Genomic DNA, 72,089 nt, shown 5'->3' with positions numbered 1-72,089 from the left:
TACAAGGAAATTACTTTTCTAATAACTCCGGCCCATGAAACCTACCGGCCCGACGTCCAAAGGACTAAACAGGGGTAGGTTTGTAGCTTCATCTAGACGCTATGCAACCGCCTCTGAAAAACATTCATACACAATGGCCGCCTAAGCACACATGCGCGCGGCCGAAATCGCTCCCGCCCACTATTTGGGACACCCAGGATTACCATCCTACTCCCGACCGGCAGTAGGTCCGAAATTTAAGAGGGGGGAAAAGTTTGTACTTTCCCCAAATTTCAAACAAGTGCATCCCATCTTCTATTCAAAAAAGCCAAAAAAACGCGTCCCAGACCGAAACATGGTTCTCCCCCTCCCCCCCTCCGCGGACCCGTCCGTTTCCCCATTCGTACTCCATGGGCGCAAAAACTACCTCTCCACCAGCCGGGAAACCCCGGCGTCCTCCGTCCGGCACCCCATTCCACCCATCAACCGCCGCCCACCTCCATCACACCGGAGTCGATACTCCAACGTCGTCGTCCACCGCAACCTCAACCACAACGCCCTCCACGGCTAGAAGTTGAAGCAGAGGCCGAGGCCTCCGTACCCGAGCCGGTTCAACCACGCCGTCTTGCGCCTCACCGCTGCCGCTCCAACTTCTCCACCCTCCACCTCACCGGAGTTGTTCCTGCTACGCTGTCCTTCGCCGCCTCAGTTCTGCTTCCCCTCCGCCGACATACGGCCACGGCAACACAGTCAACAATTTGGCCATGGGTTCGTCCAAGCCTTTTCCCTCCAGAACATCGGTTTCCCCAGCAAAAAGAAGATCGGCGTGACATGTGGAGGCGACCACACCGGCAACCGAAAATGGTACTCCTCTTCCCTTATTCGTAAAAATCGTACGTGTCTGCCTACACGGTATTCATCCTACAGAAGACACTAGTTGACCGCTTCTTCTTGATACTAGATGTTCCTAGTAACTCGCGATGCACAAGGTTTCTCCTCATATACCATTTCATCTTAGCTAGAGGTCCGTCGCCCCCCTGAATTTTAATTCCTGGTCAGTTAATTCCCAACTAACAGAAGCATTCCCTAGCTTAACATGCGCTAATCCGCCTATTGCGCAGCGAAGCAGCGCCTCGGTGTTTATCTTAGGGGCGTGTGGGGCCAAGAGCTACTGGCGCCCGATCTGGAGGTCGGTCGGGATTAAAGGGATGGCTTGGGGGCGCTACCAAGCACGGTGATGCGAGGTTGAGGGGAGGGCGGGGCGGCGGAGGCAAGGGTCTAGGCTGTTGGTCACTGGCGGTTCGAGAAAGATTGTCAATAGTGATTGGCGGGAGGTAGACGAAGGCTATCTGCTCGTTCCTTATAGATCGGACAGTTCATTAAAAAACTCGACTGACCTATTTATTTTCAGTCGACTGTTATCTTGATATGACCACAGGTGGTGCTGTGCTGGAGGAGTACCTGCATTTCCGTGCTCATATATTACAAAATCATATGGAGTAGAATCTAATTTTGTTTGCCATGCAATGTTGTAGAGCTATCATATGTCTCCTGTCATTTATCTTTCAGCCACCTGGTATCTGCTACTTTTACAGTGCACTACTTCTGCACACACTTCACCCATACTCTCACTATTGTGTTTTTATGCAAGGGTATTTCAGACTCTGCTGCTATGAGAGAAGCAAAAAAGAAAAGAGAGAAGTTGCTCCAGCATCGTACGCGGATAGGCTAGACACGTTTCATCCTTATAATAGGTGCAATGTCAGTAGATAGAGACGGTAAACGTAGCTCCGGAGTTGATGACCTCGCTCGCGATGAACCACCATCCCAGGTGCTTGCTTTAACTTCGTGGTGTCATATGTGGTTGCATGTTCCATATGGTGTCTAGCTTGTATTCGGAAGGCCGAAGTCGGTCTTTATTAAGATAAGGAAAGATATTTTTACATGAACCAATATCCCGTGAGCACCAGAAGACAAATAGCCAGTCAGGGCACTGGTCGAGCGAGTGACAAGCCCAGCAAAGAGAGGCATCACTTGGAAGCCAACTAAAAAGCCGCGATGGTGGCGAAGCAGCCCGCCTCCCACCAGGCTCTCAGGTCCTAGATGATCATGCTCACCACTCCAGCCGGATGTCTAGCTTGTATTGCTTCCAATTTGGTTAAATTTCTTCTGCTTAGCTTACACATTATACCTTTCAATATGAAATGCCTTTCTGTTTTTGGTACATACTAGTACATCTGTGTATTAACCATGTTCTTACATCAAACTAATGTTCTTGTGTATCCCTCATCAATCACTTATGATGAGTAAGTCAGGCAAGTGGATTACTCATTTAAAGAATGGAGCGTCAGCCTCCCGACATGATTCTCAAGAAACAGCAAGGCTAGATGATGATAGTGAACGTAGCTCTGTAGTTGATTACTGCATTTCCCCTACACTAGCATCGCATGTGCTTGCTCTAACTTGGCAGCGTGATATGTGGTTGCATGTTGCATATGGTGTCGAGATTGTAATTCTTCCAATCTGGTTAAACTGCATGTGCTATTCTGCTTATCTTATACATTATACCTGTTAATGTGACATGCCTTCCTGTATTTAGTACATAGTACATCTGTCTATTAAGCATGTCCTCACATAAAACTATTGTTTTTTGTATCCCGCATAAATCAATATGACGAGACACCTTCAGTATATGCAGTGTGATATTAGTTGCATCTTTGATATGATTTATAGCATGCGCTACTTCTAATTTGTTGAAATGCCATTTATGATGGGACACTTTTAACTTGGCAGAGTCATATTGGTTGCATCATTCACGTGGTGTCTAGCTTGCCTTGCTTCTTATTTGGTGAAATGGTTTCTGCTTAGTTTACACAAACAGTTGTGAATATGCCATGCCGTCCTGTTTTTCGTATTATTCCATCCTGGAATCATGTGTTTGCCTTACATCAAAGTAGTGATTATCAGTATCATGTACGAATGAGTTCTGAAGAGCGAATTTTATTGCTTTTTCTTGTCGATTTTACTTGACAATTCAAAATCAATAAAGCAGAAGGAAGTTAGCAAGGCAGGGGATGAAGGTGATCCTTCAAAATGGAGGGCCTCTACAGATTCTACTCCTCCATCCCCCCAAGATGATTTCCAAGACAACACATGCATAGACACTCAACGTAGCTGTGTTGGTGATGAGCACGTCTCCCCTAGTGCACCATCACAGGTGCTCCCTCTAACTTGGCACTGTTATATGTGGTTGCATGTTATGTATGATGTCTAGCTTGCATTGCTTCTAATTTTGTTGAATTTCATCTGCTTACCTTACACGTTATACTTGTGACTAAGACACGTGTTCCTATTTCTAGAACATATAATATCTGTCTATCACACCATGTTCTTACGTCAAAGTACATTTGTTCTGAAGAACTAAATTATTATTCATTTTTCTTGTCGGCTGGACTTAACACGGCATAGAGAAAGAGGAAGCAAGACAGAACGACATGGAAAGGGAAGCGGAATAATCCTGCAGATTCTGCTGGTACTGATGGTGCAATAGAAGGTGAAAGTCCAGTGGAAGATTGTACCGATAGGGTATCCCATGCTACACGAGCTGCGGAACAAGCCAAACGGAAACAAATAGCTGCCACTAAACAAGCAGAGACAACCCTAGTTGTTGCAACACCTTCCACAGTACCACCACCTGCACGATTTACTCGTTCGTCAACTCAGCTAGCAGCACGTTCCCAAGCTCCCTTGCCACCTGACACTACTTCCGAAGCACTCTTTACACAAGATGAGTTGGCAAGATCAGATGAACTTTGTCAGCTTCAACAACAAGAAGGTAGTTGCCGGAGTAAAGTTACAGTTGCATGCTTCTTTATATGTAGTCTCATAGTTTGATGTACACTAACACTTCCTATGTTTGTTCTTGGACTAGCACCTAGGCGCAAGAGGAAACAAACATCAGGGATAATTCTCGATAGGTTAACTAAATATAGAGGAGGAAGAATGGAGATTCGTTTTGAGGCAGTTTTAAAAAGGCCACGTGATGCTACAGAGTCAGCCAAGTTAGTATCAGAGGCAGCGGTTGCTGTTAGGTGTCATGTACGTATCCTCCCAACATGGATTCAGTACAGGAATGAGAAAGACGAAACCCAGTTCAACACCTTCCTCGACCATTTATCTATAAGTATGGTTATGTATGGAAACTAGTACTATCGTCTTGCTCTATCCAATACTTTCTAGGTTGCTGATAATGAGACTGCCATAATTTTCAACACATGAGGTTCAAGTTGGATAGCCAAGATGATGCAACCAGACAAGCTTGCACCCATGTTTTCAAGTCTTCTCTGCGATAGTATCGGTATAAATTGAGGAAAACTCACTTTGAAGGCAAGGCTAACAGTGAACTTGCCCAAACATCTCTAGTGGAAAATATATCTGATGAAGATTGGAGACGCCTCGTTAAACACTGGTCCGATCCGAAGTATCAGGTACATTATATATATGTGATCAGATCACATGTTGAAGTCCTATTTACGCATGTGCCACACAAATCTATCTTCTTGTAGGTGAACTGTTCAAAGAACAAGGCCAACCGTACGAAAGTGAAATTCCAACAGACGACGGGATCTGGTAGCTATATTGCACACTGCGAGGCTCTTGTAATTAGGTGCTAATTCACTCTTTTCGTTGTACCATATTATCAGATCTACATTGACTTGTTCCAAATGCAGAGGAAAGCCCGCAAGGACCAAAAAGTACATGAACCAAATGCTGTCGAAATCTTCAAGGACTATCACACCAGCAAGAAGAAGGGCATGACTACACTAGTCAAAGCCGCTGTTGTAAGTCCTTAATCCTCATGCCTTTTAACTACTACTTACTGTGACTTGTGCCTTGAACTGCATGGTTTGCAGCAAATGTCTATTACAATTTTCAATTTTATACACAATTGTCTTAGCGTATCATTGCACCTTACAAGGTTTAAAATAGAGGAGTGATGCCCCTTTGATCTTGACCTATAATCTAGTTCCGTGCTCGACTTGCCCACACAACGTTACACTTACCTGTTTGTCTGTTCTCAGTTGTTTTGTGATATGAATGATGGCATACTATGCTTACCGTATTATAAACTTCGTCTCTTTATCCTTAGCCCTTAGTACAATGTGAAGAAATAGACAATACATTAGCGATGGTACATGGTCATATGTTTGGAACCTGGTTTTATTATGTACTTTCCAATAAAATACAACTATTATTTTACATGGGTTCACGAGAATATGTTCTGTATATAGACCAAAGCTATTTTGTTTGGTTTTGCTGCCTCCTTAATATCTTCTGTTCTGGTACTATTAATGTAAAACCACAACTTTTCAGCGAGCTATGGAAAAAATGGTGGAACCGCCACCTTTTGAAGGTGGCGAGGCAACTATAACCGCAATGTCAGCTCTTGCTCCAGTGGGTCAGTACTTGTCCACTAACAGTGCCAAAAGCACATTCCTACGTAATACTGGCTTGGTTGTTAAGGCAATCTCGTCCAAACTACGTCATGATCAAGATATGCAAGCTCAAAACAATGTTGTATCTACACTCCAGACACAAGTTCATTCCCTTACAAAGACCCTTTGTGATACAAGGAGAGACATTGTTCGATGTTGTCAAGATATGCATGGTTTTCAAACCAGACTATCAGACATTTGCTATGTTGTTCAAGAGCCTAGGAGAACTGAAGGCAAAGGTTATGGTGCTCCATCGGACAATACAGCATGAAAACGTAACAGTCAGGTCAAATGAACCGAGCTTCTGAACTTCTGGTGGTGCATTTATCTGCTAGACTGATAACTTTTATGCCAACCTTCCTTTTGTTTTATAGTTGTAATTTGTTTTGGTGCGATACAAAATTTGTTCTTAACATGCATCCACCGGTTGAAGAAAACAGCAAGCCATTTTTGTATAGTGTAGGGTGTTCCCTATATTTTCACTGGTGGAGAACTTTGATGCCCACCGACTGTAGTTCACATGGGCCTCCTACGGGCCGTAGAAACAGTGGGCCTTCTACGTGGCATAGAAACAATTGGCCTTATACGGACCGTAGACACAATGGGCCTTCTATGGGCCGTATCATCAATGGGCCTTCTATGGGCTTACGATCGGTTGGCCAAACATGGGCCAATAACAGACCACATTATGGCCGTAAATGGGCTAGAGTTGAAATCTTCCGTTCATGGGCCGACCATAACGGGCCGTCGTTAATCGGCCGTATTTTGATGACGCTATGAAAACGGCCCAACGTTTTAACGGGCCACAAACGGGCCGACTGTAACCACGGGCTGAATTTGGCCCACAAGCAGAAAATGACAGTAATGGGCCATAAGTAAACAAATGTGGAAATGAGGCCAAGAATAAATGGGCCCCGAGAAGGCCGAAAGATAACATGGGCTGGAAACGGCCCACCGGAATAATGGGTCGTTAATGGGTATAAAGTGATACACTGTTCATTATGGGCCAGTTTTACCACGGGCCGTTAATGGGCCGAGGGTTACTAAGAGCCTCATATGGGCCAAAAGACATCATGGGCCATACATGGGCCGAAAATTAAAACGGGCTGGAATTATATTGGACGGCCCAGATGACGCTACTGGGCCTAATTCGGATAGGCTGTAAACGGGTCCTGGGTGGGCTGTAAATGGGCTATATGCGAACATGTCGTTAACAGGCTTGCCGTGGGCCGGCCCGCCACGTTTTGACCAAGTCAAACGGGCCGGCCTTTTCACAGGAATGGGCCTCTGTTGGGCCGTGCCACGTGTCGACGTATCATAGGCGCTTTGGGTCCAATGAGTGGATGACATCTGTCCCAGCGGTGAGCCGACACGTGTTTCCTCCAGCCAATGATGATTTTACACGTGGAAAATCCCCATTAGTCGGGGCTGTTAACGGGTTATTGGATCCAAAACTGGACCCGATAGCTTAACGGCGTTCCGTTACGGTGGATGCCACATGTCGGTCACCCCCGACAAAAGCACTTCTGTGACGCGCGATTTATCGTCATGGAAGTGGACACTCCTGTGATGATAATTTTGGTAATGTCATGGAACACTTCTATGACAGCACAGGTATGACTACCTTGATTCTGTCATAAATATGTCATGGATGTACATGCATGACAAAAAACGTGACCTACTTTGACAAACACGTATCATCACATAAGTTTATTTGTTTGTAGTGTGGTGAGCATGAACTGGAATAGTAGTAGTTGTAGTCACCCAATGCATCCTCCTGTATCTGTCTCTCAAAGGTACAAGCACGAACGTACATACCAGTAATGCAACGAGGAATATACTAAAATCTTGCCTGAATATCATGGTTCAAACCACCAAAAAATCTATTCATTGTATCATCCTCAGATTCTTCTATGTCACAATGATGCATATAAGATTTCAACTCTTGGTAGTAAGCATGAATAGTGTTGTTGCCTTGTTTAAATTGTTCAAATTTGTGAAGCAATTCACAACGATAGTAAGGAGGGAAAAATTGTTGTCTCATTACATATTACAAATCTTTCCAAGTTGTGGGTTGGTTATCAATGTTTTTCTTACAATGCACACTCCACCAAACAGAAGCAAAACCAGTAAATGCTCTAGTGGCAGCTCGCACTCGCTCAAGTTCAGAAAAGTCATGGTGACTGAAAACTTGTTCTACTTCAAGCTCCCAATCTAGATAAATAGCAGGATTAAATCTACCCTCAAATGATGGTAAAAAGATAACCTGACCATGTGCTTGTGTGTGTTTTCCCAACTCTCATGATGGTGAAGATGTGTCCGTTGTCCAAGAACTTCTATCTCTGAAACCTGTCATGATTAGTAGAAAGAAGAAACAAAATTTAAGAATAATGTTCCTATGAACTACTAGGATGTGGTTGTAAAGTGCTCACAGTAAAGCAAATATCAATATCTTACAAGTTCTTATCATGCGGCATGTGGTGACAGGCAACCAACGGTGTCAAATAACTCCAAAGATTGTGTAAAGAGATTACCAGGGGAATGTACGTATACACGGTGTAGAAATAGGTGGAGCTGGGTTGGCTATATATGGTAGGAAAAAATTAGCAATAATCAATTCAGGGATGCAATGTTGAATAAATGCTCAACGACGGTACTATGCTGGTCCTAGGCTAGACCGGACTAGAGAAGCGAGCCTAGAACACTAATGATGTCACAGTGTAGCACAACTAGCATGAATGAAGGATACTAAGTAGCTCTGGACAGCAAGATATAAATGAAGATCACAATGGTAGTAAAGATAATGATGAAAAACAACTGCCAAGCAGGATATACACCAACTTTCTCTCAAACTTTTCTCTGGAAAAGTTTGTGCATATTTTCTGATAATTTTTCTCAAGAATGGCACTGACTCAAGCTTTCAAATACAAAACGAATAACTCAGTTCCAAGTTGATATGAGGAGTTAAAAAATTCTAAAACTTGCGTGAAAAACTGGAACAAGCTGTGTTGCGAACTTCGGAGGGAAGAAATACCTATTTAGAAGCCAATTTTGAGGTGCGAAATATTGAACTTTTCTTTGCAACTATTTATATGCGGCTCGTCGCTAGCTTTCATTTGAGTACTCGCGGAGCCAAAACGGACTTCGTATGAGGAAGTTATGGCTGTTTTACTGAACAGTGCACGAAACAGATTCCAATCCGAATTCAACTAAGAGATTGAGTCTAGATAGATCCGAATTTTGTTTTTTTTTCTTCTCTCTTTTTTCCTCACACTTTTTTCTTTCTCTCCTTTTTTCTCTTACTTTTTTTCTCTTTTTTTTTTTCTCTGCCCTTTTTTCCATCTCTCGCTCTTTCCAAGACAAACTAGATAAGATGCAGATTGGATCTAGCGAAGATGTGAACGACATCAACTATGATTGTGACAATGAATGATGGGTAGCACGTGGTGGAAATTGATGGATGGGTAGTGGATAGCAAAAGGGATAACGATGCAGCGGCGGCACGACTAATGTGAACAAAACTCAAAACTCTAAACGAACTAGACACTAAGACCAGCAACTCGACACGACGATGCAACCGATAATTCAACTATACAAGCAATGAAAAGAAAATTGCAAAGGCTCAGACTGGCTTGGACAAAGGATGAATAGATCTAACTTTTTTGTGGCTTTTTCTTGGATAATAGGTAAGAAAATAAATCTAATCTAGGAAAAACTAGAAATTCTCACCGAGCAACCTGAAAACTGATAGCACTTGATAGAGGCGAAGGTCCCGATCTTTCGATGAGATGATAACTATCGATTTGGTGGAGTCAACTTTGACGATCTGACTACAAACGTGGACGACGTTGCGCCTTAGCAATCGCTAAACCAACTCCAAGAGGTTATTGACCACGCCGGAAGCACGATCAGCCTGACCACGAAGGTCTATTCCTGCACGCAATCGAAGAACAAGAAAGAATATGATAATGCAATCTGAATATTGCGAATATATATGAAGTATTGATAAAGGTGGGGATCCAATAGCGGTCTTGGTCTGGTCGTTGGACACAAATGAAGTACATGATGTTGCAATGGCTAACTTTTAACTAAACAAATCCCCAGGAAAAAGCTACTAGATGGATCTACTTATATAGGAGCAAGGGGTGGCGGCCAAGGAGGTGGGAGGACGTCCCAAGGCAGCCTAAAACTAACCCTGGGTCGTACAAGGCTCATGGGCCCAAGTGGAGGTGATGCAACACCTTTGGACTTCTTGTTTGACTCGGATTCTGCTGCTGTGTCAGATTGTTTCGTCGATATCTCAATGCTCCGGATGAATTTGAAGGCGAATCCAATTGGGTTGGAAAGAGCATGAAAGCTACTTTCCAAGAAAAAAATAATCACCCAATTCGGAGTCCGTATGAAAAAGTTGTTGGCGTTTTGATTCAGGTATGTCTGTGCAGTCCGAATCTGAATCCAGAACGAGAGAGACTTGGACTCTATCTTCTCTTGGCCCAAAAGTGACATGAGAGAACTTTTTGAACAGAACCGAAACTTCTCCTTTTCCCTTATCTTCATATGTGGATTGTACAAATGTCCCATACACCTGCAATTAGACTAAGCACAAAAGTGTGTGAAGTATTTTTATTCTGGATAACATAAATAGATTATTGAATAGTTTGCACTAGAAATCACTTGATAAATGTGTATGTATTCAATATTTTTAGTCGTATCCAAGGTAGTCATGTCCTCATCATCCTCCCCTTGTTAAAAACAAAGCCATCCTCAGCGTTGCTTAATCTAAAATGTGGCTAACAAAAGAGACAAGGTGTACATGTTGTATATGTATATGTCATCCATTTTTACTTCCCTTAATTTTTACACATATGACACATGTATACATGAATAACTTTCATAGATCATAAAATATAAAGCTAAATATTATCATAAGTAGAAGGCATGAAAATATTGCAACTTAGTTTGCACATATAAGTGAAGCTCTTACTCATATCAAAAGATTGACAATATTCATCATTAAACCATCCCAACATTGGTGAATAAACCTTATGTGCATCACATTTACATGCTACAACATGCTTAAGTAAGAAAACATGCAATAAGTCATTTCACACACAGTGATCACCAAGATTAAAGGTCATATCAAAATGATTAAACAATGGCGCAATTATTTTAAAATGTATTTGATCCAAATCTGATTTATTTCCTGATTCACAAGGTTCTTTGACATCAACAGTTAATTCAATGGGCGCACTCAAAATTGTTGGAATTTTAGTTGTTTGATCACATGATGCATTCATGAAAGTAACAAGATTCTCTAAAATAGGTGGTGTGCTCAAATCAAGAGGTAACTCAACACATGATGCATTCAAGTTAACTAGGCATGCATCGTTCTCATGTGAAGTTATATCATTAATAGCTTTACTGTTACCTTGTTGCAAAGACGTAGCTGATGTAGGTACGGACGTTGACAATGTACCATACTCTTGAGATGATGTTGCGCTCACAATCCGAGGTGGGGATGCTCTAGTAGGTGCAACGATGGAGGAACCAACCGGCGGTGGCACTACAAAAAAAGACACATCCGTGACATTTTGGGCCGAACGAATTTTTTTTGTCATACTTATGACACTTCTATGACAATAATTATGACAACTTTGGTGGAGTCAACTTTGACGATCCGACTACAAACGTGCACAACGATCCGACTACAAACGTGCACGACGTTGCGCCTTAGCAATCACTAAACCAATCTCCCGAGGTTACTGACGATGCCGGAAGCACAATCAGCCTGACCACGAAGGTCTATTCCTGCACGCGATAGAAGAACAAGCTAGAATATGATAATGCAATCTGAATATTGCGAATATATATGAAGTATTGATAAAGGTGTGGATCCGAAAGCGGTCCTGGTCTGGTAGTTAGACACAAACAAAGTACACGAAGTTGCAACGGCTAACTTTTAACTAAACTAATCCCTAGGAAAAAGCTACTAGATGGATCTACTTATATAGGAGCAAGGGGTGGCGGCCAAGGAGGTGGGAGGACGTCCCAAGGCAGCCTAAAACTAACCCTAGGTCGAACAAGGCTCATGGGCCCAAGTGGAGGTGATGCAACACCTTTGGACTTCTTGTTTGAGTCGGATTCTGCTGCAGTGTCAGATTGTTTTGTTGATATATCAATGCTCCAGAAGAATTTGAAGGAGAATCCAATTGGGTTGGAAAGAGCACGAAAGCTACTTTCCAACAAAAAATAATCACCCAATTCGGAGTCCGGATGAAAAAGTTGTTGGCGTTTTGAGTCAGCTATGTCTGTGCAGTCTGAATCTGAATCCAGAATGAGAGAGACTTGGACTCTATCTTCTCTTGGCCCAAAAGTGACGTGAGAGAACTTTTTGAACAGAACCTAAACTTCTCCTTTTCCCTTATCTTCATATGTGGATTGTACAAATGTCCCATACACCTGCAATTAGACAAAACACAATAGTGTGTGAAGTATTTTTGTTCTGGATAACATAAATAGATTATTGAATAGTTTGCACTAGAAATCACCTGACAAATATGCATGTATGTAATATTTTTTGGTTGTATCCAAGTTATTCATGTCCTCATCACGCTCTTCAAGCCGTTGGCAGCACCTCTGCTTTCGGGGCCGGCGCCGCCTCGGGAGGAGCTCCCCCAACCACCTGCCTTGGGAGCCCCGGCCTGTGGCCCGATCTCGGGAGCGCGCCTACTCCTGGCGTTTGATCCTCAGGAGGGGTGCTGGACCAAGGAGTTCAAGGAATACCTGACGCAAGGGAAGATGCCGGAGAAAGAGGAGGACGCGGAGCGCGTGGCCCGACAGGCTACGGCATACTGAATCCAGGACGGTGAGTTATACAGGAAGTGGCCAAATGATGTTTCCTTACGATGCATCTCCAGAGAACAGGGGAACGAGTTGCTAGATGACATACACGGTGGAGACTGCGGGCACCACTTGATGCGGAGCATCCTACGGGCATCACCATGTAAAGAGTCCCTTTGGCAAGTGACATGTGCGACATCTACTTCACATACACAAAGTTGAATCATCTCCTTTACACATGCTCACTTGACCCCTTCGAGGACAGTATACTACTTGACACCCCTTTCGTGTGCATGCATAGGTAATGTCGAAACTTCACGGATGACGAGGAGGAGTGCAAGCGCCAAGGAACACCTACACCATCCGCGAGGGAAGCATGGAAGAGAAGACAGAAGAAGTTGTTGCAGAGTTTACAGCAACTGGACGACCGGACAACTACTAGAGAAAAGCTTGCTAGTAGCGCTGGTTTTTGTGCTACCAGTAGCACGGGCACCAGCACTACTGCTACGGTGCTAGAGCTATTTTGTAGCAGTAGTGCATTTTTAGGCCAGCGCTACTGGTAAGTTAAAGTACTAGTAGCGCGTTTTTAGGCCAGCGCTACTGCTAACATTTATGTTTTTTCAGCATTTTGGCGTTGTACATGTTTAAACAGATATATCTTTTATACAATAACAACTCATCATGAACTAGTCTGTTTAAATAGCATATTCATTACCACTTGTCATCACCACCAAACAATGTTCGTCAATGAGACATCATATAACAAGTTGGTCACTAGTCATAATCATAACTCCTCATCATCATCTTCAACTCTAACACATTGTAGCACATAATGACACATTCTAGCTACGACCTACTCCTCTCATAGGACCTACTCTACCCTCTCTTAGGTAAAATATCATAAAACAAGATAGGCATTGACTCTCCATAATAAAGAACAAAGATCATCCTATCTCCAAGTCTTGGCCTACGCACAATGTTGCTTCCAAGTAGCTCTCTATGATGGTTCAAACATTTTTTGAAATCATTTTTTATCATGGCTTCCTCGCTAATAGAAATCCGGTATGGACAAGAGTGATGTGGATACTGCGGCTGACCTGGCCGTGGTGGCCGTAAGCTCATAACATTAACGCGACCTCTCGGCAACATCAGATGAGGCACACAATCCATCGAGATTTTCTGTTCAAAAACATAGTAATAACTTTGTAGTTAGCAATGTAGTTTAGTTTTATAAGAATCTATGCAAAAGATGCACGAATGCCGTAATAGTAGAAAATCTCACCATGATATCTCCATTGATGTTACCGTAGTTCAACACGTGCACTAGTGGCACATATTGACCATAATGTGGAGGAGTTTGATAATAGCTAATGAAATTGTCAAGATTAGTAAAAAATGCGATAAGACCATCTTGCTCCTTATAAGTTAATTTTGCTTCATCATTGTAGTAGTAGTAGGTTCTGTCTACCATTTTCCGTACATTTTTTGAAAAATGAAAATAAGCTGTCAATGGAAATAAGCTGTAAAATATTTTGAAATAAACAATATAAATTACTTAGTAAATATGTTTAAGAAACTCACACAACAGTAGAACTGGAAGCGTGTCAACAAGGACCCAAATGGTCATATCATTTTCGTCGATGTCAGGATCACCAAGATCGAAGGTGAGAAGCATACCCTCATGAAAATCATACGCCTTGCAAAGGGCTTCCCAATTCAAGCAACCAAAATTGGATGAGTTCACAGAATTGTATAGATTTACAGCAAAATCATAACCATGATGGGTCCTTAGTTGAATTATCTTTGTCTCCATTCTTTCATGATCTTCAAAACCCATCTTCTCCAAGACATAGCGTCTTGCGTGGCATTGGATAAGCTAGTCGAATTGTAAAAGATGGAAATTACACGTTGAAGAAGCAGAGAAGTCGTGCAAAAAATAACAAAAAACACTTGCCGTCGTTGCGCACCATTTCAACATCAAAGGTCTCTTGGAGCTTGATGCTGAAACGCCGACCTTCTACCAGGTGAGGCCTGTCGCACAGACCGCACTCATCTCGCAGTACTCGCACATAGTGAATTCCCTTTTGTCGTCAGACATTTCCTAATAGGTAATTAATAATCCATCATCGAATACATATATAGTAGTTTGTAGCAAAGATCATCATATAACAACTAAAACACCTAATATGTGTAGTTTGTAGTAGTTTGTAGCAAAGATCATCATATAATCCATCATGACTACATACATAGTAGTTTGTAGCACAAACCGTGCTCATCTTTTGCATTCAATAAGCAAATAACTAATAGGTAATTAATAATCCATCATCGAATACATATATAGTAGTTTGTAGCAAAGATCATCATATAATATCACTAATAGATCTCGAATAATAGCTCCTGTAGGTTCAGTGGGCCGCGGTGGACACCCAAAGATAAGGAACCATCACCGGATCATAGCTCCGATGAGATCCCTAAAGAATCTGCTAGGTATTGGAGAACCGTCTGTTCGCCAACGCAACCAAGTAGCGCTGGACGTGCACGTTCTCCTCGGTGACATGGTGCTATACCACCTACGCGGGGGACTCAAGCCTCTCCACCGATGCAGGCCCACGTGACCGCCACCAAAGAAGCTCCGGGTCTTCGACGGGCTGGCTCCTCACTAAGCTGCGCTCACCAGAAGGTAGCATAACCCAGTACCAGCCCGGCGGAGCCCACTCCCGGACATGGCCCCTCGGCTCAACCAGGAGTCCTCCGCCGAGTCGACGACGAGGATGCGGGATAGGCATCGTCGACGTCGAGAACAAAATGCTTAATTATGAAAACAAAATTAATAAACAAGTAAGCAAAATTTGGCATGACCTTTGCTAAAAACAGGACATATAGAGTGCCTGAAATTTGCCAGAATGTAAACGAATTGACATTTCTGGCAAAACATAGGCCACTTGGAAAAATATGACATGTCCAAAATGTGACATGTTCAAAATATGACATGTCCGCTGCAAATTTGCATATAACAGGAAAATTTGCTTTAACTAAAAAAATAACAACAATTGATTTAACAAAAAAATACCTAGAATTCTGTAAACTACACCTAAAACAACTAAAACACCTAAAATTCTGTTAACTACACCTAAAACAACTAAAAGACCTAAATCTCTTTTAAATACACTTAAAACACCTAAATTCTATTAACTACACCTAATTAAAAACCTAGCTAAATTTCTATCCTAACTTTAAAACCTAGCTAAATTTAAAAACCTAGGGTTCATACGAATTACCTAGGGTTCATACCTAATCTGTCCTAGCAAGGGTTCGATCATAACCTACATTATTCTAATAACCTACATTTTTTCAACGACATAGGATTCAAAATAACTACTCTAATAACTGTAACTAGGGAGGGAGGGAGGAGAAGGAAGGAGGGAGGAGTACCTCTCGGTTGAGGAGGGCCACCGCGAGAGGAGAGGCGGCGCGGGGGTCGGGGCGGCGGGCGGAGGAGGAGGCCAACGCGGGGGAGCTGGGTGGCCGGCGGGAGGAGGGCCGGCGCGGGCGAGGGCGGCCGACGTAGGGAGGAGGGCCGGCGCGGGGGACGGTAGTGTGCGGGGGTCAACGGCGGCACGCGGGGGATCGAGGGAGGAGTGTGAGTGAGAGGGATGAGCCCGGGCCAAGGGGCGCGAGAGGAGGTAGTGGGCTTAACAACAGCGTGGGCAATGGGCCAACGCTACTACTAAGCCCACTAGCTGTAGCGCTGGTTGGGCGACAAGCGCTGCTAACATTTATTGATCAGATATTGTGGTGTGTTACACTTAGCAGTAGCGTTGGTTTAGATAAAAAGCGCTGCTGCTAAATGATACCAGTAGCGCTCTTTCTAGCCAGCGCTACTACTAACTACTAGTAGCGTGGGGTCATAAACAAACGCTACTGGTAAACTTCTATCTGTAGGCATTTTCATAGTAGTGGACGCCACCGGACGTCCGACCCTCTACAGCTGCTGGACGACCGACGAAGACCGGACGTCCGACAAGTCCCAGGCACGGGACATCCGACGCTTACCGAAAATCCGGTGCACCAGTCCCTAGAAGAATCAGCGGACGTCCGACGCGTTCCAGACGTCTGGACCGTCCTGAGCCACCGGACGTCCGACCCCCACAGGTCGTCCGGTACCTGCCTGTGCATAGCCGGGCCTTTAGCCTTGTATCTATCTCCCACTTACCCCTTTGTGGCTTAGACTATAAATAAACCACCCCACCTCCTTTCTAGGGTTAGCAAAGTAGTAGTTCATTAGACATAGAGCTTTGCTCATCCATTACGGATCTACTCCACGAGAGAGACCGCGACCCCTCTACGGAGAAGATCCACCTTGGATTCAAGACCCCCTTGTGGGAAGATCCTTCTAGGATTCAAGCCCCCATCTCCTTTGGATTTGGGATGAACTCTACCAACAAGACCTCCTCATGGTGATTTGGTTTTCAATCCGAGGTCGGATCTTTCCCAAGGAAGGGGAGATGATGCGGAGTATCCTACGGGCATCACCATGTCAAGAGTCCGTTTGGCAAGTGACACGTGCGACATCTACTTCACATACACAAAGGTGAATCATCTCCTTTACATGTGCTCACCTGACCCCTTCGAGGATGGTATACTACTTGACACCCCTCTCGTGTGCATTCATAGGTATTGTCGGAACTTCACGGATGACGAGGAGGAGTGCACGCGTCAAGGAACTCCTACACCATCCGCGACAGAAGCATGGAAGAGAAGATGGAAGAAGAAGGAGTTGTAGAGTCTACAGCAACCGGACGACCGGAAGCTACCGAACGTCCGACCCTCTACAGCCATCGGACGACCGACGAACACCGAACGACCGACAAGTCCCAGGCACCGGACATCCGACGCTTACCGGAAATCCTGCGCCACCTGTCCTGAGAAGAATCAGCGGGCATCCGACGCGCGCCAGACGTCCGGACCGTCCTGATCTACCGGACGTCCGACCCCCACCAGTCGTCCGGTACCTGCCTGTGCGCAGCCAGGCCTTTGGCCTTGTATCTCTCTCCCACTTACCCCTTCGTTGCTTAGACTATAAATAGACCACCCCACCTTCTTTCTAGGGTTAGCAAAGTAGTAGCTCATTAGAGATAGAGCTTTTCTCATCCATTACGGATCTACTCCACGAGAGAGACCGCGGCCCCTCTTCGGAGAAGATCCACCTTGGATTCAAGACCCCCTTGTGGTAAGATCCTTCTAGGATTCAAGCCCCCATCTCCTTTGGATTCAGGATGAACTCTACCAACAAGACCTTCTCATGGAAATGAATCTTACCTTGTATCTTTCCCTTTGTTGTTCATGTGCCTTGTGGATCTTGTGTGTTTGATTGTCTAGTGGATGTGTGATTGGACTTGTTCTTGAGTTTTTCCCCTTGTGTTTTCTCTCTGTTCTTCCCTGTGTTCTTCGTGTTCTTCGCGGGATCCGCTCCTTTCGTGAAAGATCGGCCGTATAGGGTTCCACCATATATCATCTTGGTATCAAGAGCCTCGTTGATCATGATTTCGGAGCCTCCCCTCTTTTTTTTTCTAGCCTAATTTTGTTGTGTTCTTCCCCAATTTCGAAAATCCCCACCAAAAATAGCCCCAAATTTTTTTGTGATTTGTTGGTTTGATGAAGTTTTGTTGGATTTGATCCATAGATTTGCTTGGTTAAGTGGATCTAGCATCTCCCCAAGTTTCCTCATCTTTCATCCACGAAATCCCCTCTATTTTTACCCCAAAATCCCCAAATTCCGCCCAAAATCGCGTCCCGAAACTCGCATCTCACGTTCACCCCGACCCACCGGACAACCGTCACTTTCTGGACGTCCGGAGCCCCTGGAACGACCAGACGTTTGACCTTTTCCGGACGACTGGAATGCCTAACCTGAGCCAAATTTATGGATTTCCGAGCCCGCCCGGACGTCCGGCCCCCGGACATCCGACCTTTTCCAGACGTCCGTAACCTGTAGTTTCAGATTTTGACTGATTCTTGTTTCGGCCATAACTAATTCATCCGAACTCCGATTTTGACATTCTTTAGCTCGTTTTGAAGCTCTTGACACCACCCTTCCCACAAAAATACCACCAACATCTTTTGACTCCATCAAATTTTGTGAATTTTGGCATCTTTTCCTAGGGCTTCCACCACATCATCCTAACGTGTTTAGGCTACTGAGGGACGGTTGCTTCTTCATCAGCCACCACCACCACTTCCGCATAGGTTTGACCACTATACACTTCTGCCACCCCAACTTGACCCAATTTTGTTTGTGTTCTGAGTTGTTTCTCCTAAGGTGTTTCGGCTACTTAGGGACCGTGCTTCCAACTCCGACACCATGTATTGTCCACCACCTTACCCTCCATTTCCACAATCCCATTGAGCTTCCACAACCACCACCGCATCCCGCTACCACCATTTTGACATTTGACATTTGAGATTTCGAGTTCGCGGTTTTTCCATTTCCTAAGGTGTTTCAGCTACTTAGGGACGAGTCTTCATCATCTGGGTATCTACATCAAGAACACCGCCACTCATCATCACCAAGGACGGTAACCTCCATATCATCTTGGTATCATGGTATCCCTCCATTGTATATTCCCTTGCAATTGCATTGTTAACCACTAGCCTATTTTGCGTCACTTGCCTATCGAGACTAGCCATTTGAGTATTGCCGGCAACGTTACTTGTGCACATTAGTGATCATCGAGCTACAACTTCCATTGCCTACATACCATATCATATTGGTATCGTCATATCATCTCTTGTGCCTCAAGTTTGTTCCCGCATATATACAATTGCTATCTTGGTTTGTGCATCGTGCAAAAGTGGTCACACAAAAGAATAAGCTTTTAAGAAAAAGAGAAAGAGCAAAGAAGCTTGTAAGCAAGAGCCATAGCATCATACCACATTGCATATAAGATTGTCATATCCGATCATCTTGGATCATACCACCGGAACATCATACATATATAGGATACTTGGGGTAGAAAGTCGATACATTCTGCATATCATAGGTTGTGCACAAGTGTCGTATCCGCCTATAGAGGAATTGTTCTAGCGTCTCTCTTGAGTTGTGCAACACGAGCATTTTCCGTGGATTCCACATTTTGTGCTCACTCCTTGGTTACATGACCCATTTATCTATCCGTGTGTGTGTTTCCGTGTACCACATATTGCTATTGGTCTACTTGTTTCACTTGCAAATTTGTGAATCTCTTTCAACATTATTCACTCTTGCTAACATTTTGCATTAAATTTTTTGTGCCACTATCCTCACCGAGCTACTGCATAAGCTTTAGTTTGTAGGTGTGAGTGAACAAGTCTGGTACCAATTCCACTATTCCTTCATCTCACATTGAGTGAAATGGGATACATCCTCAACTTTGGGAAAAGGTAACTTGGTATTGTTTATCTCATTTCCTACTCACCTCTACTCGAGTCTTGTGATGGATAGGCAAGGCATTTCATCTTCGGTCTACAACAACAACGACGAGTTCGATGCCACGAACAACTCCAACGATGCGAAGATGCAAACTCAAATGGTGGAGATCAAAGCCCTCATCATGTCCTACAAGCGGTCTTCCTCATCTTCGAGAAGTCGCTCAAGAGCACATGACTCCAGGCTACCATCTCCGGCAAAATCACATCGGCATCGACACCATCACCAACAAGGATGTGAAGGTTAAGAGCTCAACACCAACAACCACTGAACGACTTCACCATCTCCCTTGGCATCATCGCCAAGCGACTTCAAGGCATCTTCGCCTATGGATATACGTCATCTTCGCCCACAAGCACCTCAAGAGTAGCCCCCCAAGCTCAAGTCCGCGACTTCCATGAGCTACTACAACCTCGACATCGACCACACGATTCCTTTCTATGGGACTCAAGAACCCGAGGAGTATCTCGAGTGGGAGCGTTTGATGGATGACTACCTCAACCTACATCAAGTTCCTCCCGAAGATCAAGTGAAGTTCGCCACAAGGAACATCCATGACTACGCGTCCACATGGTGGCTTCACGCACCTTCGGAGACCTACAACATGAGTTGGCCCAAGACGAAGAGAGCTTTGCGGCGAGAGTTCGTGCCTCCAACCTACACGGAACAACTTCTATGCCCATTGGAGAACACCACCCAAGGATACAAGCCCATCGACAAGTACTTCAAGGAGATGAAGAAAGCCTTGCGACGAGCCGGCTTGGACGACCCCATTTTGATGAAGTTCCACTTCATGATAGGATTGCATAACGACATCTCCAAGAAGATCTTCCTCGAGAACTACAAGTCCCTCGATGACAACTACATTGGTGCTCTCAAGGCGTAACAAGAACTTATGAAGGCCAAAGCTTCCCCACCTCAAGCTCACTTCGCGATGACCAAGCTCCATGAGAACGAGCATGAGGCTAGGACCACTATGATGTCCAAGCCCGACGAGCTCCAAGACGATGCTCCCAAGTTCGACTTCACCACCATCCCTCTTTGTGTCATTGATGATCCTAAGTCTACTTCGACTCTTTTTCAAGATGGTGCGGCAATGACTACGACTACGGAGACCATCAAGGACCAAGCTTTGGAGGCGAGCGGCATGGTGACAAGCAAGGATGATGCTTCCATCTTAGGAGGAGAGAGTGATGATGTGCGATCTTCGGCCTTCATCCAGGGCGACGGCGATGAGATGGTTGAGCATGGGATTTTCCCTTTGACGACGGCGACGTATGATGACATGAGTGACTTTTCCCACCATATTGAGAGTGAGAGTGACTTCATCACTATCCCCATATATGATGTGTAACCACAATTCCCATGTGCGAAGAGCCACAACCCCCACCACTTAAGTGAGATGAGTGTAACACCCTCGATGCGACTATAGCTCCCACGTGTCGAGGCACGACTTGGAGACATAATAGCATTGAAGGCATATGTCGCAAGTTAGGCAATCTTCACAACATCCCATGTAATATAAATAATAAAGGGGAGATAACATAGTTGGCTTACACTCGCCACATCAATCAAGTACATAAATAACATTACATCAACCAAACACTCATGGCCCGACTACGGCGCCAAAATAAAAGAGAACCCAACATGCGACATGGTCCCAATCACCCCCAACTGGGCACCACTACTGATCATCAGGAAAGGAAACATAGTAACGTTGAGAGTCTTCGTCAAACTCCCACTTGAGCTCATACGTGTCTCCTGGAGCGGAATCATCAGGCCCTGCATCTGGTGTAATAGTAATCTGTGAGCCACAGGGACTCAGCAATCTCGCACCCTCACGATCAAGACTATTTAAGCTTATAGGTATGGCAGGGTAAAAATATGTGGAGCTGCAACAAGCGACTAGCAAAATATGGTGGCTAACTTATTCGCAAAAGAGAGCAAGAAGAGGAGGCAAAGCACGAGCGAGAAACTAGAGAGCAACCTGTGCAAACATTACTCCAACACCGTGTCCACTTCCCAGACTCCGCCGAGAAGAGGCCATCACGGTAACACACTGAGTTGATTCATTTTAATTAATTTAAGGTTCAAGTTATCTACAACCGGACATTAACAAATTCCGATCTGCCCATAACCGCGGGCACGGCTTTCGAAAGTTCAAATCCCTGCAGGGGAGTCCCAACTTAGCCCATGACAAGCTCTCATGGTCAACGAAGGAATAGACCTCCTCCCAAGACGTTCCGATCAGATTAGGTATCTCGGTAATTCAAGACACTTCGACAGGTTAAAACAAGACCAGCAACACCACCCGAATGTGCCGACAAATCCCGATAGAAGATGCACATATCTCTTTCTCAGGGCACACTCAGATGAGCAAGACGTCGGGTAGGCCAGCCCAGAGTTACCCCTGGTAGCCCCGGACATCGCTCGGTTGGACCAACACTCAGGGGAGCACTGGCCCGGGGGGGGGGGGTTAAAATAAAGATGACCCTTGAGTCTGCAGAACCCAAGGGAAAGAAAAGGCTAGGTGGCGAATGGTAAAACCAAGGTTGGGCATTGCTGGAAAAGCTTTAATCAAGGCGAACTATCAAGGGGTTCCCATTATAACCCAACCGTGTAAGGAACGCAAAATCCGGGAACATAACACCGATATGACGGAAACTAGGGCGGCAAGAGTGGAACAAAACACTAGGCGAGAGGCTGAGCCTTCCACCCTTTACCAAGTATATAGATGCATTAAGATAACAAGATAATATAATGATATCCCAACAAGTAAGTAAATGTTCCAACAAGGAACAACCTCCAATCTTCACCTGCAACTAGCAACGCTATAAGAGGGGCTGAGCAAAGCGGTAACATAGCCAAACAACGGTTTGCTAGGACATGGTGGGTTAGAAGTTTGACATGGAAATTTGGGAGGCTTGAAAGCAAGTGGTAGGCATCGTAGCATTGGCATAGCAAAAGAGCGAGCAAACTAGCATAGCAAAGATAGTAGTGATTTCGAGGGTATGATCATCTTGGCTGCATAGTTGTCAGAGTTGACTGGATCCTCAAAAGAAAAACTCAACGGGCTCCTCGTTAGCGAACTCGTCTCCTGGCTCTAACCAAACAAGACAAACAAGCAACAAGAGTACAATCAACCACGTGCAAACTCAAACAACACAATGCAAAGATGATATGCTATGCGGGATGCGATGCGGGATGCAAAATGCAAGATATGACAGGAAATGCATGAACCTGGCCTCAACTTGGAAAACCAAGTGTGCCACTGGAAAGATGAGATGAAATCTCTTGAAAACGATATAAAGAACGCCGGAATCGGAGTTACGGTTTGGAAATGGCAAGCGATTCAAAAATGACACCGGTCTGCGATTTACAGCAAGTAGGCATCTGAATGCAATGAAATGAACATGCTACAGCACCCAAACATGACAACAAAATACATGGAAGGGATGCACACAAGATGCTTAACAAAAGTCTAGCACTGAGCTACGGCCAAATCATCCATTAACAGGTTCAAACAGCATGGAAAAAATGCAAATGGCAAACAGATCTCAGACTTTGTGAAATCAACACTTGTCTGGAATTTCAAATCAGGTAGCCCTCTTCGGAGCAACAAAACTACATGCTACAGGATCTGAACATGGCAAAGTAAAGAATGGAATGGAGCTACTCAAAGAGCTTAGCAAAAGTTCCTTAGTGACCTTGATCCAAAAGGGATCAGAAAATACAATTACAAGCATGTGAACATAGCAAATACATAATCAGTTTTCAGACTGACACATGCTGAAATATAACTGACACATGCTGAAATATAACTCAAGTAGGCATGTTTACGAGCTCGATGCACTCACTACGGTGCAAGTCATGGCAAGACAAGCATACATCCATCAAGAAGGCACAAAATGCAAGCTAGACATGGCAAGAACAATAGCATAGCATGCACGGATCAACTACAACATCATCGGCAAAATTGCAAACAAGTTGACAATCTGCCCAGATTCACAAAGTAGCAAAAGTAGAGCTCGATTGACTCAAGCTAGGGTGCTCCATAATTGCAAAAAAATACATGGATGGATATAGCACTACAAGGTTAACAAAACTCCCTTACTGATCATCCTCAAAAGAGGCACGGATCACTAGGAAACAACATGAACATATGGCATCTTGAGATAAACAGCTCCAGGACATAGTGAAATTACTAAGTCCGTGAAAACAGACTTAGCAAGTGCACCACTTTGCAAGCTTGCACAAGTCACCACACACATCACAAAAATACATGGGTTGCACCTCTAGAAAGATGACAAAACCCTTAACAAAACACATGTAGAGCATCAGGGCATAGCATGCACACAATAATCATGGCAAAAATGACAAAAACCTAAACGGAGTAGCAGATCTGGCAATTAACTCAAGTAGCCCTCTTCTAACAGCATTTCGGGCATCAAGATGAGCTCAAATGAAAATGATGCAATGGAATGAAATAAGGTACTCTCTGAGATGAACATTTTGATATGCTATATGCATGAATCGGAGCTACGGATGCAAAGTTACGAGGCCACAAACATGAGCACTTGGACCGCAATTTCTGGGACTTAGAGAAAATCAACCTTGCGAAAAAATTAGGGTTATTGTAGCAACCGGATCAGATCTGGGCGTGCCTCCCGAGGTTCGACGCCGGGCCCTATTTGCCAGAGTTGAGGACGGGGAGGAGGCCGGAGCTCGCCGGAGGAGGCCGGCCGGCCGGATCTGGTGACGGCGGTGGCTGGTGGAGGCCTAGGGCGGCGCGGGCGAGGCCGGTGAGGCGCCCGGAGCCGCGGTGGCTGCGGGGCAGCGCGACGGCCGGCGGGGAGAAGCAGGGCAGCGGAGCGTCGCCGGCGCAAGGCGGCGCGGGCGGTCGGGCGGAGGAGGGAGATGACCCGGGGGGCGCGGGAGCGAGTGGGCCGCGGGGGGCCTGGCTCGGGCCTGGCGGGCCCGCGCGGGTGGCGGCGTGGCGAAGTGGGCACGCCCCCACGTGGTGGTGCGCGATTGGGTGGCTGAGGCGGCCGGACGTGTCCGGTTAGGCGGCGGACATGTCCGGCGGCGGCGGGGAGATTTTTTTTAGGGTTAGGGGGGAGAGGATCCGCGAATTTGGAATGGGGTGTGTATATATAGGCATAGGGGAAGCTAGGAGAGTCCAAATGAGGTGCGGTTTTCGGCCACGCGATCGTGATCGAATGCTCTAGGTGATGGAGCAGAGTTAGGTGGGTTTTCGGCCAAATTGGAGGGGTGTTGGGCTGCAACACACACGAGGCCTTTCCGGTCCCTCGGTTAACCGTTGGAGTATCAAACGGAGTCCAAATGATACGAAACTTGACAGGCGGTCTACCGGTAGAATCAAGGCCGCTTGGCAAGTCTCGGTCCAATCCGGAAATGTTTAGTCCCCACACACGAAAGAAAGCTAGAAATGACCACCGGAGGAGAAGGAAGTGCCGGAATGCAAAACGGACAACGGGGAAAATGCTCGAATGCATGAGACGAACACGTATGCAGATGCAATGCACATGATGACATGATATGAGATGCATGACAATGATAACAACACATGGAGACAAAACCCGAACCCGAGGAAATAAATATAACTTAACGCCGGAAACGGCAAGAGTTGGAGTACAAATAGGGAAAGTTACATCCGGGGTGTTACAATGAGTGACTCCACCATACATGAGATTGAGTGCACCTACCTTGAGGGAGTGAGTGAACCACCACATCGAGAGAGAGTGATAGTTGATAGGGCATGTGAGGCCATTTGCATTTCTAACAACTTGACCTCTACCTCTATTGTGTCTTCTCATTTGGTGCTAGGTCCCATATATGATGATGCGCCGATTCGCGACGACTACGTCCTCACTTTGGACAAGACGATGGCCATGGTGGAATATGATGCACCCCCACATGGTTCCATCAAGATGAAGATGACCACCATTTGGTCTTTCCCACCTCACCTACACCACATGAGTGGAATGACAAAGGTAACATAGGTGAAGGTGATGCTCTAGTCCCACTAGTGGACATTCTTGACATTGATTGCTTGCATGATGTTGATCAACCTATTACCATGCTTCATGCTAGTGCGACTTCCCCATGCGATGATTTACCCATTTATGATGAGTATGATGATTGCCATGTGGAGTCTATTAGTTGTGATACCATGTTACATAGGATTTCTTATGCTAATTCTCTCGGTCACATCATGTTTGCCAATCCGCTTGACTTGTCATATGCTATGCATGAGATCAATCATATGTGATATTTGCAATCTCTTCATAGTGACTATGCATATGCTATTAAAATAAACCCAATTTGCACATATGGCATAGACGACAAGCCTATGGTTATTGGCATTTTTTTCTCTTGTGATGATATTGACATGCTACCTTTGCATCATTTATGCCACGACATAAGAACCTAGCTTCGGATATGCATTGTTTTGGATGTTGTCAATTTTCTCCATATGATGTTTCCACTATTGCTCATGAGGAGACCCCCATAGTTTCCTCATACATGTTTGGAGATTTTGATCACTCCCATCCATTGCATGATCCCAATGGTTGTGTGCACCATATGCTCCCCATGAATAAAAATGATATTGTTGTGCCATATGCTTGTATGCTAAATTTTCATCCCCATCGTGTTATACATACCAACTATTCTTTCATGATGGATGACATGTTCTTATACCATGCATCAAATTTCTTTGAGCGATGCTTATCTTGTACTAACTCTCACGTGCACATACACATCATGATGGATGATGTGTACATTTACCATGCACACAATTTCTTTGGTTTGTGTCTCTTTTGTCAACCTCGCAATCCCACGAGTTGACAAAATGAGCTCTAGAGAGCAATGATGACTTGGGATCCCATGGATTGTCTTTCCCACCGCTTTCTTCACGCAAAGATTTCGCGCATTTCTTCTACATGGCCCTCACTTGGCTATGGGTTGTTATCCATTCTATATCCTTTGCCCATCTTGCCATGTTCACTTTGCATGATATGCTCATTCCTATTCTTTTGACATGCATTTGTGACCCATGCTTTGCATTACACATGATGATTGATTCTAATACTTGTATGTGTATTTGCAAGCTTGGTGGAGATATTGCTTGCTATTGCCATGTTTGCTTTGTACCCCATGCCTATTGTCGGTGTCAAAACCGGCGGATCTCGGGTAGGGGGTCCCGAACTGTGCGTCTAGGCCGGATGGTAACAGGAGGCAGGGGACACAATGTTTTACCCAGGTTCGGGCCCTCTTGATGGAGTTAAAACCCTATGCCCTGCTTGATTAATATTGATGATATGGGTAGTACAAGAGTAGATCTACCACGAGATCAGAGAGGCTAAACCCTAGAAGCTAGCCTATGGTATGATTGTATGTTATGACTGTTGTCCTACGGACTAAAACCCTTCGGTTTATATAGACACCGGAAAGGGTTAGGGTTACACGAGGTCGGTTACAAAGGAGGAGATATCCATATACGTATTGCCTAGCTTTCCTTCCATGCCAAGTAGAGTCCCATCCGGACACGAGACGAAGTCTTCAATCTTGTATCTTCATAGTCTAATAGTCCGGCCAATGGAGATAGTCCGGCTGTCCGGAGACCCCCTAATCTAGGACTCCCTCAGTAGCCCCTGAACCAGGCTTTAATGACGATGAGTCCGGCGCGCGGTATTGTCTTCGGCATTGCAAGGCAGGTTCCTTCTCCGAATACATCACAGAAGGATTCGAATACGAGGATAGTGTCCGACCCTGCAAAATAAGTTCCACATTCCATCGTAGAGAGAATAATTTTTTCGCAAATCTAATTTGCTGGCTTGTCAATGCAGCATGATGTTATGTCATGGCCCGGTGATTATTCAAACTGTTTCTTTTAACTAGCTCCGCACATAACGCGAGGTAGTTTTTTCGACACGTCTTGTCAAAGCAGAGATCGTGTCCCCTTATTACGGGATTCTCATCAATACGGGCGTGGGTAACCCAACCGTGCCATCAATTGTGGCGCTTGGGGGATAAGCGAGTTTTACCAGGCAAGTGGGGACGCTTAGTTTTGTCCGCCCATATAAAGGGATAAGGATTCACCTTTCTATCCACGCCTTCTTCCTCCTTTGCTCATCCGTTTTCGCACACTCGAGCTCTAGTGCCCAAGCCCACACTTCCACCTCAACCCTCTCCAACCATGTCCGGAGCGGGAGGCAAGTGGATGGTCTCCTCCATCATGGAGGGAGACATCAAGAAACTGAGGAGAGCCGGATACCTGCCCGACGACATCGCGCACCGGCTCCCCGATGAGGGGCAGCTCATCCCCACCCCCAGGCCCCATGAGAGGGTAGTCTTCCTCCCTCATTTCCTCCGCGGACTGGGATTCCCTCTCCATCCCTTCGTTTGGGGGCTCATGTTTTATTACGGCCTGGATTTCCACGATCTGGCCCCGAACTTCATCCTCAACATCTCGGCGTTTATCATCGTGTGCGAGGCCTTCGTCCGCATCAAGCCCCACTTCGGCTTATGGCTGAAGACCTTCAATGTCAAGCCGAAGGTGGTGGGTGGCCGCCAGGCGGAGTGCGGAGGCGCCATGGTGGGAAAGATGCCCAACATAACATGGCTCGAGGGCTCCTTTGTGGAAACCATAAAGGGGTGGCAATCGGGGTGGTTCTATATCACCGAGTCGCGTGACCCTGCTTGGGCAGCGGCCCCCGAGTTCCGATCTGGCATCCCCACGCGGCTCACCTCCTGGAAAGAGAAGGGCCTATCCTAGGGTAATTCGAAAGAGCTGACTGGACTCCAAACATGTATTCAAAACATGGTGGACAAGAAGCTCAAGCTTGTCAACATAGTCCAAGTCATGCTCATCCTCCGGATACTCCCGTGCCAACAACGGGAGTTCAACTTGTGGGAGTTCAATCCGGCGCACCACCGAACTCTGAACAGGCTCTTCGACACGACTCATGAAGACACCTGGAGGGTGCTGTTCAAAAGTGCCGAGGTCCCCCCCCTATTACGGAGGATTGCGGATTCAGCGCGAAGCGCCAAGCCAATGCGGTAAGCTGCTCTACCTTTCACAGGATACTTATTTTTTCATATAGATTGACTCTATGCGGGATCTAAACTCCCGTACCTTTGACAGGACTGGCAGAAGATGGCCGGACAGATTGACTATCCGTCTCCTTTGCCTGAAGGCCCCGCAGACGCTCTTCTGGCGAAGATGTTGACTCCGGCCCCTTATAAGGTGCCGCAGAAGACCAAGAAGGCCAAGGGAACTCGAAAGAGTTCCCGACGCCAAGCATCATCGGACTCACCGTCCGATGACTCTGCGGCGCACTCTTCCCCCGAAGACAAGGAAGAAGAAGAGGATGCTCCCCCACTGACCGGGGGAGACAAGAAAAGGAAGGCCACCTCAGCTGGGGAGGCCGGAGGGTCCAAGAAGGGAAGGACTCTCCTTCCGGACAGTTCCACCGCCGCCGACGAAGGCGAAGACGAGTGGTTGCCCAAGGTCAAGCCCCCGGGGAGATCGTAAGTATTCGGATACCAGAGTAACTCATAGGATTCATTTGTCGCACTGCTTTCCCTAATCGCCGAACATAATTATGCAGGCCGCCCCAAGCCAATATCGAGGTATCATCGGATGGCTCCCTGGGCTCGTCGGACATGGATAGCGATCCAGTCCCGACTGCCACCTCCCCTCATCCTGCCTACGACGCCGAGGTGTTGTCTCAAGAGGCACCGAATCGAGGGCAGACAGTCTCGGAGGAGCCTCGAGGCGACCTTCCGGACTACGGGAGCCGAGGGGAGGGGGCCCCCGAGAGCTCTGAGTTCGGCCCTCAGCCGAACACCGCAACGAATCCTCCAGTGGTTCCGCGCTTGGGCAGGTGGCCTCCTTCTAAGAGGGGCAAGACGCCAGTGCCGGTGACCTCTGTCCATCCAGAGGCGCTGGACAATTTGTTGGAAGCACTTCGCAGCGCTTCCATCGACGAGGAGCACCGCACTATCATGAGTGCAGTGATCCAGAAGGTTTAGTCCGCCAAGAGCGGATTGACTGAAGCCTGTGCCAGCCTTCTAACAGGCTTCGAGGTAAGTGTTTTAAAATGTAGTAGAAATATTACCGCATAGACAGTAGCCCCTGATGATTTGTTCAGTGTTCACAAAGAAAAGCCGAACAGAGGATCAAATAATATCGCAGGAGTCTAATATAAGTATGTCAATATGCATATGCAGGCTTTGCTATTGGCGTCCGCCGCACTGACTGCAGAGGTCGCCGTACTGAAGAAGGACCTCGAGGGGTCCAGGAAAGAGCTTGGCCTTGCTAAGAGGCAGCTCGAGGAGAACAAGGGTAAGTAGTACCCCATCTATAGATATGTATATATGAAAAAGGACGCGATTGCAAAATGACAGGATTATCGTATGTTTGCCAGGGGCCATGACCGAGGTGGCAACCCTGAAGCAAGCGCTAACCAAGGCTGAAGATATAGCGGCCAAGGAGCGCACTGAGCAGGAGAAGCACGAGGCTCGGGTGGGCGAGGTGCAGCAAGAGCTCCAGGCTCTCGTGACGAAGCACGATGCGTTGGAGCTTGACGCGAAGACGCGAGAGTCTGAGCTTGCCGCGGCCCTTGAGAGCACAAAGAGTGCGAAGGCCGAGGCCCAGAAGGCCCTCCAGGAGATCGACGCAATGAATAAGATAGCGGAAGGTAAGGCTTTCTATATGCAAAGCAAGCATGTAAAAGTAAATTACCGATTACTTACCCGGATCCGGAGCTCTTCAGGAGCATTCGCAGATCTGCCCCGTAGTGTGTCCGATGCTGCACAATTTTACCAGGCCGAGGAGGGAAGCTCGACGGAGAAGCTATTCTTGTCTCAGTATGCTGAGGCCGAACATCCGGTGCTGATGAGCGACCAGCTGAAGCAGATGGTCGAGCTACATAAGGCGGCCGATCAGGCCATGAAGGGCTTTATAGTCCGGCTGTGGCCTGGCAACGCCCTTCCGAACAGCTTCTTCGGCCTGGTGAGGCGCCTTGTGGATGCCTGCCCACGGTTGGAGGTCGTCAAGCGATCCGTCTGCATTGAAGGTGCACACCGGGCTTTCGCCCATGTGAAATTGCAGTGGGTCAAGCTAGACGCCGTGAAGCGGATCAAGGAGGGGCCGCCGGAGGGCAAGGAGCACCGCCACCTCGAGATGTATTATGAGGGTGTTCTGCCAGGTGCCCGTCTTATCGCGGATGAGTGTTCAAAAGATGTAATATTTGAGTAAACTCGCTCGTTTTATCTTGTATTTATGAAAACATGTTTCATATGCGCTATGCAACGCTTGTTTGAATTTAAAATATTACCTTATGTTTGGCTGTTTATCTAATCTGAGAGATGGCTAGTCCTTGGTTTCTGCCCCCATGCCACGAGTGCTGGGGTGTTCGGGATAAACATGAGCACTCTTGTTCCCATATTTGGGTCCTTCGAGGGAGGTGCTCAGCACAATGAACAAGGCAACCGGACTAATAATGCTTTATCACTCTCACTTAGCCATAGAATTCTATAATTTTAAATTTTGGCGAAGCCCCTGGTATTCGGAAGGCCGAATTCAGGGCGCGATACACGCCTGTAAGACGGATAGGGCCGGCCCCTCGCCCTAAGCGGCATAAGTCTTTAGGGACTCGAAAAACCTCGCCGAAAAGCGACCAGTCTCTTGCCTTATCATGACAGTCAGTTTTAGCTTTCTCTACTGAGGTGCTAAGCCCGGCAGAACCGGGGCACAATCGCAGTAGTTCTCCTAGCGCTACCTTAGTCGATAGAGCGGAACATAAGGTACCAAAACATAGGAGCCGGGCAAACCCAACATTTGACCAAAGACATGATTCGGAGCTGATGCATATAATGCTATAAGTTCGGGGTGCCGCACTTGTGAAAGTGTTCGGACTTTTAACACCACATTGTGGGGTACGTAAGCCCCTGGTGTATTGGTCGTACCGGAGTGTACGGTTGCAAGGCGTCAATAATGAACTCATAGATATATTTATAACAAGAATGCAATAATAGTCGTAATGTCATGCATTGTTTATTAAAAAATTGCGTTAAAGTAGAGTGATATAGATAGTGCGATAAGCAAAGAGTAGGACTATGTCCCTTCCAAGGGCAAGCTGAGGAATGATATTAAATTGAATATTTCACTCATTACTGTAATCAACCTGGGAATTCCGTGGTATAACGTAGTTGTCTGCCTCCTAGGTTGCCGCATCATGTCTTCGGCAACAGTGCTGCTGGACAGTGTTTCCAGAGATTAAGGCCCTGAAAGAAAAAGAAAAATAACCAAACGGGAAGCCCCTAGTGCGGTTTAGGCCGCGTTTTGGGGCATGACGCAGTTGTGCCCCCCTTGTGCCCATGGTATTTCTAATGCGTAATTATGTATGCGCGGCACGAGTTTCGCCACTGGGGTGGGATTGGGGTGGCCGCCGTATTGCTACGCGAGCTCAGATCGCGCCAGGCAGTCTATTTGCCAATTGCCCCAAGCGCGCTTGAAGGTGTCCGGGCTTTGAAGCGCCGAACTGGTTGATTGCCTTGAGAGGTTGTTTTGTGCTTCTGCTGCGAGGGCCACGGTGTGCTCCTCTGTACGGAGAGAGCGCTCTGTGTTTCCATTGACTGTAATAACTCCGCGAGGTCCTGGCATCTTGAGCTTGAGGTATGCATAATGCGGTACCGCATTGAATCTAGCGAATGCGGTTCGCCCGAGCAGCGCGTGATAACCACTGCAGAATGGGACTATAACGAAGATTAAGTCTTCGCTTCAGAAATTATCCAGGGATCCAAAGACCACTTCCAGTGTAATTGAGCCTGTGCAATGGGCCTCTACACCTGGAATGACGCCCTTAAAGGTCGTTTTTGTTGGTTTGATCCTTGAGGGGTCTATACCCATTTTGCGCACCGTGTCCTCATAAAGGAAGTTTAGGCTGCTACCGCCGTCCATAAGGACTCGAGTGAGGTGAAATCCATCGATGATTGGGTCTAAGACCAGTGCGGCGAATCCGCCATGATGGATACTAGTGGGGTGGTCCCTGCGATCGAAGGTGATCGGGCAGGAGGACCAAGGGTTGAACTTTGGGGCGACTAGCTCCAATGCATATACGTCCCTGAGCACACGCTTCCGCTCCCTCTTGGGGATGTGGGTTGCATATATCATGTTCACCATCCGCACTTGCGGGGGAAACCTCTTCTGTCCTCTAGTGTGCGGCTGCCGGGGCTCATCCTTGTCATCGCTATGCAGCCCTTTGTCCTTGTTTTCGGCAATTAACTTGCCGGCCTGCTTGAACACCCAACAATCCTGTTGATGTGATTGGCTAGCTTGTCTGGGGTGCCGTGTATTTGACATGAGCGATCGAGTATACGGTCCAAGCTAGACGGACCCGGCGTACTTTGTTTGAATGCCTTTTTCCGCTGACCGGGTTTAGAGCCTTTGAATCTGGCATTGACTGCCGTATCCTTAGTATTTTCGCTATTAATGCGGCGTTTATGCTTGTTGCGACGTGACCTGCTATTGCCGTCCTTGGTATCTGAGGTACCATGATTCTTTGATATGTTATTACTGCGAGCCAGCCAGCTGTCTTCTCCCACACAAAAGCGGGTCATGAGTGTCGTGAGAGGTGCCATAGATTTCGGCTTTTCCTGACCAAGGTGTCGGGCTAGCCACTCGTCTCGGATGTTGTGTTTGAAAGCCGCTAAGGCCTCCGCATCCGGACAGTCGACGATTTGATTTTTCTTTGTAAGGAACCGAGTCCAGAATTGCCTGGCCGATTCTTCTGGCTGCTGAATTATTTAGCTCAAATCATCAATGTCTGGTGGTTGCACATAAGTGCCCTGAAAGTTGTCGAGGAATGCGGCCTCCAAATCTTCCCAACAGCTAATGGAGCCCACTGGCAAGCTGTTAAGCCAATGTCGTGCTGGTCCTTTGAGCTTTAGTGGGAGGTATTTGATGGCGTGTAAGTCATCGCCGCAGGCCATGTGGATGTGGAGGAGGAAGTCCTCAATCCATACTGCGGGATTTGTTGTGCCGTCGTATGATTCAATGTTTACAGGTTTGAAACCTTCTGGGAATTGATGTTCCATTACTTCGTCTGTGAAGCATAAGGGGTGTGCCGCACCTCTATATTGGGCTATATCGCGACGCAGCTCGAATGGGTCTTGCCCGCTGTGTTCGGCCCGGCCGAATTTGCTTTTATTGTATCCGGCGTGACGTTTTTTGTCTCGCAGAGTGGTGCGCCCTCGTGATCCGTAGATTGATCTTGAATGCTTTGCCTTGTCCTCCAATATGTCTCGCAGGTCTGGCGTATCTCCCCATGCCTTTTTATTTGAATGCCGTTGGGGTGGAGGCTGAGCTCTTGGCTGGAATGCCTCTCTATCGCGGCCACCAGGTGGGCGATCAGCCGTATCATACGCTTCTTCCTCCAGTCGGGGTAGTAACCTGCGCCTTGGGTAACTCTTGGAGGGGCGCTCGAGTTTATTTTCCTCGGCCGCGAGGACTTCAGTCCATTTGTCAGCTAGCAGATCTTGATCAGCTTGAAGCTGCTGCTGCTTTTTCTTTAGGCTATTTGCCGTGGCCATAAGCCGGCGCTTGAAGTGCTCTTGTTCGACGGGATCCTCTGGGACGGCGAACTCATCGTCGCCGAGGCTTGCCTCGTCTTCGGAGGGGGGGATGTAATTGTCATCCTCCTCCTCTCCGTCTGCCACTCTCTCAGGAGAGCTGGCTCCTCCATCCTCCTGCTCTAAATCTTGCTGGAGGGGTTTGTTGTTTTCTTCGGCACTATCCGGAGTGTTATTATCTCCTGTGCCAGAATCACCACTTTTGCTTTGGCGGGACTTAGAGCGGCGCCGCTGAGGTCGGTGTTTGGGTTGCTTCTTGGAGGGGTCATCCTCCGCTATCCCGTCGCCATTGCCTTCTTTGGGTGTATCCACCATGTATATGTCATATGATGAGGTGGCTTTCCAGTGCCCTATAGGTGCTGGTTCATGTTTGTCTCTTACATCGTCGTCCATACCGTCGATGTCTTCGGAGTCAAAGTCGAGCATGTCGGTTAAATCATCGACAGTGGCTACGAAGTGGGTGGTGGGTGGGCGTCGAATTTCTTCGTCGTCCGCATCCCAATCCTGTTGGCCATAATCCGGCTAGGGCTCTCCTTGGGGTCACGGGCTGCGCAGAGGATTATGCTCGTGTTCAGCTCGATCGCTGTTGAGACCGCAGCCCCTGACGCGGTGTCTAACCACTCGTCCTTGATTGGCACAGTTGGCTCCGAACTAAGGGTCGGAGCTGATGCGGGCGCGGCCTCTGGGGTACTATTCGGCAATAGAGCTAGGTCATACCCATCGCGATAGTGCGGCGCGCCCGACTGTGGCTCGAATCCATCGAAGATCAAGTCTCCGCGCGGGTCGGCCGTGTAGTTCAAACTTCCAAATCTGACCTGATGGCCAGGGGCGTAGCTTTCAATCTGCTCCAGATGGCCAAGCGAATTAGCTCGCAGTGCAAAGCCACCGAATACGAAGATCTGTCTGGGGAGAAAAGTCTCACCCTGGACCGCGTCGCTATCGATGATAGTAGGAGCCATCGAGCCTAATGGTGACGACACAGAGGAACTCTCAATGGAAGCACCAATGTCGGTGTCAAAACCAGCGGATCTCGGGTAGGGGGTCCCGAACTGTGCGTCTAGGCCGGATGGTAACAGGAGGCAGGGGACACGATGTTTTACCCAGGTTCGGGCCCTCTTGATGGAGGTAAAACCCTACGTCCTGCTTAATTAATATTGATGATATGGGTAGTACAAGAGTAGATCTACCACGAGATCAGAGAGGCTAAACCGTAGAAGCTAGCCTATGGTATGATTGTATGTTATGATTGTTGTCCTACGGACTAAAACCCTTCGGTTTTTATAGACACCGGAGAGGGTTAGGGTTACATGAGGTCGGTTACAAAGGAGGAGATATCCATATACGTATTGCCTAGCTTGCCTTCCACGCCAAGTAGAGTCCCATCCAGACACGAGACGAAGTCTTCAATCTTGTATCTTCATAGTCTAACATTCCGGCCAATGGAGATAGTCCGGCTGTCCGGAGACCCCCTAATCCAGGACTCCCTCACCTATGATGATACTTTCATCTTGCTTTGTGTTCGTGCTTGCGATATGTCATGTACATTGCCTATGACTATTATTTGCTCACATGACATGATTGCCATGATTTCCTCTAGTATGTTGCATGTTCGCACTACTAGCTTGCACGACTTGATTCCTATGATTGATTGCCTTTTTGCATCACCGATGATTCAAGCTTGCTCATTTTGTGTGGTTGATGCCAACCATCTACATGCTTCGCACATGATTGCTATTGCTTCTTATCATATATGTCCATATGTTGCCTCCCTCATGCTAGATGATTTGCCATGTATTGAGTGCAACGATACATTTAGCATTGCTAATGAGATTGACCCCATAGCATTCTCACATATGATCGGAGATTTTGACATTTTTCTTGTGTAGCATGCTTGTATTGTCTCTTTGCACCATATACCTAGTGCCATGAATATATCCATTGTTGCATCATATTATCCATGTAGTTGTGCTTCTAATGGTTCTGTGCAACAGAAGAGAACCATCATGATGGATGATGTGTTTATCTACCATGCGCATACGTTCTTTCTTTTGTTGTGTGCATGTGTAGGATACTTGGACTTTGTGTTGACTTCCATGTCACGTGAGTTGACCATTCAAGCTCTTGAGAGTGAACCACCTTCTACCACGACGATTCTACATCGCACTTGCTTGTGCTTCGGCATTGTGAAGAATGCATAAGGACACGCCTTCAAGGTGACATCTTTCTTGAGCATGGATATTGAGGATCATACTACTTGTGTTCCTTGCACCATGAGACTTATTATTCATCTTGGACCACTTGATTGCACACATGTTAGAGATCTTGCTTTGACTTGTCACTTTCACCATTCCATGCATCATGATATATATGCCTTGTGTGTTGCATCCCAATCTTGGATTACATGGTCCTATCACATGTTTGGTTGCAACAGTATTATTTCTTCACATATGCCATGTCCCATTGAATGCTACATGCTTGCCTTGATTGCCTCACACATGATGAACAATTGCTCTTTCTATTGTGTTGAGTGCCACACAATATTCACTACACCCAATGCACATTATGCTTGGATTGTCTTGCACATGACCCATGTGTTTAGACACTTCATTTTATAAGGTGATGTGAATGATTCCTATGCCTACCATAGACCTTTCATTGAGCAATTGGTGAATGCTTGCTATGAACTTGAGGTAGATTCTTCTTCTCTTGTCACACATATTTGCATCACTACCTCACATTTACACGCTTGTCCCATGATATCTTTGCTTGTGCTCAATTTATGTGCTTATATGCCATGTCACAATCCTTTGTCAAACCATATACTTTGCATGATGATGACACTTGTTTGGTGAATCACCTCTTGAGTGCTTTGTTTTGCACTAATGCTAACTACATTTATTTTTCCAAGTGTTTGTTGTCCTTGCTCATTTTGAAGGAATCAGTAGACGGTGCGACATTGGAGAGTGCCCACTTCAAGCTTGAAGATGATGACTACTTGGTGAACGTCCGCTTCTACACGGCGAAGCCATCTCTTTCCCATGGTGATTTGGTTTTCGATCCGAGGTCGGATCTTTCCCAAGGGAGGGGAGATGATGCGGAGTATCCTACGGGCATCACCATGTCAAGAGTCCGTTTGGCAAGTGACACGTGCGACATCTACTTCACATACACAAAGGTGAATCATCTCCTTTACACGTGCTCACTTGACCCCTTCGAGGATGGTATACTACTTGACACCCCTCTCGTGTGCATTCATAGGTATTGTCGGAACTTCACGGATGATGAGGAGGAGTGCACGCGCCAAGGAAAACCTACACCATCCACGAGGGAAGCATGGAAGAGAAGACGGAAGAAGAAGAAGGAGTTGCAGAGTCTACAGCAACCGGACGACCGGAAGCCACCGGACGTCCGACCCTCTACAGCCGCCGGACGACCGACGAACACCGGACGGCCGACAAGTCCCAGGCACCGGACATCCGACGCTTACCAGAAATCCCGCGCCACCTATCCCGAGAAGAATCAGCGGACGTCCGACGCGCTCCAGACGTCCAGACCGTCCTGAGCCACCGGATGTCCGACCCCCACCGGTCGTCCGATACCTTCCTGTGCACAGCCAGGCCTTTGGCCTTGTATCTCTCTCCCACTTACCCCTTCGTGGCTTAGACTATAAATAGACCACCCCACCTCCTCTCTAGGGTTAGCAAAGTAGTAGCTCATTAGAGATAGATATTTGCTCATCCATTACGGATCTACTCCACGAGAGAGACCGCGACCCGTCTTCGGAGAAGATCCACCTTGGATTCAAGACCCCCTTGTGGGAAGATCCTTCTAGGATTCAAGCCCCCATCTCCTTTGGATTCGGGATGAACTCTACCAACAAGACCTTCTCATGGAGATGAATCTTACCTTGTATCTTTCCCTTTGTTGTTCATGTACCTTGTGGATCTTGTGTGTTTGATTGTCTAGTGGATGTGTTATTGGACTTGTTCTTGAGTGTTTCCCCTTGTGTTTTCTCTCCGTTCTTCCCCGTGTTCTTTGTGTTCTTCGCAGGATCCGCTCCTTTCGTGAAAGATCGGCCGTATAGGGTTCCACCATATATCATCACTCGTCATCGCGAAACCTCGTCTACAAGGCATTTCGCAGCGGGTTCTACTGGCCTACGGCGCTCAGCAACGCAACCGAGCTGGTGAAGTCTTGCGAGGACTGCGAATTCCACGCCAAGCAGATCCATCAGCCAGCTCAGGGCCTCCAAACCATCCTGCTCTTGTGGCGATTCGCAGTCTGGGGGCTGGATATCTTAGGCCCGTTCCCTCGAGCGCCTGGGGGCTACGGCTACCTCTACGTCGCCATCGACAAGTTCACCAAATGGGCAGAGGTAGAAGCTGTCCGCACCATCCTGGCCGGATCAGCGGTCAAGTTCATCAAGGGTCTCGTGAGCCGGTTCAGGGTCCCTAATTGCATCATCACCGACAATGGCTCACAGTTCACTAGCAATCTCTTCAAGACAAATTGTGCTCACCTTGGAACACAGATCTGCTACGCTTCAGCGGCATACCCCAGGAGCAATGGCCAAGCCGAACGCGCCAACGCGGAGGTCCTGAGAGGCCTCAAGACCAGGACCTTCAAGAAGAAGCTAGAGGCCTACGGCAAGGGCTGGCACGACGAGCTCCAGTCCGTGTTGTGATCCATCCACACCACCGCCACCAAGCCAACAGGCGAGACCCCGTTCTTCCTCGTCTACGGAGCAGAAGCGGTTAAACCTCACGAGGTCAGACATCGCTCCGCACGGGTCCTGGTGTTTGGCGAAACGCAGCAGGACGCCATGCGGGGGATGGATATTGTGCTGGGGGAGGAACACCACCGTCAAGCCTTGCTCCGAGTGGCAAGGTACTAGCAGGCGCTGCGGCGGTACCACTGTAGCAGCATCCGCTCCAGGACGCTCGAGGTGGGCGATCTCATCCTGAGGCGGGTGCTCTCCAGGGTAGGGCTGCACAACCTCTCGTCCATGTGTGAGGGCCCATTTAGGATCGCCCGCGTCTCCAAGCCTAGCGCCGCGCGCCTGGAGACGCAGGACGGGATCCAATCTAGAATGCCTGGAACATCCAACACCTTAGGAAGTTCTACACATGAAGCAAGGCCCAGCGCCTGTGAAGCAAGGCCCCGTGCCTATGAAGGTCTCCGCCCGTGACACTCTCACGTAATAATGATTGGGGTTGTACACGCCCCGGAGTCTCCGGAGTGCCGCACTCGGGCCTTGGGGGCTCCCTCCTACGTCCTAGTGGCAGTACTTAGCTCCGCGCTGGAGAGAAGACTAGACTAGGTGCCAGACGCAGCTTTTCATTTGCTTTCCGTAGTTGGCTTTGTTGGGGAACGTTGCAGAAAACAAAAATTTTCCTACTCGTTTCACCAAGATCCATCTAGGAGTTCATCTAGCAACGAGTCATCGGATGCATCTACATACCTTTGTAGATCGCGTGCGGAAGCGTTCAAAGAACGGTGATGATGTAGTCGAACACGACGTGATTCAAATCACCGATGACCAAGCGCCGAACGGACGGCACCTCCGCGTTCAACACACGTACGGGACGGGAGACGTCTCCTCCTTCTTGATCCAGCAAGGGGGAAGGAGAGGTTGATGAAGATCCAGCAGCACGACGGCGTGGTGGTGGATGCAGGGCGTCACAGTAGCAGGGCTTCGCCTATACTACGAGGGAGAGACGTAACGGGGAGAGAGGGAGGCGCCAAGGCTGAGGTCTCAAGTCCCTCCCTCTCCTCAACTATATATAGGGGTGCCAAGGGGGGGGGGCGCCGGCCCTAGTAGATGGATCTACTAGGGGGGGCGGCGGCCAAGGGGTGGGGGGCTTGCCCCCCAAGCAAGGGGGCGCCCCCTTTAGGGTTTCCCCCAACCCTAGCCGCATGGGCCCTTGGGGGGGTGGCGCCCCAGCCCACTATGGGCTGGGTTCCCTCCCACTTCAGCCCATGGGGCCCTCCGGGATAGGTGGCCCCACCCGGTGGACCCCCGGGACCCTTCCGGTGGTCCCGGTACAATACCGTCGACCCCGAAACTTGTCCCGATGGCCGAAACAGCACTTCCTATATATAATTCTTTACCTCCGGACCATTCCGGAACTCCTCGTGACGTCCGGGATCTCATCCGGGACTACGAACAATATTCGGGTTACTGCATATTCATATCTTCACAACCCTAGCGTCACCGAACCTTAAGTGTGTAGACCCTACGGGTTCGGGAGACAAGCAGACATGACCGAGACGCCTCTCCGGTCAATAACCAACAGCGGGATCTGGATACCCATGTTGGCTCCCACATGCTCCACGATGATCTCATCGGATGAACCACGATGTCGAGGATTCAATCAACCCCGTATGCAATTCCCTTTGTCAATCGATATGTTACTTGCCCGAGATTCGATCGTCCGTATCCCAATACCTCGTTTAATCTCGTTACCGGCAAGTCACTTTACTCGTACCGTAATGCATGATCCCGTGACCAGACACTTGGTCACTTTGAGCTCATTATGATGATGCATTACCGAGTGGGCCTGGTGATACCTCTCCGTCATACGGAGTGACAAATCCCAGTCTTGATCCATGTCAACCCAACAGACACTTTCGGAGATACCCGTAGTCTACCTTTATAGTCACCCAGTTACGTTGTGACGTTTGGTATACCCAAAGCACTCCTACGGTATCCGGGAGTTACACGATCTCATGGTCTAAGGAAAAGATACTTTGACATTGGAAAACTCTAGCAAACGAACTATACGATCTTGTGCTATGTTTAGGATTGGGTCTTGTCCATCACATCATTCTCCTAATGATGTGATCTCGTTATCAATGATATCCAATGTCCATAGTCAGGAAATCATGACTATCTGTTGATCAATGAGCTAGTCAACTAGAGGCTTACTAGGGACATGTTGGTGTCTGTTATTCACACATGTATTACGATTTCCGGATAACACAATTATAGCATGAATAAAGACAATTATCATGAACAAGGAAATATAATAATAATGCTTTTATTATTGCCTCTAGGGCATATTTCCAACAGGCTTGCCCCTCTTTAATGAAAGTTAGCTTTGTGGTGTTTCTTGTCATCTTGCTCCGATCGCCTTTTTCCTCTACTCTTCCCTTGGTTCTTTGTTTTGGCCCATACTCACCCTCACATGCCTCGCGAGGGGGCTGGACGGGTGCACTCATGAGCATTCATTTTTCTTGTTCTTTGCGAGGCACCCTCACTCGAGTTCTCAAGCCGTCACACCTCCCTCCATTAAGACCATGCCCCTCGGGTACCACGACGCGGAGCACTGGGTCATGGCCAGCCACGCCTACGGCCCTGAGCTCAGAAGAACAATAGTTCCTTAACCAATTTTTGCAGTTCCTCAACACCTGTAGAGCCTACAGCAAGGAGGTCTCACCACGTGCTGGGAGATGCGCGCCTCACAAGGCGGAAGCTACTTCAGACACGTCAAGCTAAGTTATCTCTACACACCTACATAAAACACTGATGCTACAACACAATGCATGAACAATAAACATAACATAGCAGCCTGGAAATTGTAGTTTGTTGCACGCCCTTGCAGGGCCCCATACTGGATTCTTTTTCAAATGCAGGAAAGAAGAAACAAAACAAAAGCAGCACGCACCCCCGCGGCGATTCATGAGGGAAGGCCCTCAGCGCCCCCTGGACTCAACCAGATCCCTCTTCGCGCTTCACTGGGGCGCGGCGACGAGACGATCTGCTACCGCCTTCGAAGCGGGCATGGCGGCTGGTCATAGCCGCCGCTGCTGGAGCTGTTGCCGGAGGAAGAGCCGCCTTAGCTGGACGAGCCGCGGCCAGCGCCGAGGGCGAGTCCACCTTCATCCTCATCATGATCATCGCCAAGGCCAAGCACCTCGCCGCCATTGTTGTCCTCGGGGCAGGACCCGATGCGGCGACCATCTTCCCCGAATACCCGCACATAGAGGGTCGCATCGCTGTCGTACTTGAAGTGGAGGGTACACCACGTGCCCAGGCCATGCGCACCGGTAAATGTCTGCCAGTCGTGGGCCAGGGCTGTGTTGCCCGTGATGGAGACTTCTAGCGTGAACCATGAAGCCTTGATGCAGCAATCGTCTGCCTGCAGCCAAAGACCGCCTGGACCCATGGCCGGCACTTCTCCGGCGAAGAAGCACGGGAGCTGAAGACAGGTGTCGGCTGGGTTCTTCAATCACACAACAAACTCCGGTAGCACCTCCGCCGAGTGGAAGCGCGGCCGAGGAGGCCGCACAACCATGGCACACCTCACTTCATTGCCGGGGCTGCCACGACCTGGGCGAATCCCACCGCACGAGGAGGTGCCGCCACGACCGCAAGGGGCGATGGCGCGGATCGCGGAATGCTTACGCGGGCGACCATGCCCCCTCTTGAGCGGCAGCGAGCCGGGCCCCTCCTAGCAGGCCCTCCCCTTCTCTACGGCCGAGAACTGAGGGAGTCCCAGACTAAGGGGTCCTCGGGCGTCCGGCCTGTTATCTATTGGGCTGGACTGATGGGTTGTGAAGACATGAAGGCCAAAGACCATACCTGGGTCCGGATTGGACTCTCCTTGGCGTGGAAGGCAAGCTTGCCGACCGACTATGAAGATTCCTTCTTATGTAACCGACTCTATGTAAACCCTAGATCCCCTCGGTGTCTATATGAACCAGAGGGGATAGTCCGGAAAGGATATATTCATTACCATAGTCATACAGGCTAGGCTTCTAGGGTTTAGCCATCATGATCTCGTGGTAGATCAACTCTTGTAACACCCATATTCATCAATATCAATCAAGCAGGACGTAGGGTATTGCCTCCATAGAGAGGGCCCAAACCTGGGTAAACATGGTGTCCCCTGTCTCCTGTCACCATCGATCCTAGACGCACAATTCGGGACCCCCTACCCGAGATTCGCCGGTTTTGACACCAACACTGGTGCTTTCATTGAGAGTTCCACTATGCCATCCACGAAAGGTTCGATGGCTCCTTCAATCGTCTATTGCGACGCTGTCCAAGGAGAAACCTTCCTCCCCGGACAAATTTTCGTGTTTGGCCGCTTCATACTGCGGGCCAACTCGCTCGGCCTTCTGGAGCAGATCGATAGCTATGCCCTAGCCACCAGGTCAGATTTGGAAACTTGAACTATGTTCCAGATATCCGTGGAGACTTGATCTTCAATGGATATGAGACCGCAATGATCGCTCCCTCTCGCTCCGAGGAACATGACTTAAATCTGTCATCGGATCACATCCAGGAGATGGTCCCTGTTGCTGCAACAGGCTTCAAACCGGAGAAGATCATGCCATCCAAGGCCATAGAGTTTGCGGTGTTGGAGCCGCACACAGACTTGGCACCTCGCGATCTCGGCGTCAATGGAACTCCGGTTTCGTCTCCGGCTATAAATTCCTGACCATATACGCTTGCGAACACCGAGCTAGATCGGTTATCGATCTTCAAATTCAGTGCCGCAAACGTTTTTTAGCACTCACCTTTGTGTGATGTGCTAAACTCTTTAAAGAACCTGTCATTCACGGGAGACTCATAGTCGAACTATGTCCGGTTCGAACTAGGGGCTGATGACGGAGAATTTTGTTTCCCACCCGCCACCCACTTCATAGCCACTGTCGAGGACATAACTGACATGCCCACTCCTGGCTCCGCAGACATTGACGGTATAGCCAATGATGTAGATAAGGAGCAAGGCCAAGACCCGCCACCCACTTCATTGCCACTGTCGAGGACTTAACCGACATGCCCACTCCTGGCTCCGCAGACATTGACGGTACAGACGACGATGCAGATAAGGAGCAAGGCCAAGACCCGCCAGCCATCAGGCGCAAGACGGCCACCCCTTCACATGACGTGTACATTATCGATACACTTAAAAAGCCTCGCAGCAAAGACAAAGGAGATCCAGTCAAAACTCTTGTGTCACAATCTAAGTTCCGGCGCCCCAAGTCACACCGCAACAAGAATGGCACTCGAGAAAATAGTACTTCCAGATGGTGCTGAAAGCAATGAAGACCCTGTGGGAGCAACATTCGAGCAGGAGGAACAAGAATACGGGCAAGCCAGCCCCGACGAACAGACCCTGCCCAGAGACGGTTCGGAGGACGACAATTACCTTCCGCTCTCCGAAGATGAACTACGCCTCGGCGACGAAGACTTCATTGTACCCGAAGAGCCCCTCGAACAGGAGCGCTTCAAGCGCAGGCTGATAGCTACGGCAAGGAGCCTGAAAAAGAAGCAGCAGCAGCTTCAAGCTGACCAAGACCTACTCAATGACAGATGGACCGAAGTCCTAGTCGCCGAAGAAGACGGCCTCAGGGGCCCAGCCAAAAGCTCCCCAAAGCACATATCGCTCTACCAGTCCGATGACAGGGCGTTGGAGCCCATACCATCGTCACACAACGTGGCAGGTTGACAGCAACTCTGTCTGGATAAAGAGGCAATTTAAGACGAACACCAGATCGCCCCACCTCGCCATAAAGGCAAGAACAACGCAGGCCATGATTACCCAGACAATCTGCAGAGGGACTGGGACAATAGAGCAGGAAGCGCATGACCGATCTATAGATCACGAAAACATGCTTCGACACGCGACGATGGCTACCTATTCGGACGTGTCACACCTCGCCGCGACTAGGCCGAAAACCGCAATAGGACTCCTTCGGGGTTACGCCGCAGTGTAGCCCAACATAGAGGCGCAGCACACCCGCTCTGCTTCACTGATGAAGTAATGGCTCATGAATTCCCCGAAGGATTCAAACCCGTCAACATTGAATCATACGATGGGACAACTGATCCCGCAGTATGGATAGAAGATTTCATCCTCCACATCCATATGGCCCGTGGAGACGACCTCCACGCCATTAAATACCACCCACTAAAACTAAAAGGACCAGCTCGGTACTGGTTAAATAGCCTACCTGAAAATTCTATAGGCAGCTGGAAGGACATGGAAGAGGCCTTCCTCGATAACTTCCGAGGAACACATGTCCGGCCACCGGATGCCGATGACCTAAGTCACATTGTCCAACAGCCCGGCGAATCAGCCCGGGAGCTCTGGACCCGATCTTAGTCAAAAAGAACCAAATCGTCGACTGTCCGAACGTGGAAGCCCTCGCGGCTTTCAGACACAGCGTCCGGGACGAATGGCTTGCACGCCACCTCGGCCAAGAAGGACCTAAATCCATGACAGCTCTCATTGCTCTGATGACTCACTTTTGCGCGGGAGAAGACAGGTGGCTCGCTCGTAGAAGTAGTGGCACAAGCAACCAGGGCACCTCCGAAATCCGAGAAGCCAACGACAAGCCACGGGGAAGCAAAAGCAACAGTTACACTGACAATGAAAGATCAGGCAACACAATGGGTCAATGTAGGATTCAGCAACCCCAAGCCCGGTTAGCAGAAGAAGCCATCCAAGGCAAACCGAGATGAACCATCGAACCTGGAAAGGATTTTGGACCGACCCTGCAAGATTCATGGCCACCTCGATAAACCAGCTAATCATACCAACAGAAACTGTTGGGTGTTTAAACAAGGCCGGCAAGCTCAACGCCGAACATAGGGGAAGAAAGCCGCCAAGCGACAGGGATGACGGAAAGGTTCACCAACGAAAAACTGGGGGTCTGAAGCAGTCTCCACCCAAGGATCGATTATCCCTAGAACGGCAATAGCAAGCCGGCTTCCGCCGCCCACTCCGTACACCTACAAAGTTTGTACCACACGTACATCATTACGCACTCGAGATACCATGGGCATCGGCGGAAGCACAATACAGACAAGCCTGCGAGCACTCCAGTAACTTTTTATATATATAATTATTTAGTTTCTTTTTTCCTCTTCCGATATCCTTTAAAAAACAGGTGACGAATAGGATAAAAATTGGAAACCGGCTCTATCGGAGTCCGGATTTGTACACTCACCTAAGGGGCTATCTCCATCAAGGATTCCCCCTACCGAGGACTGGCGGCGCAGACGTGTGACAGGAGGTCCAAAATAACTTTTTGTAGACTGCACTCTCTATTTTTCGAGCATGTACTATGCATGTTCCTCCGCCTCCAACCCCGAGCATGTCAAATAGTCGGGGGTGGCTTTTATATACATATATCATAAGTAATCATCGGCATATCTCTCAGTTAACAGTAAACAATATCTGAGCTAGTCATCTATATGGTTTTACCGAAAAATATTGCTCCTACAGTTATTTCAAAAAAAATACCTTGGCCTAACTTGCCAGGGGCTCGGTGTGGGAACAAATGAGTTTCCAGTAAATGTCCGAACAGCTCTATAGCATACTTCGGTGTCGCAAGTTTGGCCTTATATGCATCAGCTCCGAATCATTGTCTTGGGTCAATAATTGGGTTGCCCAGCTCCTGTGCTTGCTACCCTACGTTCCGCTCTACCGGCTAGGGTAGTAAAGGGAGAACTACTACGATTGTGCCCTGGTCTCAACCAGACGATCACCTCAGTAGAGAAAGCCGAAAACTGACTGTCATGATGCGGCGTGAGCTGGTCAACCACTTGATGACTTATTGGAATCTTTAGTGATTCTCCGTGTCACACGAGGGATCTTTTTCAGGTCAAATATGTAAGGCACCATACGCCGCATACATACCAGGGGCTATGTCATAGCTCCACCATAAAACTCCTATGTCTAAGTGAAAGTGTTAACGCCTTATATTCCGATTGCCTGCTTCGCCACATTATCACCTCCTTCATGGACCAAGACGTTGGATAAAGAGCAATCAAATGCTTTTCCGAACACCCCCGTACTTCCTACGAGGGGGCTGAAGCCGACGACTGGAAAACCTTCAGATTATATCAAAACAGTCGCACAGGAGGAATTCAAGCTTTCAAGCAAAACATAAATAGATTAACTATAAAATTGTTTTATACAATTTTCATACACCTCACTCGAACATTATGTCTTTTGAGCACCGACCCTCTACAAAGCGGGCGGCCTCTAGGTCGTCTTCAAAATAATGCTCCGGTTTCGTACGGTCCTTGCCTTTGGGTGGACCCTTTGTCGCAACATCGATGGCCTTCATCTTCCCCCAAAACGTCTTGACTCGGGCAAAAGCCATCCGTGCACCCTCAATGCACGCTGACCGCTTCACAATGTCGATATGCGGCACCTGGTCAACAAGCCTTTGCACTAAACCGAAATAGCTATTCGGAACAGGCTCGGTTGGCCACAACCGGACTACGACGTCTTTGATGGAAGCGCTGGACATGCTATGAAGTTCGGCCCATTGGAACATCTATTCATTAAGCAACAAAGGGCGCTTTGACACGCCAAACTACGACCAAAAAAGCTTCTCCATTGCATATCCATCCCACGCTTGGTAATACTGCGCCGCATCGGCAGAACACTTCGGCAAGTCAAAGAACTCGTCCGGAGAACTCCATACTTGGTTGAGCTGGGCATAGTTCGGGTCGTTGAACCTAGTTTGTAGCAGAAAGGGCTTTCCAACCGCTATCTCCCTCGCCTGTTGAACCTCCTCACGGGCCGCTCTGCATTCCGACCGCGCTCCTCTCGCCTCTTGTAAGGCCTTCTCCAGATCAGCCGTTAAGGCTTCACTCTCCTTCTCCAGAAATTCACAGCGGCCGGTAGCATTCTCCAGCTCTAGCGTCATCGTGGATATCTTCTCCTCATCTTGGTGCCGTGCAGCTCATTCGGCTTTCAATTCAGCCGATGCCTTTTCGACAGCAGCATTGCTACACCGGGCCTGCTCCTTGGCCCGGGCCAGCTCCGCTCGAAGAACCTCAACGGCGGCAGCACCATCTACAGCCAAATTTCAGCATCACGCTTATACAACAAAAATGTATAAGGATTGCCCCGAATACAGACCTTGTGAGTCGTCAAGATGCATATTGATTAAAGCAAGATCATCCCTTGCCACATCAAGCTTCCGCTGCAAAATCGACAATTTCCATAGTCCAGGAAGCGGCCAAGGGAGAAGAAGCCTGTGTTAAAAGTTGATCAGGTTAGGCCTCAAACGGTCCTTTTCGATCCTCCGTTTTGCTTCCCAGCGGAAACCAACTCGAGTATCAGGGGCTACTACCTATACACAAGCACATCTTTGCAAATGAAACATAGATGAAAACATTAGGTTACAAACCTCGAAGCCCTTCAGTAGGCTCAGGAAGGCTTCATTTAATCCTCTTTTCGCGGACGAAATCTTCTCAATCACTGTACCCATCAAGGTACGTTGTTCCCTCGAGATAGATGCTTTCCGCAACATGTCCCGCAATATATCCGGAGTCTCCAGGTTCCTCGAGGCTGCTCCAAAAGTACAGTCATCCTTTGAAGGAATCCGCTCACCTGTCTTCAAAATCGCGATCAACTGTGAACCAGATAGTCCAGAGCCTCGGTTGGCATCAGCCCTGGAATCCCGGATGGTCGAAGATCCACCTTTGGGTGCTGCCTCTTCTGTCCCCCGGTATAAAGGGGCCCTCCGTGATGACACTTCAGAGTCATACTCCTTATTGGGCGAGGAGGTTGGAGGAGGCGTCACGCTCTCCATTATCTCTGGGAGGAGACTCCCCGAAGAAGAGGATCGCCCCAAAAAATCCTGTGCCGACCTGTAACAATGTATAAAAGCGTTACGGTAACAATAACGGAGCAGGACGCTACCAAAATACTTCGGATTCTCTTACTGTTCGGCCGAGGGCTTGTCCCCTTGTCGGAGCTGCTCAACGGCATCACTTTCCAAACCCAAACCGGTCGATGGTGGCATCTTTCCCTTCATGGGAGACCGCCCTCCCCATATTCGGAGGCGGCCCTTCTCCTCCTGTTCGGAGAAGGGATACTGGGTCCTTTTCCTCCCCCGTCTTCGGGCGAGGAAAGGTTGATTTCTCCGGACTCGGTGTCCGACTTACCCCCGGAACCGAGGTCATCTTGGATCGTTTCGCCTTCCCCTGCTGGTACCTGGTATGGCACCAAGGCCAGCATCCTTGTCAACATAGGAGTAGCTGAGTCCTCAAGAAGTGGAGCCGGACACCTAATCAATTCCACCTCCTTTACCCATCCCTGAAAAAGGATGATACTGTTGGTATCTTGCCACTGGGTATCTGGTTATGAAGTTTTCGGTAAACGAGTACTTACTGGGGTGTCCGGATGGTTACAGTCGAGGCGGACGTCTCTAGTGGTTTCCGGCCATTGCCTTCGTTTTCCAAAGACTAATCTCCACATTCCTTCGTGCGTTGTGCCAAAGAAGTTCTGAAGAGTCGGCGGCCCTTCTGGATTCAACTCCAATAGGCAGAGAAGCCATCGCTCGCACAGCAGGGTCCGACGAACTAGCATTATATGAACGACGCTGGCTATGTCGATGTCCCTCTCAATGAGGCTCTGAATGCGACTTTGCAGAGTTTGCACATCGTTCGTTGATCCCTAATCTAGCCCCTTATTAATACACGATGCAAGTTGAGTTGCAGGGTTGGGTCGAAATACGGACGCGGTTGCCCACTTGGAGCTACGGGGCTCGGTGATATAGAACAACCCCTGCTGCCACAGATCGGAAGGTTTGGTGAAGGATCCTTTCAGCCAAACGGCGCTAGCAAGCTTTCTCACTACAGCGCAGCCGCACTCGGCCTGCTCCCCCTCTACCACTCACGGCTTCACATCAAAAGTCTTGAGCCACAGGCCGAAGTGCGGAGGAGTTCGGAGGAGGGCTTCGCACGTAACGATAAACGTTGGGATAAGAAGAATAGAGTCCGGGGCCAAATCGTGGATGTATAGCCCGTAATAGAACATGAGCCCTCGGACGAAGGGGTTAAGTGCAAACCCCAACCCGCGGAGGAAGTGGGACACGAACACGACCCTCTTGTCGGATCTGGTGGTAGGAATAACCTGCCCCTCGGCAGGAAGCCTATGATGGATTTCAGCGGTCAGGTACCTCGCCGCCCGAAGCTTTGCAATATCTTCCTCTGTAACAGAAGAAGCTACCCACCGGTCTTGGCGGCTAGATCCGGACATGATTGGGGCTGGTGGCAACCGAAGCCCGGGTGTTGGAACTCGGGGTAGCAGGGGTTGAGGAAGAGGCAAGTGTTGAAGAAAAAAGACGGGTTTGTACCCCTATATAAAGGCTGCAAATATCATATGTCTCCTTTCGGGCCTCAAAAACTTGCTTATTTCCAAGGAGTCGTGCCCAAGCGACGGTTGGGTTACCCACGTTCGAGTCGACAGGAATCCCTTAAAAAAGGGAGGTACGATCTCCGTTTGGATAAGATGCGCCAATAAGGCCACGTCCTGGGACGTTGGGCGACAGGCCGGCTAAAACGGTCCGAAATTATGACCGGACAGATGTGATGTCATATTATAAAAGCTATCAGCGGATTAGACTCGTGTAAAAATATATATTCTCTCTATGGTTACGTATGATGTGTATGACAGGTCCGGATACTATCATCGCATCCGAAGACTTTCTTGAAGTTCGGATAAAAGGTAACCCGCCTTGCAATGCCGGAAACAATCTGCGCGCTGGACTCCTCGTCATTGAAGCCAGATTCAGGGGCTACTGAGGTTGTCCTGGACTAAGGGGTCCTCGGGCATCCGGCCTGTTATCCATTGGGCCGGACTGATGGCTGTGAAGACATGAAGGCCGAAGACCATACCTTGGTCCGGATTGGACTCTACTTGGCGTGGAAGGCAAGCTTGGCGACCGACTATGAAGATTCCTTCTTATGTAACCGGCTCTATGTAAACCCTAGATCCCCTCGGTGTCTATATAAACCGGAGGGGATAGTCCAGAAAGGATATATTCATTACCATAGTCATACAGGCTAGGCTTCTAGGGTTTAGCCCTCACGATCTCGTGGTAGATCATCTCTTGTAACACCCATATTCATCAATATCAATCAAGCATGACGTAGCGTATTACCTCCATAGAGAGGGCCCGGACCTGGGTAAACATTGTGTCCCCTGCCTCCTGTCACCATCGATCCTAGATGCACAGTTAGGGACCCCCTACCCGAGATCCGCCGGTTTTGACATCGACAAGAACCTCTTCGCGGGAGCCATGGGTGTCACTATAAGCAATGAAGAAAGGGAGAAGAAGCGAGTGGAGCAGGAGAAGCCCAACTGGCGACCCCCACGATCACAGGTAATGATGGTTTTCTCTACATGGAGCAGGGTCTCGTCAAGTCAGGCAGTTGCCGAGGCAGCACGGGGAAGCGGAGACGCCCACGTCCCATCAATTGCCACGCGTCAACCAAGGCCGTAGGCTGTTGGGTCCCTTAGCGCTCCGTACTGCCCCTTTGGCTTCGCCTTGAAGCCAAGACCGAGCGTGCCTTGGGCTCGGGGGCTACTGTTGGCGTCCTGGGAATGGGGGTCCCCAGACTTGCCTACCTGTGGCCCACGGCGTGGCTCCACCAGCGGCCCTGTATGGCCCATCTTCATCAGCGAACACTCAAGACCCTCACGAGGGGCCAAGCCTCGCGAGGCGGACGACACAAGACCTCCTCGGGGCGGCCTCACCATGCTGGCTCGTGAGAAGCTGATAAATCAAGGTGAGGGCAACTTGCGAGGTCCCAGTGACGCAAGCCATGATGACCAAGGCCAGGCGGGCACCAGGCGGGCGCCAGCGCGCGTAGCGTCCTCGTTTCCTCTTTGGTGCTAAAGAAGCAGGTGCAGGCGAGGAGTCCCGAGGCATCAGGCACAGGTTTCCATATCGGTGCAACAAGAGCAATACCATCAGGATGGCAGGATGGAGGTCACCATGGAGCCCAGGACGGCGTCACCACCACAGCCTTTGGCAGGCAAAGACCACCTTTTGTCAGGATAGCTTGTACTAGTTGTCCCCCTTCAAACTAGCCGTTGTGGGATCCCTTCCCGCCTAATATTTGGGAAGAGGACCAGGGCCTCTATAAAATAGGATTAGCCACCACCGTAGGAGGAGACGGATCATTCAGATCATCCTCAACCACACAAGCTCACCGAACTCAAGAACGCCTTTCCTGAGGAGGCTGTTCTTCCCTTGTACTCGTTCATCCTCAGCCCAAGAGGCAATCCACCACACCACAATCGAGTAGGGTATTACACCACATCGGTGGCCCTAACCAGTATAAATCTTGTGTCCTTTGTTCTACGAGTTCGACGTGTTGACCTTTGAGATTGTAGTGAGAGCGTAAGCTAGGGGGAGGAGAGATCTTCGTGCCCACCCCAGAGTTCGAACCTCAAGGGTTTTGCCGGAACCCGAAATCCAACAGAATTGGTGCTGGATCGTCCTATATGTAAAGCACAGAGGATGAGCGGCACCCCTGACTCGAGCTACGTCGCGTCGGAGATCGTCTGTCATTCGGGCTCGTTGCTATTCCCGAGCTCTATCATTTCGGTCTAGCCAAGCTTGGTATCCGTCCCGTCAAACAGGGGGATTTCCTTTGGGTCCATAAATGGACCTCATCAGACCTGCCCGAGCATCCAGGTCACGGCGTAGGTCATACTGGTAAACTAGCCATAGCGGCTCCTTACCTTGACGGCGAGGTTGAGCGGGAGGCTGTTCGGCTTTATCAGTCGTCCTGTCCCGTCCTCGAGGGGGGCGGTCTGGCTCTTCTGCCGGAGTGTGCCTTGGAGGTGCTTGTTCTATGGCCTTGTCGTCGAATTGCAGCAATAGTCTCCGCTTTGGGTAGCTCTTGGTCTATCGTTCGTGGCCATACCCCTCTTCGGCAGCTAGGACCTTAGTCCATCTGTCATTGAGGGTATCTTGTTCCGCCTTTATTTTTTGCCGTTGTTTCTTCAGGCTACGCATGGTGGCAATGAGCTACCATTTGAACCGTTCTTGATCAAGTGGGTCTTCGGGGATGATGAAATCTTTGTCACCCAAACTGACCTCCTCTTCGGAAAGGGGGAGGTAGTTACTGTCTTCGGATTCATTGAGGTCTTTGAGATTGATTGGGTCCTCATGCTCTTCGCGGTCATCTTGTGGTTGTTCGTCGGTGCCGGTGTTGCCGAGGTTGTCTGCATTGTCCGAGGTGCCATTTTCTTCGGTGTCCGTGTTGCTCGCATGGCTTCGACGTGCCTTGGAGGGGCGGCGCTATATGCGGCGTTTTGGCGGATCATCGCGGGGCCTGCTGTTATCCTTCCCGGGGGTGCCGTCATCGTCTTTCGGGGTGTCCACCATGTAGACGTCGTAAGTGGATGTGGCCATCCAGGGGCCAGTGATTGGGGAAGTGGCGTCAGCGTTGACTGATATGTCTCCAATGTATCTATAATTTTTTATTGTTCCATGTTGTTATATTATCATTCTTGAATGTTTCACAATCATTGTATAGCAACTTTATATCATTTTTGGGACTAACCTATCGACATAGTGCCCAATGCCAGTTGCTATTTTTTGCTTGTTTTTTACTTCGCAGAAAATCAATACCAAACGGAGTCCAAACACAACGAAAAATTTTGGAAAAAATTCTGGACCAGATGGAACAACTTGGGCCAAAGAAGTACCAGAGGGGTGCCCCGAGGTGGGGCAGAACCCACCTGGGCGCGCCTGGGGGTCTAGGCTCGCGCCCTGGTGGGTTTTGGAGGAAAAGCTCGCCGTCGCGTTCTAGATGATGGTGGGAGATGACGAAGAAGGAAGAGAGGCAACGCTGCGGGCTGGCTCTGCCAAACCTGAGACTCCAGGTAGAACCTTTCATCCTTTCTTCTTGAACAGGGTGCTCGTGGGGCTGGTCCCTCCCTTTTCTGATTTCTTCTATGCTATGCTCAGCCACTACAACCTCCACGCTCTCCACCTTCATCCCAACTCTGTTCTCCTCCTGTCGATTTTTGCCTTCTACTGTGAGGCATTCATGGGGCTGATGCCATCCATGGCGCTGCTGCGCCACTTCTTCTACCTTCGGGTCAAGGACGGCCGCTACTCGGGTTGCGCCAATTTCGTCGCAGCCAATGCGACCAACACGATCTCGAAGGCGGGGAAGAAGGTTGAGGGCTTCAAGAACAAATGGGTCCTCATGGACTCCAAGTGCTCCTACCCCCGGCTGTCGCTACCGACAGTGATGCCTTCTTCTCAGGAGGGTTGGCTCAGCGCGAAGCTCGCCAACCGTCGGGTGAAGCAAGTGCTAGAGAAGATGGACGCCGACTTGAAGCCTGACGACCCGAGGGCGCAGAAGCTGACGGGGGCCATGATACTCAAGGAGTTTCTGGCACAGCGCCTGACCCCGCTCTAGGCGCATTCGCGCTCCTTGTGGAAGCTCGAGGACGAGGGGGACAACCTCTGCCTGCGCCCTGACTCTTTGTCCGACGAGGAGCTGGACGTGGCCTTGCGCCTCCTCGTCGGGGGGGACCAGGGGTTCCCGTCGGACTCGCATCTCCTATTGTACCGCCACGTGGACGGGGCAGAGATCGCCGCCGCCATGCCGGTCTTCAAAGAGCTCAGGCCCGTGCCGCCGGCACCCTCCAAGGCCCCAGTGGAGTTTTCCTCCGGTAACTCTGACGAGGAGGAGGAGCCGGACTCGAAGGTGACCCGGGAGGGGGCAGGGGCGACTTCCCCTCGGCGCTTGACAGATCTCCTCCGCGCTTTCCCAGATGATGGCGACGCCGATGACCATCCGGTGAGGGAGGCCCTGCCCCTTAGTGGGCTCACCACGAGGTCCAAGGTCAACCCCCCCCCCCCCCCCCCCCCCCCCCCCCGAAGAAACCGCCGACAGGGGTTCCGATGAAGAGCAAGTTGGCATTGATCTCCCAAGGCGGCGCCCCTGTCCCGACGTCGACCAGTGCTGCCGCGGGGCCAGCTGCCGCGGCCTCCCCTGCTCCTGGGGCTCGCACATCGGCGCCCCAGGCTGCAAAGTCTTTGGGCTTCGTGCTTCAGAAGAGGCCAAGAGATTACGTCACCGTTGACCAGTAAGTGCTTTGTCCTGGTTCTGTTCCTGCTCCTGTCGCTGCTTCGCGATGCTTTTCCTTTGCGCCACCAGGCCAACGCTGGCGGTGAAGAATAAGAGAGAGGGAGCGTCCACGCCCCTGGGACCCAACAGCCTGCCACGACAGCACCTCCCTTGGCGTGGGAGAGCAGTGACGGTGCTCGTGCCTCCCTGGCCCGGTCATCCTCGCGAGGCCCGGAGGATCGATCTTGGGAGAAGGCGCCTTCACAACCAATTCGGCCTCGGAGGCGCCAACTTCCGGCTCGGCTGCCGAGGCCCCAAGGGCCGAAGAGCCCCCAACTCCTTCTGCCGCCACCAACTCGCAAGCCCTGGAGACAACTCTGTCTTCTCCTCATCCCATCATGCCGTATGGCCGCAATCCTTCCGCCTTCCCGGACGCTGTGGAGTAGGCTTTTTCTGCGCTGACCCGGCTTCGGGGCGACCTCCAAGGCCCCGACCACCGCCTGGCGTCACGACACCTGGAGCTAATTTGGGGGTGGCTACGTTTCGACGAGTCCATCCGGGCGGGTGGGGCCAGGCCATAGGGGCTTCCAAGGAAGGGGAGCAGGCCGTTGGTCTGGCCGCTGTCGCCCGTGAAGCAGCGCTGAAGGATGCCGAGGCCGGAGGGAACGCTGCTAGTTGCTAGAGGCCGAGCTGGAGACCATGCGCAATGAGCACGCGGCCGAGGCTCACGATCAGAAGGCAGAGGAGGAGAAGATGAAGGCCCGAGAAGGCACCGTCGCTGGTCGTGACACCGAGCTAGAGCAGTCGGCGAGGGCGCAGAGTGCAAAACAAGCCCCCTATAGAAGCTGAAGTAGAAGGTGCAGGCGGAGAAGACTCAGCTGGAAGCCAAGGCGATGGTTCTTGCTGAGGATCGCGCGGCCTTCAAATCTCTTGAGTAGAGGTCACGTGAGCACTGCGGGAGCTCTACAAGAAGGGCCTGGAGAAACCGCTGGTGACTGATGACGAAGGTCCCGCCCAGCTACTTCCTCAGCTTGTCACGACGCTCGAGGGCGTCGTCAATGGAATCGGCCCCATGGTGGAGGGGGAAACGCGGGCGCTTTCCTCATCGGCCCTGACGTGCGTATGGGTGAAGAGCGTTGCACGGCTGCAGTCGAAGTCGTGAGGGGACAAGTGGAGGCCTTGTTGAAGAAGTTCCTTTCCATCGACCCCGTGCCTCCGGCCGATGGTGCCGCCGGCCCCTCGACCAAGGCCGATGACACAGGCGACGGCGACGCAGCCGACAGGAGGGCCCTTCCCGATGACGACGCCCAAGGCTGAAGAGGAGGCTTGCTGGTGAACGATGGTGCTCTTTCCCGTTTTATCTTCTCGCGAACTTTCTTGTGATATGCAACGTGCCTCATGGGGGCGTCAGAACTTATGTTCGGTGTTTTAAGAACAATATGTTTTGTAATATTTTGCTAATGTTCCGTGATTCCCTTCCTGTTTGCTTGATGTTCTACATCGGTGGGGCCCTACCCCGCGCGTACCTCAACCGCTGTTGGGTCGTCTGAATCACTAGTACGGAGCCAAGGGGTGAGGGGCTATGTGGCCAGTTAGGCTCTGGAGTCGTGATGCTTAGGAGTCCCCCTTGACGTCCAAATGGCCTTCATGTCGGAGTAATGGGCCACGGGTAGCCTAACCCGAGCCCCAGAACCTTTCGAGACATCGGGGCCGGCTGTGCCCCTCAAGACGTCAAGATACAGCTCCACCTTCTGGCGGCCGGCTGGCCGAGCGGCCGACTCCCGGAAGGCGGCCATGCTCAAGAAGGCGATTCCAAGACAGGCCGACTCCTAGTAGATGGCCTCCAGAGAGGCCGGCTCCTAGCAGTCGGCCCATGGCGCCCTCAAAGTCTGCGCCCCCCATTAAGAAGACAAGATAGGGTGTGGCTGCAATGTAGCCCATCCCCCCGTATCCAAGGCCGGGCGTGGCCACAGTGCTCCGTACATGCGGACATCTCCGCCCGGCGCAGCACTGTTGCCACTCCGCCCCTGACATCATTCCTGACAGGCGAAGCCCTGTTCCCATGACCGCTTGTTGGTACGGCCCGAGGATGATGGGTCCTGCTGGTCAGCGAGAGCCCGGAAGATGGCGGGTGCCTCACCAGTCGGACCCGAAGGAGGCCGGCTCAAAGCAGTCGGCCTGTTCCTTCCTCGGGGCCCCACGCACCATTAACCAGGTAAGACGCGGGGTGGCTACAGTGATCTCCCACCAGGCAGCGGGATTGTAGCCACGCTCCCCTGTCCAAGCAAGCGTCATTAGCATCACGGCAACAGTAATCTGCAGCCGGCAACACCCGTGAGCGGCGGAGGCCAGCCCGCAGGGCCCACCGGACCAGCCGGCGGGGCCCACCAGGCGGCGGGCCCCAGTAGTCAGCGGAGAAGCCGGCGACCAGAGAGACTGACAGCCAGGTCCCACACCCGGCCAGATTACCATTGTACCCTTGGGGGTAGGCCTATATAAACCCCCAGGGTACCCATGCAAAGGGTTGGAACCTCTTAGAATTAGACTCACACCTAGGGGAAGAGGAAAGCAAGACTTGCCTTCTTCTACCTCTAGCATACAGCTCGAGGAGCACCATTGTACTCACTAGTGCCTTAGTGATCATGCGGATACCCCGCAGAGCAGGACTAGGGGTGTTATCTCCTAGGAGAGCCCCGAACCTGGGTAAAGTACGCCAGAGTTCGTGTCTACTCCTTATCTCGCTACCAGGCACCAGTGACGTTCTACTCGCTCCCACCATGATAAGCCATCCATTGGCATATTTCGCACCCAACCCCTAATATTTGGCGCCCATCATGGGGCGAGCTGCACCGTCTCCCAGAGACCTGTTCTGGAAGGGAACCATGTTCCTTCCTGGCCAGCGCAGCCAGCCCGGCAAGTCAGACTGCGTCTGCGCCGACGCACTGCACGGCCCAGAGGTTGCTAGCACGGAGAGCTGCCTCGCCGATCTTGTTGGTGAGATTCGCCTCTTGGACGAGCCCGCGTCTGATGCAGGCACCGATGGCCCCGAGAGCCTCCTGGTGAGCCTCCTCGATCAGCTCCATGTCGCCAGCGAGCTTGCTGCTGACTTGGAGTCGGTTGGCTCCACCGACCCGATGTTGGTCGACTCCGACACGAAATCGCTTGACGCGTTCCCCTCCAACGTGGTGGTCTATGACGAGCCGCTTCCTCGCGCGGACAGCGGCGGCAGCACCGTCACAGAGGTGCTTGTCATCAGCCATGGTGAGCACTCTGGCGGAGGTGGCCAGGATCCGTTGCAGGCGGCGATGCAAGACCTGGCTGCGCCTATCCTGGAAGACGCCGACGCTGAGATGCTGGAAGCACGCCGTGTGCAGCTCGTCGAGAGTGCCAACCGGCTGGCCAGCATGAGACGCCTTTCGGAGGCCTACCAGCGGGAGATAGACCATGCTGTCGGTGGCACGCCGGCTCCTGGTGGGCCTAGCCGCATTGGCTTGGTCCTGCAGCATGGCGCGACCATAGCCAGCATGTTCGGGACAGATCGCCCCGTATACGCCATGCCTGGAGAGAACATACAAGCTTCCTAGGCGGCAGCAGACGAGCTAGACAAACTCGAGGGTGACGAGCGAGTCCAGCAGCTCCTCGACGCGGCTGCTGAGCAACAAGATGTCGGGTGCTGCACCGAAGCACCCGACCAGCAAAACAACGACCCGCCTCCTCGCCGAGATCAAGGCGCAACATCCCAGACATCGACTGGTGGCATCCGCGATAGAAGAGACAGGGAGCCGGCTGCCAGCCGTAGCCGCACTCACATCACCATCGAGCGCGACCAAGACGACCGCCCGAGAGCAGTGCTGCGGCGAGAGGACTGTCCGCCTCCTCCTCCCCGCAGGGAGAGGCGCATTTCCACGCCGCCTGTTGATCACCCATCACTCGGTGACAGCCTTGGCCACCGAGAAGGAATCAGAGAAAACGATGCACGCCATTGGATCGATCGCCTCAATCGATCCCTGGCACTAGAAGAAGAAGATGAGCTGGGCCCGCCTTGTTTTGGCCCCTGCATCTGAGATGATCCCTTCCCCAAGGGGTTCACTCTCCCGAGAGGTACACCCAAGTACACCGGCTCCGTGAAGCCGAATGACTGGCTGGTTGACTACTCCAGAGTCATCAGCATCGCGAACGGCAACAAGCGCGTTGCCATGAAGTACGTTCCGCTCTTGCTCCAGGGCACGACCTGGACATGGCTGAACAGCCTGAAGCCCCGCAACGTCAACAGCTGGGTCGATTTTACCGAAGAGTTCATCCGCAACTTCACCAGCTCGTACAAGTGGCCGCCCAAGCCTCGCCAGCTCTCCTTATGCGTCCAAGGTCCCAACGAGTGGACTCGCGACTATCTCACACGCTGGGCCGAGTTGCGCAACTCTTGCGAGGGCGTCACGAGGTGCAGGCCATCGAGTACTTCACTGCCGGGTGCCGAGAGGGCACCCTCCTCAAGCACAAGCTTCTCTGCGACGAGGCGGCGACCCTCGACGAACTGCTAATCATAGCAGACAAGTACGCCACGGCCGACTCCTCCATGAAGGCGGAGATTCAAGTCAATGTGTCAGGGAAGGTGGCCCCTCAAGCTCCTCGAACCCCGGCTGGTGAGGCCAGTCAGCAACAGAAACCAAACGACAACAAGTGCAAGGCCATGCAGCCGACATCCATGAGCCGGCAGGTGGCGCCAGTCGGAGATCAGCAGCCAGAAGGGCAGCCTCCTCCCAAATGCCAGAAGGGAGGCAAGCCCAACTGGCTGTCCGCCTTCTCGTATGAACAGACTCTCGATGCACCCTACAAGTTCCACATCGGTGCGAAGCCATCCAATCACACCACTCGGAAGTGCCACTGGCTCACCAGGATGGCCAAGGGTGACAGACTCCAGCCCCCTCAGCCAGGCGGCCCACCGCCTCCTCCTCCACAGCAGTCGGCGGCTCGGCCAGTTGGCGCCATACAAGATCATTATCCTGAAGAGCTTGGAGCTTATGTCGTGTTCACCAGCGTGGCTGATGACAGGTGCAACAGACGGCAACAGCGACAAGAAGTAAAAGCGGTGGCATCAGAGACCCCGGAATTCATGCATTGGTCTGAGAAGCCCATCAGCTGGAGCTGAGCCGACCACCCAGCGGTGATGCCCAATCCCGGCTCTTATGCTCCGGTGTTGGATGCCACATTTTCCATAGAGGGGCGAGCTGCTCGCTTCTCCCGAGTTCTGATAGATGGCGACAACATCATCAACATTCTATACAAAGATACCATGGAGAAGTTGGGAATCAAGCAGAGACATCTTCAGCCCAGCCGGACTGTTTTCCATGGCATAGTTCCTGGTCTTTCCTGCTCACCAATCGGCAAGACTTTGATAGATGTCCTCTTCGGGGACAAAAATCATTTCCGCCGAGAGCCAGTTTGGTTTGAGGTGGTGGACCTGGAGAGCCCTTATCCTGCGTTACTTAGCCGGCCTGCCCTGGCCAAGTTCATGGCGGTCCACCACTATGCTTACCTGAAGATGAAGATGTCGAGCTCCAAGGGAATCCTGACCATAGCAGATGACTACAAGAACTCGTCCGCCTGCGCAGCAGAGAGCAGCCGGTTAGCCGAGTCCCTCGTGATCGCGGATGAGAAGGGGCTCCTTGATCGGGTTATGGCGATGGTCGGCAATCAGCCGGAAATGTCACCCAACCCCAAGGAGTCGGAAGTCGAGGGCTCGTTCAAGCCGGCAAAGGAAACAAAGAAGATACCCTTGGACCCGGAGCACCCGGAGAGGCACGCTGTCATAGGTGCAAACATTGACAGCAAATAGGAAGGCGAGCTCGTCGATTTCCTCCGTGAGAACCGGGACATCTTTGCATGGTCTCCCAAGGACATGCCGGGTGTTCCGACGGAATTCGCCGAGCACAAACTACACGCCAAATGGGCCATAGATTTGGCCCCTACACCATCTACTACCAGCCTTGCACCGCCATCAAGTCACAAGCACTGGCCGACTTCCTCGTCGACTAGGCCGAGACCTAGTACCTGCCGCCAGCGCGAGATTCCACTCATTGGCGAATGCACTTTGATGGTTCCAAGATGTGCACCGGTTTGCGAGCCAGCATCATCCTCACCTCTCCCAAAGGCGACAAGCTGAGATATGTGCTGCAAATTCACTTTGCCACCTCCAACAATGTTGCTGAATACGTAGCACTCATTCACGGGCTCCGGCTTGCCAAGGAACTCGGCATTCGCCGGATCCTGTGCTATGGAGATTCCGACCTGGTGGTCCAGCAGTCGTCTGCTACCTGGGACGCCAAGGATGCAAACGTGGCAAGCTACCACTTCCTCGTCCAGCAACTCAGCGGATACTTCGAAGGGAGCGAGTTCCTATGTGCCAAGAAATGACAATGAGCAAGCTGACGCCTTGGCACGAATCGGCTCCATCTGGCAAGCTATACAAGCTGGCATCGCCTGCAACTCCTCCTCAAGCCGTCTGTCCAACTATCGCCATAGTCGGATTCCATCTTTGTGCCGACTCCTCCTGAAGCAGTCGGATCTGACTTGAGGACCCTAGCCGGCACGGGGAATTCGGCAGGCGACCCAGAGACTGCAACAGTTGGCCCGAGGACTTCATCGACTCAGCAAGCGGCAATCGACTCCAACCCGCCGCCTCCTAGCCTAACCGCCCTCGTGCAAGTACCAGTCCTAGCAGCCGAAGATATTGCAGCACTTTCATGGGCCCAGCCCATCCTCAACTTTTTGGTGAACAAAGAGCTGCCGACTGATGAGATCTCGGCCCGACAAGTGCAACGCCGGGCAGCAGCGTACAACATAGTCAATAGAGAGCTTGTGAGGCGCAGTGTCACTGGAGTCTACCAGCGTTGCATAGACCCGGAGCAAAGCCAAGCAATCCTCAAAGATATCCATCAAGACGAGTGTGGTCACCACGCAGCTTCAAGAGCACTCGTGGACAAAGCTTTCCGCCACAGTTTTTTTTGGCCGACTGCTCTAGAAGACGCCAAGGACTTGGTCCAAAAATGCAAACGGCGCCAAAAGTTTCATTCAAAGCCACATCAGCCGAGTTCTACACTCAAGACTATTCCCATTGCTTGGCCCTTTGCCGTCTGGGGCCTGGACATGGTGGGACCATTCAAGACGGCATGTGGCGGCATGACTCATCTGCTTGTCGTAGTGGACAAGTTCACCAAGTGGATAGAAGCAAAGCCAATTAAGAAGTTGAATGGTCTGACTATTGTGACTTTCAACCCCGACATCACCATCCGGTATGGCATACCACACAACATCATCACCGACAATGGCACAAACTTTTCCAAAGGCGCCTTGGCTCGTTTCTGCGCGACGCAGGGCATCCGACTGGACCTAGCGTCTGTTTCCCATCCGAAGTCAAACGGACAGGTGGAGCAAGCAAACGGCCTCATTTTATCCGGCATCAAGCCCCGACTGGTCGAGCCTCTGGAGCGGTAGGCCGGCTCTTGGCTCGACCAGCTGCCGGCCGTCCTCCGGAGCCTGCGCACAACTCCGAACAAGTTAACCGGCTTTACGGCTTTCTTCCTCATCTACGGTGCCGAAGCCGTCATCCCGACGGACATAGAATTTAACTCCCCTCGACTTACCATGTACACCAAAGAGGAGACAGAAGAAGCACGACAAGACGACGTCGAACTGTTGGAAGAGGGCCGGCTGTTGGCACTCAGTCGGTCGACCATCTACCCGCAGAGCCTACGCTGATACTACAACCGAAAGGTCAAGCCAAGATCCTTCCAAGAAGGAGACCTTGTGCTCTGGCTGATCCAGTGAACAGCCGGCCAACACAAGCTCTCGGCACCTTGGGAAGGCCCCTTCATAATCAGCAAGGTATTGGGCAATGACTCCTACTACCTCATCGACGCTCAGAAGCCTCGAGCACGCAAAAGAGATGACTCCGGCAAGGAGACGGAGCGACCATGGAATGCGAACATCCCGCGAAGGTTTTACAGTTGATGAAGTATGTACCACGCCAACTTTTCTATTGAGTACGAAGACTCCGGGTCGCCCAAGAAGAGCTCGGGGACTGCCCTCTTTTATCTATATGATACATATTACGCCTGTCATTTGCGTTATTTCATTAGTCCGTCTGGCACCGGGTTCAACCAGTCGACCCAGGGACTTGTCGCCTTGTACTATGAAATGCTTCCTGCAGCCGAACAAGTAATGAGTTGGCACCTAAGCTTTCTCCTGCCACAAGCCGCAGCTCATAGAGCGACTGTTCCGTCAGCAGGAGTTAAGGTAGAAAGGGTGTCTGCATGAAAAATGGATAAGGACCCAAAAACATACACATAGTCCAAGTCGGCTTCCCACCTCACCGACCTGTTGTCAAGTAGCCGGTCGGCCGGCTCCTACTTAACTTGCTAGAAAACTCTAATCGGCTAAGTACTTGCCTTCCCGAAAGTGGCAAAGTACTTGACCCAGCCACAGTCCGTGGAACGGCTATTCGGCTGGCAAGACGGCAACCGAGGGAAGGCGGCAAAGGAAAAAAGGCAAGGAGCAGAAGCAAGGAAAGATAGTACTCGGCCAAAATATTTACACCTCAAAAGGCCCTTGGCCGACATCCAACAAGAGTTTAAAATACACCCCGCGGATGGAATTATGCGAAGTTAACAAAGTTTGTCTAGACTGATAATCAGGATGAAACGAAGGTAAAATGGCAGCCTAGGAAGCAACAGACGGGTTCGGCGGAATGGTGGAGTCGGTGGTGCCGGCTGGTTGAGCGGCCGGCTGTTTGGTCCTCGCTTGATCACCTTCAGCAGCAGCGGACTCGCTCGGGTGTGGCTCCAACCTCTGGCGCCTCCTCTTCACCTTCCTCCTCCTCTTCGTCTTCTCCCTCATCGCTAGAGTCGATCACCTAGGCCGAGTCCTCGCCATCCTCCGGGTTCATCCTGAACCACTCTGGTGGCGCCTCGACACCGTTCTCAGCCAGCTCCGGGATGAAGATGCTGGTGTTGGTGTACCAGGAGATTGCCGCCGCCCGCTTGACAAGATCACCCTCCACTGCCCCCAGCTCCTCCTAGGCTTCCTGTCAAAACATGGTCAACTGGGCTAGATTTAGCCCAGGGTACCATGCCAACACGCTGAAGGCAGCGCAGCATCCGATGAGTCGGCCGAAGACGAGCCTGGATGCTGAGAAGCTGCTCGCAAAGAGTGCGGGGGGCGTTGGCAGCGATCTCCTCACCTTCTGCCCTCCGTCCTTCAGGTCGGCCTCAATGGCCTAATTGGCAGCACTAGAGAGACCTGGGAAGAAGTCTGCTCGGACAAAAAAGCAAAGAGTCAGATGAGAAACAAGAAGTTGGCTCGCTCGGAAGTCGGCGGCTTGAAGAAAGAGTAAAGAAGGCAGCTTACCATGGACCATGTCTTCAATCTCGCCAAAGCCGGCTGTCAGCATTGCTTCCTTGTCGTTCTAGGCAGAGCGCTCGATCTCGAACTCAGCAAAGAGACCTGCCTCCTTGTCCTCCGCCTCCTTCTGGGCTTTCTTGAGAAGCTCCGCCTGCTCCGCCAGTTGCGTGACCAGCTGGTCACGCTCCTCGGCCATCTTGTTGCAGTCCGCCTCCTTGGCATGCAGCGTGGTGTTGGCTTCGCCCAGCTACTGCTGCAGGGTGGCGTTGGCCTCTGCAGAAGTAGAAGAAGAAAAGGACATCAACAATCAACAAAGAGAGATGTAGTCGCCAGGAAGATCCGGCCCGACTACTCAGCAGTCGGCCCGAATCTTGGGGACTACAGCCCGTGGGTGCGCCAGCGCGCCCCCGCGGAGAAACATGTTATCCAATATCAATAGAGAAGAAAAGCAGTTGCCAGGAAGATCCGGCCTGACTGCTCAGCAGTCGGCCAGAATCTCGAGGACTACAGCCCGCGGGTGCGCCAGCACGCACTCCGGCTCTCCGACAAGTCGACGACCTGTTGATCCAACTCCTAGACTTTGGAGTTGAAGGCGGCCGCACGGAGGTTTTGATAATCCTGCAGCAAAGAGATCAGACAGTATTAGTACTCGGAGCTTGCCAATTAAAGTTCTGAGCCGCCTGCTCAGCAGCCGGCCCTAAACTCGGGGACTACACCCAGTGGGTGCGCTGGCGCGCCCCCACGAAGCAGTGCAAGAATTAAAAACAAAGAAGCAAGAAGCATACCTGGATGGCTGGTCGCAACTCCAGGAACGCATTGTTGCAGTTCCTTAGTGCGTCGGCCTCTGCGCTGAGCTTGGCCTGGATGTCCAGGATTGCCTTGTCCAATGGGCCCGTCTCGCCTTCGTGCACCCACCCAGTGGGCGCGGCACTGGTCGCCCCGGCGTCCGGGATGGAAGAGCTCGCGGTACCAGTCTCAAGTGGGCGTGGCGCCGAGGCCACTTCTGCAAATCGGGGGCGCGAGGGTGTGCAGACCTCTGGAGTTGGGCCTGTCACCAGCTCGTCTTCGGCTGGTGGCGCCGGCGGGTCAGCCGGCTGTTTGTCCCGCGCCTCCTCGGAGGGTGGTGGCGGGGTCACGATTACGTCCAGCATGACGACGTCGCCGCCATCCCTCTCCATGATCGGGTGCTCGTCGCCAGTTCCCCCAATCGGCGCCACGAACTCTGGTGGTGGCGGCTCGGAGTTCAGGGGGGTAACGAATATCGCCGACTGACAGCGTGCGGCTTCCTCGGCCCGCTTTTTCGCCGCAGCGGCAGCTTCGGCCTCCGCCAGTTTCTTCAAAGCGGCGGCCTCCGCCTTGTCCGCCTCTGCCTTCTCCTGGCGGGCGGCTTCCCTCTCCTCACGTGCCTCCCGTGCATTTCGCTCCGTCGCCTCCCGGAGGTCAACGGCCGAATCGATTCGCGACGTGGTGGTGGAAGTCTCTGCCGACCCCACGATGGAGGCGGTGGCCGACTTCTCAAGAGAGAGAGGAGCCCTAAAATCAAGAAATAAAACAAAGGAAGTTCAGAAAGAATCAATGAGAAAGATGAACACAAGGGAAAGATACTTACGCCGACACCACAGGAGGCGCCTTTTGGGAGCTTCTGGTACTTGGCCGCCTTCGCTGCGACCTCTTTCTGCCTGGTCACAGCGGCTGGATTCTTGGCCTTCTTCGGCGCGCTGCCGAACAAAACGGCGCCTTGCTTACGCTTATGCGTGCCACCTTGAGCAGTCGGCTCGACGGAGTGGCCCGCGTCCGCCCTACCGGCGCCCCGCGCAGGGCACGGCTCTTCCTCCTCCTCCTCCTCATCAGGCCAGGTCTCGATGACGGCTTCTTCGGAGCCGCCTGCTTCGTAGACGCCGCCTGTCGCGGTGTCCTCCAAGGCGGCCGCCCCCAAGTCGGGGTCGTCCACGTCGCTCACCGCCGGGTCCGCTTGGTAGTCGCCACCCGCCCCTACGATGGCGGCCCTTTCGTCCGACATATAAATCTGTTTCGGATGATGAGAGGCCGGCTGATCAAGACCAAGATCAAGACTAAGACGAGTATCAAAAAGAAAGAGTTGGAAAACTTACCGTAGGTGGAGGCTCGGCGCGAGAATATGGCCGCTTGCCGAAGCTCCAAGACCCCTCCATCTTGAGTCTGGAGATCTCGTTCACCAAGTTCGCGACCTCGGCAGCCGGCATCTCCTTGGTGCTTAGCCGACACAGGTCGTGATGCCCGCTCATCCGGCTGATCAGGTGCGGCCGACCTTGGAGTAGGAGAACCCGGCGCTCGACGAAGGGGACCAGCAAGTTAGACGCCTTGAGGCCTTCGGTCTCGGTCAGCTCCCAGTGCTGTTGGAAGGCGGCGACGCCGTCTGCTGATACCGGCTTCGGCTTGTAGCCCCAGCTGGCCCGGGCACTACTAGGAAAAGTCTTATACATAGAAGTTTACCAGTAGCGTGTGTTTTGGAGCCCACGCTACTAATAATTAGCAGTAGCGTGTGTTACAAACCGCGCTACTAGTACAACTTAGCAGAAGCGTTGGTTTCTAGAGGGCACACTACTGGTAAGTTATCCATACCACACCCCTGGCTAAAATATAGTAGCAGCGTTGGTACCCTAACAAGCGCTACTGTTAAGAAAATAGCAGTAGCGCGGGGTGATAGAGGCGAGGGTGTCCCGATGTTTCGATGAGATGGTGGCTATCGTTTTCTGTGGGAGTCGACCTTGACGATCCGACTACGAACGTGCGAGACGTCGCGCCTTAGCAATCGCTAAACCAACTTCCGAGGGGTTATTGACCACGCCGGAGCACGATCAACCTGACCAAGAGGGTCTGTTTCCTGCGAGAAAACGAAGAACAAGCAAGAAACTGAGATTGCAATCGGGATATTGCGAATATAAGATGAAAGCTTTATTGATCAAGGTGGGGTTCTGTGACGTCTTGGTCTGGTCGTTGGACACAAACGAAGTACGCGAAGTTGCAGCTATGGCGAACTTTTAATCTAAACAAAACCCAAAGTCTAAACGACGCCCTAAGGGCTGTATATATGGAGGAAGAGGAGGGAATTTCATGGCCCTTGAGGGTGGGGTCCGAAACCAACCCTAACTCTTGTTTCCCCACACATACGGACTCTAAAAATAGCCTATACTTAAGTATTTCAAAATTACATGGGCCTGGCCCATTAATAAGGTGACGCAGCACCTAGAATAGCCTATGGACGAATATTATGAAGTGGCATCTTGTATATTTCGTCCAAGGCTTCATACACTCCTTATGGCGGCTTCAAAGTCCTGAAATCATCACTTGTAACTCCGTTCTTGATCCCCTTGCGCATGCCATCAACTCCATGCGTGTTCTTGCTCCAATGTTCATCCTTCTCCAAGCTAGGCCCTTCATTTGTAAGCAAAACAAATGTATCCAATTTAGGCAGCATCATAATCTCATGAACATTAGAATCATTACCAAGAAACGAAAGTACCTGGTAATTTAATTGGCGTGCGCGAGCTCTAGTAATTGGTCCAGTATATGTAACAGTAGGGGCTGTGGGTGTAACAATGGTATTGATGTCCTCATCATCCTCCCCTTCTTGAAATGAAGTCGTCCTCGACGGAAGCGCATCTTCCTCACCCAAATAAGGCTTCAAATCTGCAATGTTAAAAGTGGGACTAACCCCAAAATCTACAGGTAGCTCAAGTTTATATGCATTATCATTTATTTTCTCTAACACCTTAAAAGGACCATCAGCACGTGGCATTAGCTTTGATTTGCGCAGATTAGGAAATCTATCTTTACGCAAATGTAACCAAACAAGATCTCCAGGCGCAAACACAACATGTTTTCTACCCTTATCTCCAGCAAGTTTATATTTAGCATTCATACGCTCAATGTTTTCCTTAGTTAACTCATGCATTTTTAAAATCAATTCAGAACGTTCTTTAGCATCAAAATTAACCTTCTCTGAAGATGGAAGAGGCAACAAATCAATAGGTGCACGAGGTAGGAAACCATACACAATTTCAAAAGGGCACATCTTAGTAGTAGAATGCAATGAACGATTATAAGCAAATTCAATATGAGGCAAGCATTCTTCCCACATTTTCTTGTTATTCTTCAAAACAGCCCTAAGCATAGTAGACAATGTTCTATTGACTACTTCAGTTTGTCCATCAGTTTGGGGGTGACAAGTAGTACTAAAAAGCAGCTTAGTCCCCAACTTAGCCCATAAACATCTCCAAAAGTGGCTAAGAAATTTAGTATCACGATCTGAAACAATAGTATTTGGCACACCATGTAAGCGAATAATTTCACGAAAGAACAAATCAGCAACATTAACAGCATCATCGCTTTTATGACATGGTATAAAGTGTGCCATTTTCGAGAACCTATCCACGACAACAAATATGCTATCCCTCCCCTTCTTTGTTCGAGGTAAACCTAAAACAAAGTCCATAGATATATCCTCCCAAGGAACACTAGGTACAGGCAAAGGCATATATAAACCATGAGGATTGAGTCGTGACTTAGCTCTTTGACATGTAGTGCAGCGAGCAACAAAACGCTCAACATCCCGTCTCATCTTTGGCCAAAAGAAATGTGTAGCAAGTATATCCTCCGTCTTCTTGACGCCAAAGTGTCCCATTAATCCTCCTCCATGCGCCTCCTGCAACAACAAAAGACGAACGGAGCTAGCTGGAATGCATAGCTTGTTAGCACGAAACACAAATCCATCGTTAAGAACGAACTTGTTCCAAGTTCTCCCTTCCTTACAATTCTGCAATACATCTTTAAATTCAGCATCATGAACATATTGATCTTTGATGGTCTCCAAACCAAATATTTTAAAGTCAAGTTGTGAAAGCATAGTATAACGACGAGACAAGGCATCAGCAATAACATTTTCTTTACCCTTCTTGTGTTTAATGACATAAGGGAAAGTCTCAATGAATTCAACCCATTTAGCATGTCTACGGTTCAGTTTTGCTTGACTTTTAATGTGTTTCAAAGATTCATGATCAGAATGTATAACAAATTCCTTGGGCCATAAATAATGTTGCCATGTTTCTAAGGTCCGAACAAGAGCATATAATTCTTTATCATAAGTAGAATAGTTCAGACTAGGCCCACTCAATTTTTCAGAAAAGTATGCAACAGGTTTTCCATCTTGTAATAACACACCTCCTAATCCAATTCCACTAGCATCACATTCAAGCTCAAAAGTCTTATTGAAATTAGGAAGTTGGAGTAAAGGAGCATGTGTCAACTTATCTTTCAATACCGTGAAGGCTTCTTCCTGTGCGGTACCCCAAACAAAAGGCACATCCTTCTTTGTAAGCTCGTTGAGAGGTGCAGCAATGGTGCTGAAATCTCTCACAAAACGCCTATAGAAACCAGCGAGGCCAAGGAAACTCCTCACTTGTGTGACCGTTTTGGGCTGCGGCCAACTCTCAATAGCTTCAATCTTGGCTTTATCAACTTCAATTCCCTGTGGAGTAACAACATAGCCAAGAAAAGATACTCGGTCGGTGCAAAAGGTGCACTTTCCAAGGTTACCAAACAAACGTGCATCACGTAGAGCAATAAAAACAGCACGTAAATGTTCCAAATGTTCCTCCAAAGATTTGCTATAAATCAATATGTCATCAAAGTAAACTACCACAAATCGTCCAATGAAAGCACGTAAAACTTCGTTCATTAACCTCATGAAAGTACTAGGTGCATTAGTTAACCCAAAAGGCATGACTAACCACTCATATAATCCAAACTTAGTTTTAAATGCTGTTTTCCATTCATCACCCAATTTCATACGAATTTGATGGTATCCACTACGCAAATCAACTTTGGAGAATATTGTAGAGCCACTCAATTCATCAAGCATATCATCTAGCCTAGGAATAGGATGACGATAACGAATAGTAATATTATTAATGCCTCTACAATCAACGCACATACGCGACGTACCATCCTTTTTCGGCACTAAAATGATAGGAACAGCACAAGGACTAAGGGATTCGCGTATATAACCTTTGTCGAGCAGTTCTTGTACTTGACGCATAATCTCCTTCGTCTCCTCTGGATTGGTATATGGTGCACGGTTGGGTAGCGAAGCACCGGGAATTAAGTCAATTTGATGCTCAATCCCTCGAATAGGTGGTAATCCCGGTGGCACGTCTTGTGGAAAGACGTCAGCGAACTCCTGCAAAATGTTAGTGACAGCAGGGGGCAAAGAGGAAGGCACGTCCTCGAATGAAAATAATGCCTCTTTGCACACAAAAGCATAGCAAACAGATTTGCTAAAATCTAGCTCATCAATATCAGATTTGGTGGCAAGTAAACATGCACTTTTCAATTTAATTTCAGAAACAACAGTAGATGGTTTATTATTAGGCTTCATTTGGTGCTCAAATTCTTTTGCCACAATCTGATTTTCACTCTTATTTGTCTCCTGTTTTGCTTTATTAGCTCTATTAATATCATCTTTCAAAATGGAATCAGGAGTCATAGGAAGCAAAGTAATATTTTTATCGTTATGAACAAGAGTATACTGATTGTTTCTACCATGGTGTACAGAATTTTTATCAAATTGCCATGGTCTACCAAGTAATAAGGAACATGCTTGCATAGGTACCACATCACAATCAACATAATCAGCATATGTAGAGATACTAAAATGCACACGAACAGTACGTGTTACCTTAACCTTGCCGCTGTTGTTGAACCATTGGATGTAGTAAGGATGTGGATGTGGTCTTGTGGTGAGAGATAGCTTCTCCACCATCTCCATGCTAGCCAAGTTATTGCAGCTCCCTCCATCTATGATCACGCGAACAGAACGTTCCTTCACAACTCCCTTTGTATGGAACAAATTATGCCTCTGATTTTGCTCAGCTTGTGTAACCTGCACACTCAAAACACGTTGAGCAACTTAAACATTCATACCTGTCAGCATCTTCAGGAGCCATGTATTGTGTCTCATGATCAGAATCGTCTCCACCGTGTTCGTCACGTGTAATAAGAGCCAAAGTCTCCTCATCATAGTCACTAGCGGACTCATACCCACCATCCTCAGTAACAATCATCACACGCTTAGATGGGCATTCTCTCGCATAATGACCTCCACCCTTGCAACGTCGACAAATAATATCATGTGTTTGCCCTGTTGATGCCATGGATGAAGAAGAGCTCTTTGCAGGCCCAGAAGGTGTGCTCTTGGCAGATAGTGGTGATTGTGCCTGCTTTATTGTATCACGGTTGGAGGTGGCAGCCGATGGAGGCGCCGGTGTAGCAGAACGTGTGGAAGTAGATGATGCACGTGGTGTCCATGATGAAGGTCGACCTGCAGAAAAGTTAGTCCGCGCCAATGCCTGTCGAT

This window comes from Triticum urartu, chromosome 7 (assembly GCF_003073215.2).
Source record: "Triticum urartu cultivar G1812 chromosome 7, Tu2.1, whole genome shotgun sequence".
In the NCBI taxonomy this organism is placed as follows: Eukaryota; Viridiplantae; Streptophyta; class Magnoliopsida; order Poales; family Poaceae; genus Triticum; species Triticum urartu.
The sequence above is the reverse complement of the archived record's forward strand: the minus strand, read 5'-3'. Positions refer to the sequence as shown.